A 72089-nucleotide genomic window follows, 5' to 3' on the forward strand; every position below is an offset into this window, starting at 1 on the left:
ATTTAAAGTAATTTTTCTTAGCAAAAGCCAGTAGCAGAGCTGATTAAGCTTATGTACATAGGATTGTTAGCTTGTGAATATTTAAACAATAACATTTTTGATCATTTAAACGGTAGCTATATTAAACATAATTTACATTCCTAGTTTGGCTTGATCTGCCATGACTTGGTCATGCATGCAAATTTACACAAACTAAATAAATTATATTCCATGAAAAATCCTTATTCTAGGTTTTCTCTTACTGGCGGAAGACACCATTTCTCTGCTCTTCTCTTGAACCAAACACGTTTTTTCTACTCCCAATACTGCATTTCAAGCATTTAAATTGGATGCAAGATTAGTCACTTTGTGGACTTGATCAGGATCCGGGAGAATAAAGAGCCAGGTGAAGAGCAGGTAAGGGAAAAACTTCAGGAAGGCAACAAGCTTCCTGAAGGACGTCTCAGTGGTCAACATGGACAAATTCCAGATGGTCAGGACAGCTGTTAGTAGCTACAATGTCAACTCTCATGAGGCTCTGAGAGATCCCCAAGTGTTGTGGGACACTGGCAGAGTCTCTTGGGATATAAAGAGAGGCTGGGCAAAGAAAAGTGTGGCAGAGGCACTGAGAAACCCTCAGCAAAGATAAATCAGTTAGGTTGGCAGCACCCCCAGGAATAAGCAGTGTGAAGTTACTGGTCTGAGGCCATGAATTGTACCTCTTCTGTTTCCATTGGTTGACGATGACTTCACCTATGAACTCATTTGGGAGCTGGCATTGTTCAAAAGCCACACTCCTAAATTTCAAAAGAAAACAGCCATGGAGCAAAAGACAAAGGATTTGAGATGGGGGGGGGGCACTCCAAGGCAACACTTGGAAATGCTTCTTAATGAGATGCAAGGTGGTATTTATCGATCAGGGCATTCTGCCCCAACTGGGCTCTACAGAATGCAGGGTTTGTTCAGATGGCTGCTGCAAACCTGTCTCCAAGGCCGCATTCTGGATCAAATTTAATTTTAAAAATGCCTTTGGCTCCCTGTCTCCTCTCCAGTGGGGTCTGCATCGCTCTGGCTCCCATCTAGTAGGACTGGCACGGAGTTCAAACGGCACTGACTCAACTCACAGATTACAGCCTGGATTTGGAGGTAATTAATATGGACATAGCAAGCATCAGCAGTACCGTCTTGTGAGTCTGGTTTTCTGAATCACGAGAAGCCGGGGACTAAAACTCTTCTCTGTAAAGGTTTTCCAGGGGACAGTGGTAAAGAGCCTGAAAAATGTGGGCTTTGCAAAAGGGGAGGGGAGGGAGGTACATTATCATGTGTGTAAAGAGAGGTCAAGTTGCAGCCCCCTTATGGCAACCCCACATGGGAGTTTTAAGGCAAGGGATGAACAGAGGTGGTTTGCTATCACCTGCCTGCTATCACCCTGTAATTTGTTGGCAGTCTCCCTTCCAAATGGTGTTGACCCTGCTTAGCATTACAGACCTGCTAATCTTCCCCCTCCCTGTCTCTGAAGTAGCAGCATTAGCAACTTCTATGACTGAAAAGCAAATAAAGGTTTGGGCAGTTTCCCAAGGAAATTCTTTAATACACCTCTCTCTCAGAAGGGCAGAACAGTTTGCATATTCTCGTCTGCCTGGATGCAAGCTACTGCGAATCTGTTTCCAGCTCTCTGGCAGGATGAGAAATGAGAGAGAGACCCGTTGGTCCAATAAAAAGAATCTCCATGGTGTGTATGAAGGCTCAATACCCTGAATCTAAACACTTTTATTTGGAAGCAAATCCCTTGACTAGACAGAATTATTTCCAAGCAAGCATGGTCTGGATTACAGCCTGAGGTACAATTTTCATGTATAGAAAAAAAAAAAACATGTGGCACAGCTCTTCTGGACTGGACCAGACCAATTCAGATCATAGGTGTGGGAAGTGCCCATCTGAACGTTTAAAAACCCTGCATTTTCCTTTATACAGAAAGTTGGAATATAAAGGAGAAGGAAAGCTCCTTTAATACGGCACTTAAAAAAAAAGAAGAAGCGCATCCCCCCATTTGCATTGGTGCAGTCCAGAAAGGACTCTACCATGCATGTCTTCTGCATGTTTGAAACAATGCGGTTACAATCTATCCAACAAGTACATTTTCCCCATTAGGAGTGTAGCCCTTGCAGGGGTTCCTGAGCTTTTCTGTAGATTGTGGGGGTGGAGGAGGGAGCATTACATAAGGATATCATCACAACAAATTCCATTCTGGCGCATGTTTCACCATGTGGTGTGTGGTCACCTAACATGACAGCATAACACCTCTACTCTTCAGCACACAAAAGACTGGCTCACTTTTCAATGTTAAACAGCAAGTGTCCAAGATGGCTAACGCAACAGCACCACAAACTATGAACAATGCATCTATCCCCCTCTCCCCTTTAATATCACGATTCACGAGTGCTTTGCAGAGACCACAAGTTCTGCAAAGGAGGCAATGACCCCTGAGGTGCAACTTATGCTGGCTCGGCTAGCTTTGATGATACGGCAGTCCGCTGCCCACGCACACAGCAACTATGAAGTCAGAGAGAATATTAAGTCTCGATGCAATCCAGAATTTGGTTGGATATGTTTCAACTGGGTTTGTACAGTATTATACAACTGGATTGGATAGAATGGGATTCATACAAAAACTAAGCCCTGAAGACATATATTAGTTACTTTAAAAAGAGACACCCTGTTTCACTTTCCACCAGCGGCAAATTGCTGATTGCTGCAGCTAGCAGCTATCTATCTATTACCCTGTTTCACTAGGGGCACTTTTGGGTTGCAAAAAATAAAATAAAATCAGGCCAACCAACTGCAAGAGAAGCCTCTTCTCCAGTTCCACCCAGGCAGGCAGCCCCAAAGTACAACACCCATTCTGAGCTACACAATGTTGTCCCTGGGATCAATGCTTGTTATATTAAGAGAGAACCTGTATTTCTGTAGCTGGGGACATCCACAGTACAAGTTTAGTACCCTGCACTTAGCCAGCTGTTGAAAACAGAGGCTATATCTACATGGCGGATTTCATCTGTTTACCAGTCATCCCCCAGCCCCAAGGAACTCTGGGACTTGTAGTTCTGCTAAAGAGTAATCTTAGGTAGAGAATTCTGGGTGCATCACCAAACGACAATTCTCAGGATCCTTGGGATGGGAACTATGATAATAAATGTGCCATAAAAGTAACTTTGCAGCACAGAAAGGAGAACAAACAAGACTTTGAGCGGAACTACAAGTGACAAAAGGCACAGGTTGGACACTTGTCAGCTTCCCTCAAGTTTTGATGGGAAATGTAGGCGTCCTGGCTTTACAGCTTGGCTCTCCAACTGCTGTCCAATGGACTTTTCAACTGTCACTTGTCCAACATTCTGCCAAGCTGCCTACATTTCCCATCAAAACTTGAGGGAAGATGACAAGTGTCCAACCTGTGCCTTTTGTCACTTGTAGTTCCGCTCTTTGATTGTCTTGCTTGATAACCCCTCCTGGGTTTCTGTTCTGAAGCAGCCAGTACCATAAATTGAGAAAAGGCTTTGGCCTGACCTAAATTTGGTAGTAATAATAAACCAGGTCTAATCCTAAATCACGTGCTTGTTGGAGTTGCCCAGGAGTAACACAAATATAGAAAATATTTTCAGGTGGGATCTGTGTTGGTTTGTAGTAGATTGGGGTCCGAAAGCACCTTAAAGACCAAATAAATTTCCAGGATATGACCTTTGTAGAGTCAAAGCTCCCTTCTGAAGCTCACATCCTGGAAATCTAGTTGGTCTTTAAGGTGCTACTGGACTGACAAATACAGGTGTTGACAAATACAGAAATCCACCATGGTAGAAAATGAGCTGTACAAGGGAGGCTCAGACAGGCTGAGGTCTATGAAACCATATTGGTGTGGCATCAAATTCTAAGCTCATTTCATGGCTGGAGCCCCAATCAGCGCCAAACAAGCTGAGATTTGTAACACAGATTTGATGTGCCCTCAATCACATTAAAAAAAGAACACTCCATGACAGTTACGGGGGAGGATCCTACCACTCCACTGAGCAAGTTTATTTTTTAAAAATACCTCACCTTTCCTCTTGGCTCAAGTTTGAGGCCTTCCTTCAATCGAAGGAGCCTTCCTCCATTTTAAGTGGCTCTTCTTCCAAGAGCCACTTAAGTCGGAGGAGGGCAGCTGGGAGGATGGTAGGATCTACTCCATTGTTAAGGAACAGTATTGCCAAGTTCCTTCTGCATGTTCTCACCAGTGCCAAAACGGGAAGCACAAATGACTTGCACTTTCCTGTTTTCACATTTCTTCATTGAATTGAAGAGGAGAAGTGTTCTGGTCTTACAAGGAGTCAGGCACCCCATTTCTATGCATGCTTAACTCATGAAAGTAACCTGAAAAACAGCATCGTATTGAGCACCGAGGCACTACCCTTTGGATATTTCTGACTGAGGCAGAGGCTAGTATGCCAGGTCAGTTTCATTGCTACTGAAACTGACCAGATTAAAAATTCCCCACAAACTTACAAAGCCCCTTAAGGGAATTCTGCCTGATAGGATACCTCATTTATTCTACAAGTGCAAAAAATAACTGGATAAGTGATTTGTGTCCCTCCCCAAACCTCCATGTTGCTATTCCATTTTTAAAAATTCCATAATAAGATTTAAATAGGATTTTAGAGAGTCTATCTCTACTCGAGACGAATTACACAAGGATGCTCAAGTGAAGGGAGATGCAATGTTGGCCGGGAAGCCAAGTTTTAAAAGACCGATTGGAAGGCTCTGTCAGTTTCACCTCTCTAGAGCAGCAAAGATCACTCCTCAGAGGGTTTGTTTATTTCCTTTTCACCTCCCTGAAGGCGCTGTCAATTTCACCTCCCCTTTGGGGAGGTGAAGAGGAAATAAACAAACCCTCTGAGCAGAGATCTCCCTGGCTTTGTAGAGAGGGGAAATTGACAAAGCCTTCTGATCGCTTTTAAAACTCAGCTTCCCAGCTAACATTGCTTCTCCCTTCACTTGAGCGTCCACGCGTAATTCGTCTCGTGTAGAGAGACTCACAGTTAACAGATTATACTTCAGGGAGGATCAGACACTGCCAGCATCGACCATTATAGGGCGCCACATTAGACTGCCAAGGACTGTGTCAGCCAGTGGCTACAAATTGGGATATTTCTACTGATTGTCTTTCTATGCATACCTATTTTTTTCTGTTATCCGTGCTTCTCAACAGCAGGACCCTGGGATATATTTGCATGATATGGGGCAGGTAGAGGTGGTAGTCAATAATAAGAATGCCTCTTTTGGACATTCACTATAAGGCCATTATTTGTGTGAATGGGTGGGAAGAACCACAGCAGGTAAACATGCAAAAAGAGGGAGGGGAGTTGATCTGCTGCGTAACAGAGGGGAAAATTCAACAAGCTCTTGCTGACAAAAAGTATAAGGTGTCATTAATAAAAATTGGCAGAACATCCATCAGGATGGGCAGGAGACATATGCAGGAGAGGAGGGAGGTTCTTTTATATTGCAAGAATTTTGGGGCAGAGCAGGAGTATATTCTGTACATTATGCACACAGAGACATATTGCAAACACCCTTGCTAGTGGAGGACAGGTTCTGCCCTTACAGCAGTCCGGTTTCCACTGCCATTACTTTTTTTGTCCTGTACAAGCCGAATGGTTTATATCCACCCCCTAATATGGAAAAAAAAATATAAAGAGATATCTTTGGGTGCACCAGCTTGGGTACTAGGCAGCTCTCTGCCCCTAGCAACTGCAGCCACTGAGAATCAAGTCCGCTTCTTCCAGCAGAACCCTATTCTTGGTTCTTGGTCATGCTACAGTGCAATGGAGTATGAGGAATTAGTTTGTGGGGGGGGGCGGCGGGGGGGGAGAGAGATTTATTGTGCAATAACTCTCCCAATGTTTACCCGGTGCAAATTCCAAAATGCCACCAACATCCAGAAACTAGAAGCGCTCATTTATCAACATACTGCAATCCTACAGCAGAGAAACCCCATGCAAAACAGCTGCCACTGTAATACATAACTTGCAGTAAGTGAGCCTTGAAAAGGATTTTTTTTTCAAAAGCAAAAAATTACAAACTCACCATTTGCCTGGAACTGAAATATGACGATTATTCTGCAATTTGTATCATTCTGTGGGTAGCCCTTGTTGGCAGCGGTTAGTTTCTGGGGCCTGCAGTGTGCGAGTTACGGATTGTGTGCAGGCACTGCTTGGTGGACCCCAAGTGCGAAGCTGCTAAGGTGGACAGAGACAGAGAGAGAGGGATCCCTCGGCCCTGTGGTTTGAGGCCGGGCACAAGAGACTTCAGCTCTTCCTCAACTCAAGGTAAAATAACCAGGGATGCTGCGTCCATCAATCCAACCCATTGCAATCTGAGGAACACCAGCAATAAAACCTCAAGGAGCAGAGGGATCATGTCAAAACGCAACTATTTTAACCACTGTTTAATCTTGGTGACTTGCGCTACTTAAAGACATCTACTCCACTGATACTCCCACAGAAAGGACGAGGGCTGTATCTGAAGCAGTGCCTTGCAAGCAACGATTGCTTTCTACGACGGCACGCAAGCACCAGGTCTTTCATCCCACTTCTTACCTCTACCAAGCAACCCCACTAGGTGCATCTGCAAAGAGCCCATGCGTTGCATTTTCTTTACCCTGTAAGCAGCACGATTGCTTTTGTGTCAATCCCCTTTCTGAGCTGAAGCCAGAAACCAGGTGTGCAGCATGATGTGGGTTTCTGGTCAGGGCATCCAAATTTTTTGGTATGTGGATGACACCTTGAGGTTTTGCTAATCGCGACTGGATGTATTAGGAGCAGGTTAGAAATATAGTATGGCTCTTCCATGGAGTCCTGGAAGAGCATCAGGCGGCAACTTCGCAGTCCAAGAGCATCTTTTGCTTTGAACAGCACCTGATTTCCAGCCCAGCTTTCTCTCTCCCCCTAAAGTGACAGGGTCACCAAAGGGAGATATTTTGTGTTTTTTTTTTAAAAAGCCACAACAGTCATATATTGTATCCTACAAGCCACTGAAAGTACCACATGCTAAAAAGAAAATGAACAGTTCAAACTAGTTTTGCTGCAGACATGGAATCAGAACAGGAGAGGGCCCCCATTTTTACACCTGGAGAAAGATCAAGGAGGCATGGCTTCCCCTCGTGCAATTGGGGAAGGTGCTAGGCTGAAGGTTTGCACCAACCCATGATAGCCCTGTCTAGGAACATCCACGTAGGCCCTCTGAGTCCAACCTGGCAAAGGAATACAGCCTTTCTTCTCCTAAGAAGAAAGATGTGGGGCTGATTTCCTAAGAGATGGATGTGCTCTATATTTAAGACACTTATCTTGAAATCAGAAGTCTCCCAGTAAAACACCCAAGAGTTCTGCCACTGCCAATAAATCAAGACAGAAGCCGAAAACCCCAACCGGAGCAGGCTCACCCTGACAGTCAGACAAGCGAATCGCCCTGGGGATAGGGTCGGGCAGAGTGCAAAGAGGTGGGGCTTTCTCAAATGCAATCAGGGTGAGGCCTTGGGGCCTGGAATCGTCCCATCCACTGCAAACTCAGTCATGACCCTTCGAGCCAATGGGTTGGTGGTCTTGAGAAGTTCAGCGGCGGACGTGCGGATGCTGGAGGCTCCTTTGCCCCCTTTCTTCTGGAGAAGGGCCTTAAAGTCTTCGTTCCTGCTGGAGGTTCTTGTGCTTCCCGTCGGAGGGCAATCATTGCTCAATGCCCCCAACGCATTCTTTGAGGGTGCTTGAGAATTCCGGTTCCCAAAGGTGTCGCTGGGTTCCTTCCAGCCCAGGAGCTTCCGTTTGGATCTGTAAACACAGAACGCAATCAAAAGCAGTTCGGGGTGAGTTGAGACTATCAGAAGAGCACTGCTGGATCAGGCAACTGGTACATCTAATCCAGCATCCAGTTTCACACAGCGGCCAATCAGTTGTCCCGGAGGGTCAACAAATGGAGCATAAAGGCCCAGGCATTCCCCAACATTGCCTCCCAGCACTGGTATTCAGGGGTTTGCCACCTCTGAATGTGGAGGTTCTCTTTGTCACCACGGCTGGTAGCCACTGATGGATCTGTCCTCTGTGAGTCACTGTAAAGTCATCTAGGCTCATGCTCATCACTACATCCAGAGAATTCCACAATTTAATTCCTTGTTGAGTAAAGAAGTATTTCCTTTTGTCAGTGCTGTACCTACTCTCCATTAACTTCATTAGGTGCCCTCAAGAGCTAGTTTTATAGGAGAGGGAGAAAAAGATCTCTCTATCCCATTTCTCCACCCCATGTATAATTTTTACAACCTCTATCACATGCCCCTTCAATAATTTTTTTAAAAACGGAGAAGTCCCAAATTCTTTAGCCCTTTCTCATAGGAAAGTTGCTCCAACCTAGGTTCTCAGATGCCCACAGGTGGCAGGCAAACTCCTGGCCATTTTCTCTGGTGCCCACTGATCACTGGTGACTGGTGGGAGGTGGCAAGGCACTTGGCGATTGCCTGCCACTGGCAAGCAACCCAGGCAAGTGCACAGTGGGCATGCTCCCAGCAGTGTGCAACCATGTCACGTCCTGCATCATCGGACTGGTCGTGAGACTGCTCCTGTGCTTTGTGGAGACCAACTTTGGCCCCAAACAGAACTGTTCTGCAAGAATCATCTCCGTGCTAAGCACGAGAGCACTCCCATGGCCAGCCCAATGACGTCACTTCTGGAAGTGACGTCATAGCGCCAAGGCCGGGAGTGTGTGCAAACATGAAGATGGTGCCTCCAGTAAGCTCCCCAGTTCCCACTGGGAGTCTATGGGGACCTGGAAACCCTACTCCAACTCCTTAAATCTTCTTGGTTGCCCTCTTCTCTACTTTTTCCAGCTCTGAAATCTCCTTTCGTCCTGCTGAGTTCATTAGAGGTCTGACCCTGTAACAGCACACAGCTTTTCTGTGGACTTGCATCCCAAGGCTTGCAACAGGTGCTTTCAAACAGAGCTTCTAACAGGGAAGTTGAACTTGGAATTGGTGCAAGAAGTAAAGAGGGGTAAGTGTGTGTCTGCTTGATGACGTGTGGTTTCAGAACTGTCTAGGGGTGTGTCTGTTTGAAAATCTCCTAGCTTTCGGTGAGTGCTCTAGGAACACATGGTCCTGCTGGGAGGGGCTTCTGCTGAGTGAGGCGAGTCATCTGCCTGCCATTGGCTAACTCCTGGGGGGTGCGGAGTCACAGCTGTAAAGAAGAGTTCTTTAAAGGTCTGACTCGAAGAGGCACAGGTTTCCTAGGGGTTTGCATCTCAGGACTCGCATTTAGTGCTTTTGAATAAGGCTTCTATCAAGGATGCTGAGCTTGGAAGTTCAGCAAAGGAAGTCAAAGGGGAACAGGAGAGAGCCCCTCTAGTCTGAGCTTCCTGAGAAAGAACATACAAGCTCCACAACAGCAAGGAGGGTAGTATGCCTCCTGCCTCCCCGCTACGGAAATCCACATAAATTCAGCTACACATCCTATTTCAACCCTAAAACACCTTTAAATAACCACGCCAGTTATGATGGTAGAAAGCCAGCAGAGTAGGAGGGCTATCTAGTGCTTTGCAGGGACTGTATGATTATTATCTGCCCACCAGGCAGAAATTATGGGTGTGCTCAATGCATGGAGCTCTTATTTCTACGGCTTGAGGCTAGGGTTGCCAACCTGGAGAAGCTGAAGGAGAGGGAGAGCTTTGTAGATGAGACCTTCATGGGCCTACTAGAACAGCCTCCCTCTTGTGCTTACAGTTCTTCTGCTGTCAAGGAAACCGCGAGTCTCAAGATTGGAGGTGTCAGGCTGAGGATGAGGAATGTGATCGCATCGAAGAGACCCCCTTCCTCAGATGATGGACCAATATCCTCTCGTAGCCTTAATACCCCTCTGGGGTTGGGGAAAGGTGGGATTTTGGCAAAGGTGATTTGTAGAGATGGGAACGAACCGGGAAAATGGCGGTTCATTGTGGTTCGTGGTTCATTGTGTTTCACAACATGAACCGCCATGAACTTGCCCGGTTCACAAATCAGTTCGTTTGGTTTGTCGATTCATCACTTCTGGGGCTGCAGAAGGTCTGCAGAAAGCCCCCCCCCTGTTGTCTAGGTAACAGACTATTCGGCGCCAGGCTGTCTGCAGTGACAAACCGAAAAATAAACCCTACAAACCGCTCTAAAAATCATAGCGGTTCATCATGGTTCGTCAGAAAGGAGCTCCAATGAATCACCGGTTCAAAAACCGGCCCAGTTTGTGACGAACTTGGGTTCGTATTTTGGTTCATTCCTATCTTTAGTGATTTGATTATTAGGAATATAGAAGGGGGGGTCTGTGGCAGGCATTCTGAACGTATTTATTTATTTATTTTATTTATACCCCGCCCTCCCCACAGATGGGCTCAGGGCGGCTAACAACATTCAAAAAATGCATTAAACGTCACAAAAAACATAAAATCAATAATAATTTTTAAAAGTCATTAAAATAGTCCAGGAGCAGGCTATTTAAACAAATATTGGGAGTCCGTATACGGGCATAGTATGGTGACTTGCCTGCCTGATGCGAAGATTGCAGACATCACATGCTGTCTAGATACGTTGGCAGATAATGCTGGGGAACAGTCAGAGGTTGTGGTGCATGTTGGCACCATCAATGATATTGGGAAAGGTAGTTGTGTGGTCCTGGGGGAAAAATTTAGATTACTAGGCAGAAAGTTAAAGGCCAGAACCACAAAGGTAGCATTCTCAGAAGTGCTACTAGTTCTACATATATGGCCAGCTTGAAAAGAACAGATTAGGGGTCTCACTGTGTGGATGAGAAAGCGATGCTGGGGGGAAAGGCACTGGGAATTTTCTGGAATGTGCTGAAGCTGTACAAAAGAGACACCTGAACCAAAAAAAACCCCACTCTGTTGGCACTTAATATCAAAAAAGGTGGCAGAGCAGCTTTTAAACTAAACCCAGAGAGAAGTCTAAAAGGGGCTGGGAAGCCTCTAGCTTGGGACAACTCAGTCCAAAGGGATGAGAGAGTAAACACTTAGGGGAATATGGGTAGAAACACAACAGAACTTGTGGGCACGAGTAGGAATGGAGGACCATGTGGGGGAGGGTGGTTGGCAAGGGAAACACATTATAGATGTCTATGTGCCAATTCTATGAGCTCCTGAGCCAAGATACAGTGGTATCTCAGAAGCAAGTGGAATGGGGAAAATCAATGGGATATTGTCATCCCTGAGTATAAACTCTATAGACAGGACTGGGAAGAATGTGTTGGGGAAGGCGCTGCATCAAAGAGGACATAGAATCAAATTAAGTTAGAAAATATCAGGGGAAAGAACAGAAGCAATAGGGATGGAAACAGTAGGCTGTAAGGGTTACTATTGCCCATCTCAAACTCTTACACCTGATCTCGAGATGAAGAAGGAAATAAGGGAGATGACTAAAGCTTAATATTATACTGGGTGACTTCAGCTACCCTCACATTGACTGGGTAAATGTGTGCTGGAGTCATGCTGTAGAAATGAAATTCCCAGACATCATAAACGACCTTGCACTTGGAACAGCTGCTCACAGAGCCAACCAGCGGATAAGTGATCTTGGACTTGGTTCTGAATGGGGCTCAAGACCTAGTGAGAGATATAGATGCACCTGCCCCCATTGAGAACAGTGAGCACAGTGCTATTTTCAGCATTCATGTCAGTGGAAAGTTACCCCCAACGCATTTGATTTTAAAAGAGGGAACTTTACAAAATGAGGAACAGCTAAAAAGAAGCTGATAGGGAAACACAAGAGAATCAAATTCCCAGAGGATGCTTGGAAGCTATTCAAAACCACACTAATTGAAGTCCAGATAGAATGGATTCCCCACATTAGGAAAGGTACCGTCAAATCCAAATGAATGCCTGCATGGTTAACAACCCAGGTCAAGGAAGCCATAACAAACCAAACGGCTTCTTTTAAAAAGTGAAGGATCTGAACAAATGGGAGCACAAGGTCTGGCAAAAGAAGTGTACGTTAATAATTAGGCATGTTTTTTCTATTTTGGTGTAGTGCTTAAGAGCGCAGGACTCCAATCTGGAGAACTGGGTTTGATGCCCCACTCCTCCACTTGAAGCCAGCTGGGTGACCTTGGGTCAGTCACAGCTTCTAGGAGCTCTCTCAGCCCCACCCACCTCACAGGGTGTTTTGTTGTGGGGATAATAATGACATACTTTGTAAACCGCTCTGAGTGGGTGTTAAGTCATCCTGAAGGGCGGTATATAAATCGAATGTTGTTGTTGTCGTTATTATTATCTTTTTGTTTTGTATATTTCCATTTAGTTCTTTTCATTTCCTTTTTTAACTGTATGTTTTATAATTATGTTGAAATTTTCAATAAAAGTTATTATAAAAAATGAGTTTTAACACAAAATTAATATGACTAATAACTTCCTCCTAAAAGGGTTGAATGACTGGTAAGGGGGTGCACATTGGAACAAAACATCCCATTGGCAGCTGGGTGGCCCCTTACCTGTGAATTACGGTAAATAAATCCTCGGTGGTCCTGGAAGTCACAAACACATCATCCTCCTCCTCAGTTATCGATTCGGCTGTTTTGTCACTTACGAAGCCTTTATCTTCCGCTCTCAAGTCCACAAAGTTCCCTAATGAAGGAAGAAAGAAAAGAACGCAAGACCTTGAAGATACAGGTTTCTTTCTATCTATCACATAGGGTACAGACAGTGATCAAGGAGAAACATATTGCTTCCTGACTGTGTGGTTGAAAGCCTGAAATATGGGGAGGGAGGAGTGAGAAATGGGGTAAGTTGCGGTTTTGAAGATTCAGGAATGGCATTGACCCTTTCAAATAGATCAAAGTAATCCCTTTGCTCTCCTGCTTGAATCTGACCCCTCACTGCCTTTTGGGGATGGAGGCTCCTTCCAGGGCCAGTGTTGTCAATGCAGAATCAGTGGTTATATCCCAGATAACTACCCACAGTCAAAACGCACAAGCAGTTCTAAGATGTTTCAAACGGGACTTTTTTCTAAGGAATTCAACCCAGACTCGACTAACAGCCCGGCAAATGCTTCCATGTACACATACCTCTAAATGAGGCATAATACATACCTAGGCCATTTTCACACGTCATTAAGGGCCCGCAACATCGCGCAACACTCATGGAACGCTAGCGTCTTTATGGCGCAATTTCTGATGTCAGCGCATCACGAAAATGGGGTGATGTCAGAAATTGCGTCATAAAGATGCCACTGTTCCGTGAGTGCGGCACGATGTTAACAACGTGTAAAAACCACCCTGGAGAGGTGGCCTAAATTTTCTTTCTAAATAAAAGCCAACATTACAAATGACTTGCTCATTTTCGCAGCCCCTAGATCACATTAAGAAACCAAGAGGTTGATACCAGCTCAGGGGCTATTGAACTGAGATGAAAACCAAGTTTGTACATTATAGCATTGCTGCATAGAAGGTGCTCCTGTATAGGGATTAAGGGCAAGACACTTGTTAACTGCCCACTATGACATCCATATATTTTACAATTTTTTGTTCCCTCTACAGCATGCACAAGAAGTAATGGCCAATCACAGCTTCCTAGATAGCGCACAAAGAGCTAAAAATACCAGTGCCCCAGTATCAAAACTGACTTTCTGCACATGGGTTGCATATTAATCCGTCCCTGAAAGTGCTTTCTAAAAATGTAATGAATGGGGATGTTGGGGAGAAATATTTTGTGTTTTACTTACTCTGTTATTGTTAAGCAGGGCTTTTTTTCTGGGAAAAGACGTGGTGGAACTTAGTGGTTGAACTCAGGACCGCACAATGACGTCACTTTGGGTCAGCTAGAACAAGGAGGGAGTTTTTTAAAGTTTAAATTGCCCTTGGTGAAAATGGTCACATGGCTGGTGGCTCCGCCCCCTGATCTCCAGACAGAGGGGGGTTTCAATTGCCCTCTGTCTGGAGATCAGGGGGCGGGGCCACCGGCCATGTGGCCATTTTCAAGAGGTGCCGGAACTCCGTTCCACCGCATTCCCGCTGAAAAAAAGCCCTGTTGTTAAGGGATTTTCAGGAGCCCTCTTCTAGAATCTATCAAGGAAAAGACACACACACAAGAGGCTAATTTGCTTCTGTGGTAGATTCTTTCTCCTTCACTTTCGAGATTAAACTGTAGGTCAACCTGATCTTACGGTGAGGCAAGAAAATTCCTGTAAAATGTAAAAATTTTCTCTTGTTTTTCTTTCTCTTAATAAGTTCTATCCTTGGAAGAGCTGCTTCCCAGAGACATCTCGAATCCATACCAGAAGTGTGGCTCCAAACATTTAAATGTTTATATTATAAAGAGATTTGACTGACTTGTCACTCACTGCAAGTCAGGTGCCATGTATCATGGGAAATGTAATTCTGAAGGGATGTTTGTATTAACCTTTATGATCTTTTATTCCGTAAACAATTAGCGCTAAGGTATACAAGGTTCTCTGACGCAACTCTTCTTTATGCATATGAGCTAGAGAGCTACAATATGCACCTGGGCTTCATTTGAAACACAATAAAACTCGTATTTCTTTGTATCACTGCGGTCAGAGTCCTGAATATATTTGGGTAAGTGGTAGTAGGGATATTTATAATTGGCAGCAGAGTATTATTTTTTTAAATTCCCCTATTGTTATATACAATTATTTCTGATTTATATAATTATGCTATACAATCCCTTCTTTCCTTTCTGTATCCTCTCTTATTATTATTGTTTTTTAAAATTAAAAATATATTATAAAAAAATTCCCTTCTGCATCAGACTTTTGTAACATGCCAAACATCTTTTTGTGCCTGCATCCAAATCCCTCAGGCAGATGCTTGTGGAACAACCAAAAAGAGTAGGAAAAAAACCAGGGGCAGAAAAGCATACCTGAAACCTCTCCCCAAGACACTTCTGCAGCAGTTGGGCTCATGTTAGATTCGCTGGACACAGGAGATGGTGGCTTGCAAGCGGACAGCTCGGAGTATGCAGAGTTCTCGTCCAGCATAATGACGGGACTGATGGCCAGCCTTGGATCCCCAGGAGAGGTACCCTGATGGAGCGGGGAGGGCACCAAGGGCAGGTAGAGGACACTGGGTTTCTTGGGGACAGGGGGTGGGACTTTGGTTTTTCGATTTTCCCCCCCAGGTGTTCTCTCTGCAAGCAGCTTTGACTTCAGCTGCTCATCCTCCTCCAAGCTCTCCTGGGAAAGCCGCTGCACAGCAGTGAAAAATGTTCCTGGAGAGCCCTGTGTGGGGGACAGTGCTGCCACAGGAGAGGGCGACTCCATAGGGCTCCAAGGATCTGCATCCCACTGGTGCTCAGGCTTCCTGGCCACCACGTAAATGTTCTCTGTGGGGTTCCTACCCTGGGGTGTCAGTGGAGAAGTTGGGGAGCTCACAGGGGACTCCTCCTGAACCGGTGGAGTTTTGTGCAAGAGCATCGGTGGCCTCCTGGAAAGTGGAGGTTTCTCTGCAACTGGGGGCCGGATTTTCTTGCCAGGTTCCTCAACAAGCTCGGGGATGTCCAGGTTATCCTCAGTCTCTGAGCGGCTGATAGAACGCAGGCGGACAGACCGCAGGTCCAGCTGTGTCACCATGGGCATGACTGGTTGCACCGGGCTCAGCTTTGGGCCAAGCTTGTGGCCAAATGTGGAGTCCGAGTGGTGTCGGCTCACCTTGGCTTTGCCTTTCAGTGAGATCTTCAACCCAGAGAGATCCAGGTGGGTTGGCGGGGCAAACGGAAGGTCAAATGACATCCGTGACTTGGAACATGGCTCCATGGGAGAGACGGGGGGCAGTGATGACTTCCTCTCAGGCACGAGAGGCCTGGTCCGCCCAGTCTGGTGAGGGGCATGTCCTAGAACCGTAGATGTTGTGATGGTTGGAGTTGGAGTTTCCGACTGACTGGAGTAGCCACTGGAAGGGGACATCACCCCTGTGAGCCTCCCCGGGGAACAGATTTTCAAATTCACCTCAGTGGAGAGTTGGGAGGGTGTTGTGGCCCGGGAGATGGAGGGGGAAGGAAGAGATTCTGAGCTGCCACGGGCCTTGGAGAGATTGATCACAGTGGTTCCAGTAGCAGTACTGGAACCAGACAAGGAGCAATATGGGTCACTCAAATTCCATTCTGGCAAATACCATTGTGGGGTGTATGGCACATTCTCCACCTCTCCACTTATATCCTCTTGGACTTGTACCTCTGACAGCAGACAGAGACTTTTGGGTCTCTGGTCCTGGGCTGTCGTTTCGCGGGTGGATCCTCCTTTAGTCGCTTGCCCGTCCTTGATCAAAGATACGCTGCGGGTTGGTGGGCAGGGCTTCTTCTTGGCCTTCTTGAGAGAGATGCTCTTGATGCGCTGCCGCCGTTGTCGCGCCTGGGCATCCTGCTCCACTGCCATTGATACATTGTCCGTGCTTGTGCTGCCCTCAGAGCTGGCACTGGGATAGCTCAGGCCACAGGTTTCACTGCCCCCAATGTCCACAGAGCACAGGGAGGCTGTGTCCGTGGGGACGGAGAGTGACCTCTCCCGGAATTTGCATGAAATTCTTTCCCTCTCCACTCGTGGGCACTCCTCTTCACCGGGACTGGGGACCAAAGAGACCTTGATTTCTCTTGCCTCACACCTCAAGCCACCGTCAGCATCCACCAGGGACTCAGGAGAAGCACAGAAGGACCCTGAGCCATTGTTTCCAACTACATTGTCTTTGCAGATGAAGAAGGAGGTGGGCTGGTCTGGGTCGAGAGTTGTCTCTGGGCCACAGGGAGACGAGGGGATGGTGGCCTCCCCTGTTAGCTCACTGTGGCTCATCGAAGGGCTCACATAGCCAAAAGATGCTGCACTCCAAGCAGGAGAGAAAGCGGAGTCCTCCTTGGGACCATTGCAAGATGGACTGGCATACATCATCCCCTGCTTTGCTGAGTGCCCAGGTGGCACCTGGCAACACCTTCCCTGTAGAACTCCTCCCAGATCGCTAAACGTCTTTCTCAGCTGGGGCCGAGGCTGTGGAGACCGAACCTGATGGATCGAGCTCCTTCCATTGGCCACATCAGGGACAAAGTTACAAGAGACGGATTCCACTATAGTTGCAGGAGGGTTATGGATGGGGCCATTGCTGTTTCCTGCAAGAGAGAGAGGGAGAGGAATGAAGAAGGGTGCAGAACCTTTCCTACCTGCTCGAGTCTCAGCAAGGAGGATGACAGGCTGGTTCCATGAAACAAAGTCATTCTGCACCCCAATGAAATTGCTACTTGAGAGTCCCTACCAAATACTGAAGAGTCCAGTAGCACCTTTAAGACTAACCCACTTTATTGAGGCATAAGCTTTCGAGAACCACAACTCTCTTCATCTGATGCATCTGATGAAGAGAGCTGTGGTTCTCGAAAGCTTATGCCTCAATAAAGTGGGTTATTCTTAAAGGTGCTACTGGACTCTTTACTCTTTATTTTGCAACTACAGACTAACACGGCTAACTCCCCTGGATCTATGACTCCCCCCCCCCAAATACTGGCTCTTATATCTTCCCTTTCACAGCTGGAATGAAGGCTAGATTGCCTTGAAAAGGATGGGAACTGCCTAAACTTCATCTACAGAACTCTACCATGGGCTAAGCAAAGCAAGAGAGCTATCAGCCCTTTCCACTGGTCTCTGTTCTTGGAGCAACCCCAGCCTCAGAAGGGCAATGCGTGTTAAGAAGTGGCTCAAATCACTTGTGGGGAAAGCACGTGCCAATCCCCACACAGCCCCACAACCTCCAAGGGCCAAAATGAATACAACAAATGGGTTGTCCCCTGAAATATTGTTTCACCCCTTTTCTGCAGCCCGTGGGCGAAGCAGGGTGGGGCGCTCCAAGTTTTATTGAAACAGAGTGCCACAGGGAAGGGGTGTTCTGTTTATTCCTCAATGGGCTGCTTCCTGACCAAAACAATCCTTCCATTCCCAGGAAGGGAAAAGAGATTGGCATGTATTCAACCTTAGGCTGGAGGAAGTTCCTCCAGTTCAGAAGCCTTCCTCCAATTTAAGTGGCTCTTCTGTTAGAGGAAAAGCCACTAAAGTTGGAAGAAGGCTTTAGAGGTCGGATGGAGGCCACGCAAGAAGGAAAGATGGGGAAGAGAATGGCTCATGGGGAAAGGTATGTGCCCCCTCCTTTCATCCCACGGCTCTAATAATTTTATTACAGTTCGAAATTTAACACACAAACAACACTGACGTGCATTGTCTGTGGTGGCCCCTCCTCTGTGGAAAGGCCTGCCTGAGGAGGTCAGGAGAGCGCCCGTTCTCCTGGCTTTCCGCAAACAATGCAAAACTGAATTATTCAAGAAGTCTTTTTACTCAGATAGGAGGGCTGTATTGTAGGGAGGGGATCTCAGATGCTTCGCTAATGAGTTAGGGACCTTCGACTTCACCCCTATGTTGTCTTATGTCTTGTTGCTTTAAGTATGTGCTCCTATGTGCCACCTGTGTTTCAAGTACGATCCTATTGGGTAGTTCTATGTTGTCTAATGTCAGCCCTAGAACTACTCATGCTCTGTTTCAGCATTTCTTCAACTCTGTATTGGATTCTTGCTAATGCTATATCTTTGTAAACTTGTGTTTATTTACCCTGTGGCATTGTTTAGGGAAAGGTCCTTGATGTTGATTGTACTAATCTCACACTATGTAATCTGGTTTGATTCTCAGTGAGAAAGGTGGACTATAAATGACATCAATAATAATAATAATAATAATAATAATAATAATAATAATAATGTGGTCCCAGCCAAACATATAAGGTTGTAATAAGAATAAAATGAGGAAATCCATGTTTAGTAGCACAATGTTCCTTAGCAGAAGGGTACAATAGCAATAGGAAGAGTAAGAGGAAGGTTCTTAAAAAGGTACTCAGCCACAACTTTGCCAAACAGCTTTGCTTGACCCATGGAACAAGGATAGCAAGCTGTTCTAACACGGGAAAGACTTGAGCATCTGTGGTGTAGTGGTTAGAGTGTTGGACTAGGATCTGGGAGACCCAGGTTCGAATCCCCGCTCTGCCAAGGAAGCTTGCTGGCTGACCTTGGGCCAGTTACACACACTCAGGCTAGTCTTCCTCACAAGGTTGTTGCAAGGATAAAATAGAGGAGAGGAGAATGATGTAAGCCACTTTGTGTCCCCACTGAGAAGAAAGACACAATATAATGAAGTAAATAAAATTCTTTCCTCTTGGTAAGGTTTCAAGTGTGATGAGAGGAAAAATACTGGAAGGCATACTCTTTCATAATGTCAAAGATGTCTTAAAGATGTAAGAGAATTTACAGTTACGGAAAAATCACTCTGCGAAATGAATTTGGGAGGAAAATCTATTCTCACGCAGCTTCTCACACCTCAACTTTGTTTGCAAAATGTTGAATGTACATAGATTCTCTGGATGCCATTGGATTCAGAGGGTGTTTTGTGGGAGGAGGTGGTTATGAAGTATAAATGTATTGGAATTTGGTTTGTGCTAAAGCTTCCATAGTCTGAAATTTTCAAGTTTTGCTTTTAAACTTGGGATTTTGAGAGCTGCTGTTAGAAATCCGTAGCCTGTGCAAAACTGTTTCCCTCTTCCAGTAAGTATACTGCCGCAGCGCCCCACGCTGCTCCTCCCCATTTCTGTAGAAGACCCTCAGACCAAAACATGCTCCCACAATTCCATGCTTCTCATCTATCAGATGGGGAGGGAGACTGATTCTGTAGCTGCTCATAACTTCTCAAAGGGCTCCCCCACCCCCAATTGCATTAGTAGGGAGCAGCACCATTGATTTTGTCACCTGGGTCCCGCAGAGAGAGGTGAGGGAAGCCGATAACCGTCCGTCTCCGGCGCAGCAAGGACTTGGGATTCATGGCCGTCTCTGTGTTAAAGAGGGAGTGGCGCGTACTGGCGTGCCTAGCAAATGGCTGCCCTGTAGCCAAAACAAAGACACTCAACAGCCGAGGCGGACCGAGAAAAGGCCCCCCCCAAAGGTGGTATATGTTTGAAATGTATGAGGAGACTGGGAATGGTGGAGACAGGTGGCTTGAAGAGAGGAGGAAAAGGCCTGCAGGCTGGCTCAAGGAATTCTGAGCTGAGGACGTCTCACGAGGAACACGGAAAAGATGAATACCAGTAAAGATGGCGACGTCCAGGGTTTTAAAGGCTGGTGAGGTGCACGGAATGGCAAGGGAACAGTATGACTTGTGGGAGGGTGATAATTTATTCTTGTCACATCAATAAAAAGAACTATGAAATAATGCGGCCATTTTACATTAAGTTAATATCTACCGCACGTGTTGTTGGTCAGAGAATGTTGCCCATCTGAGGGTACTAGGCCTGCATCTTAAATTCTAAATTGGGGTGCTAACCCCATGCTTCTGAGCAGCCTCTTAGCCTACACACTTGAACGCTGCCAAGACTCCCCAAATGGAGAAATTCTGGGAGCTGTAGATAGAAACCTCAACACCCCCCTAAAAAGGCAGTTCTCAGGATTGTGGAGGAAAAAAATAGAGCAGTTAATAGGCAGTTTTTAAACTACTTTTAACATGAATCCTATAGACATGTCCGGGATTTACTGCAGAGAAAACCTGGGGCTTTTCCTCTAGGTAATGAAGTCTCCAAGCTGCTTCCCAGAGGATCTGGGAGAGTTCTGGAAGGCTGACATCTCTATGTTGGAAGGAACCTGGTTTGCATATGCAGAATGAGGTGGCCCAATGGACTATACCACTTCAGACTGCAGAGGGGAGAACACAAGTTGGAACGCTCCCTTTTTATTTAACGTTCTGCTCATAGAATATCAGCAGAGCAAGCCAAGAGCTGAGAGAATTTTTTCTATCTGCATTTTTTTCTTTATGAAAAAGGAACTTTCAAATCCAGAATCCACCCACTGCAGCCTGAAGTGGTACAGTCCACTCTACCACCACCTGCATAAGCGAGCCAGAACGTCAGCATATGAACTGAGCTGTGTCTTCCCTCCACCTGCTTCCAAGAGGATCCAAGACAATTTGGTGCCCAAGGCAGTCACCTCAGTGCATGTAAAGGAAAATTAGGTTGGCTGAACGTGAGATTGTGGTTAATAGCAGCACAGAGCAACAGGGGAGATGTGTCACAGTCACAGCCACTAATCCAACAGCAGGACAACAGCAATCACAAATAACAATGGAGGACAAATCCGTGAGCACTAACTGTGGCAACCGCTTTGTGGCAAGGGAGGACTTCTGCCACTGCACCTCGGGCTGTGCGATGAGTGGAGATAGAACAGAAAGTGGGATGATCAGCCAGACAATGAAGTACACCTCTTGTACCTGTAACCAGTTTTGCAAGAGCTGGGCCGATTCCAGACGGCCCTCCCCATCCCGAAACGTCGCGCGTCGTCGCACGGAAAGCGCGAAATAATCGCATTTTCCACGCGACGACGTGCGACGTTTCGGGATGGGGAGGGCCATCTGGAATCGGCCCTGCTTGCGCAGTCCCAGTTCCAAGGGGGGCCAGGAACAGCTGCATTATCAACTTTTTTCTTCTGCCACAATTATTTAACACCTGGCCATCCTACAGGGCTGGAAGACTGGAGTCAAAGAGATATGGGGAACTGACCGTTTCAAGTTGCCTTGGACCGCATCTGCTCTCAGGCTGAGAAATTCTTAGAACCTGCCACTCAAAGATCTTTTAGATGGGGATGAAAAGGGTTTTACTCAGGATCTTCTCTGAATGCATTTCCCCACTGAGCCCCTACAGCAAACTAAAAGGGGGGCTTGTTCAAACAATTCCAGCTTTTTGTACATGGCAGGGCTTTTTTCTGGGAAAAGAGGTGGTGGAACTCAGTGGGTTGCCCTCGGAGAATATGGTCACATGGCTGGTGGCCCCGCCCCCGATCTCCAGACAGAGGGGAGTTGAGATGGCCCTCCGTGCCGCTGAGCAGGGTGGAGGGCAATCTCAGCTCCCCTCTGTCTGGAGATCAGGGGGTGGGGCCACCAGCCATGTGACCATTTTCAAGAGGTTCCAGAACTCCATTCCACCGCGTTCCAGCTGAAAAAAAGCCCTGCATGGAAGTAATGCCAGCTATCCTTGGAGAACATGTTAAAGTAAAGCGCCATAATGCAGGAACCAGGCAGACAAAGATTTGGCCAGCAGCAGTTCCCCCAATCCCAGAGGCATCCGGTCATGAGGGCTGATGTCAACCATAGCCACAATTGCCTTGCCTGAATGTTACTTTTGTCCAGCAGACACCGTATGTCAAGACATTTCGGGAGCATTCGTTATTAAAATATGGAATTGGTCATTAAAAGGAACAGAGGGACAGATTAGAGAAATGCATAGAGGACAGGTCTATTTAGCATGACTGGTAGCTGCAGAAAGGGAGCCTCAAAATTTGCAGGCAATTATCTAATGAAACACCCGAAGCTACAGGATATGTGCTGCATATCCTTTCCTAGCATCAAGAGGTACCTACACAGCTGCATTCAGAAAAATACCACCACAGGAGATGGATTTTCGGCTGATGCAGCCAGGCACTAAGAATGTGTTTGGAAGGCTTTATATGCAAATTGCTACCTCTCTGTTTCAATGTACCACATCTGCAAGATGGGACTCTTAACAGCCGACCTCACAGCAGGTTTGCTACAAGATTGAGGAGGTAAAGTTCTGCAAGGGAATTTTTGCATTAAAAGCACAATGGATATGGAATGTAAGTGTTCAGCCTGTCTGGATGGCATATTCAAACAGAAACAGGTTTTATTAGATTGTACCAATTCATGAAGTGTGGGAGAGAAGAGGAAATTGTAGTATGTGAATCCTCCCCCGCCCCTTTGAATGTAGGGAAAACTTTATGCCAGGGAGGCAGCTAGGCTGAGCCCTTCTCCCCAGAACGCTTGTTTTCTATGAATAAGGAGGGTTTCTCCCTCATTGGGCAGGGAGAGACTCTGAAACATACAAGCCCTTCCTCCTGCAGTGGTACAATCCATGCCATACTTTACCACTTAAGACAGATGACTGTAACTGGACTTAAGTAACACAAATGCCATTCATACCAAATATTTGAACAATACACTAGTTGGTTTCAATAGTTTCTTATTCCACTCTGCTCTTTTCTTAGAGGTGCAGGGCCCATTTCGAGGGGGAACATGCAGGAATGCAGTTCCCCAAAGAGGTCACATGTCAGGTGGCCCCGCCCACCTGACTCTCGGCCATTTTGGGCCCGTTTTGTCCTGGATTGAGGCCAAAATGGCCCGGATCGGGCCTTTGATGGGTGGTGGATCATGCTCCAGTTCAGCAGCGGCCCAATCCTGACCATTTTGGGCCCCTTTTTGGCCAGTTTCAGCCCCTTTTTGCCATTTTGGGCCCAATTTTGGCCCTGGACTGGGTCAAAAGCAGCCAGGATAGGTGATGTCAGGGGGTGTGGCATATGCAAATCAGTTATGCCAACGACACACTTTGGCTGATGTCAAGGGCGTGTTAATGTTGTTAATGAGTTGTGCTAACGTGTTATGCTAATGAGTTCCTCCAGCTCTTTTTCTACGAAATGACTCCTGTACAGGTGCAACAGAGATTTCTGCAGCAAACACAACTTCTACAGTGTTCTCCATTGGCAGCTTCCCCCAGAGCAATTGCACGCCTTATATTTTCTCCCTTGGAAGTAGGGGCTGTGCTTCAGGAGGCAGCCACTGCACTAAGCTACAGGCAAGCACAATTTCTAGTGAAGACAGGTAAGTGCGATTCTATCAGAAGGGTGTAAGTGCAGGGAGAAAAGACAGCACCAAGCTTAAGGGTACATTCTGAAACGTTCACAGCTACCATTTTTTGGGGGAAAGAGGATGAGGATGGCAGAGGGAAAGGACACCAAAGTGCTGTTGTCCTTTCTAACCCCAGAAGCTGGGACAGGTAAATGGACACATGTGCTGTGAGAACCAAGGTGACAACAGGGACAGACGTAACGGTTAACTTGGATCTAACAAGTAATGTGGATAGGACCAGACTCGCACAAGCAAGGAGGGGGGAAAGTTAGTCATGATAAAATACAGATGTCTGAAAAGGGGCATCATAACGTGACTCGGCGCACGCACCTACCCTGGTGAGCCTAGATGCAGAACCGCATCAAGCTCACATGTTGTCTGGCCCCACTTACTAGTTCGCACATCTCCCCCATGGCCTTCTTGCTGATTCTCACCTCTATGCTTCCCACCTCCCGATGCCGTTAGCCAACAGCCCCGCAGGGTCCCCGCACGCATGCCCAGCCTACCAGAGACGTTGATGGGGACAATGTTTGCTTGAGTTGGACAGGACTGGTGCAACTTCTTCTCCTCCAGGGAAGGCAGAGGGCCAGCTCGAGCCCAGGCTGTGTGCTTGTCCGGGGTTGCAGGCAGACTGAACGAAGGCTCCGGTGCTCTCACTCCTAGCGTGGTTGTCTCACTCTCCTTTACTTGCTGGTTTGAAGGCTGTCAGAAAGCATGGGGGCGGGGGGGAGAGAAAGAATCAATGAATCAACCATATAGGGAAAATGTGCAAGAGAGAGACTGCAAGAACCCAACGTCTCAAGTTCAGCAACTCACCTGCCCCTCACCCCCTACTTTATATGCACATAAGATTCCCTCCACTCCACACTGATCAACATCTCTCAATCCTTCTCTTCATCCTTCCGACTCAAAAAACACACAGGTGTCATTATTGACCAATTGGAAAGCATCAAGGGTCCAAAGTCAGGGACTCCCTTGGCCAGCCTCAGGTGCTTTACTCAAGCAAGACTTTGATAACCTTCGAGGACGACCATGATTTGATGATCTGTATGGATTGTTTTATCTTGTGTAATACTTGCCAATGTTAAAAAGAAATCTGATCTTTAAGCTGTTTTGAATGTGGGGACATTGGAATATCATTTTTAACTCAGATACAAAACGGCTGCTTGCCAAAAGAACAAGCCATCGACCAGCTCTTCAGCACCACCCCTGCAGATGGCCAGAGAGCAGTACTGCAGCTAAGCTCGGCAGAAGACTGCTGACGCAGGACAAGCGAGATTTCAAGGGGGCACTGCTTATGTACTTACAAACATATGATGATCTTCTATACCAAATCAGACCACCGGTCCATCAAGCTTACTATTGTCTACTCCAACACCTTCTCAGGGGTCTCAGGCACAGAAAAGTCTTCCCCAATACCTGCTATGTGAATCTTTTAACCAAAAATCACAGGGGCTGAACCTGGGATTTTCTGCAGGCAAATCACTTATCACTGATCTATGGCCCTTTGTAATATCAAGGACTAGAACCTTGTTTAAAAAAAATGAAATCTCAGTTTCTAGAGTTCATGTTTTTTGTGCTTCTGTACCAATGAAGAGCAATTCAAGAAATGCAGAATAATCATAACCCCAAACTTTGATCTCGTCAGCAGGCCGCAGACTACTTCCAATCTGCAAGAAGCATCTGGTCAGGCAACTTGAACCAAGACATCACGGGCCAAACATGAATTTCCTCCTACTGACACCACCTGCTGGCCTAATCAGGGAATTTATATACCACTTTCCCAGAGGCCTGCTGACCAAAGCAGGGAACTTCAAGGAGCTCAAGCCAAGAGTCCCTCCTGTTCCTTAGAATCAAGTGGTTCCCAAGAACTGGTCCCATGCCACGGGCTAGGATCCATACCTGCTGCTGTCCTTCAGTCTGGGCAATCTGCCTGTGAAATAAGGCTACACTTCCACACCATCTGCCTGTTGCCGCCTCCGCTCCAGATACCTGCCACCCCCAGAGCTACCAGGGAGCTGGAATTTGTTTTGGATCCAAATGCCCCAAAACGTGGCTGTCTCAGCGATAGCACCTTGGATGAGCAAAGCCTGTCCCCAGATCCAGTGCCAACTTAGGGACTAACAAGATTTTCCGGGTATAAGCTTCAGGAAGGGAGCTTTGACTCTCATACCCTGAAAATCTTGTTAGTCCCTAAGGTGCTGCTGGACTCAAGTCCTGTTGTTTCACGGCAGACCAAAACGACTACTTACCTGAAACTACTGAAGAACTACTTCTTCCCTTCCCGCTCCAAAGTATGACACAGAGAAAATTATCTGACTCACCATAAACACGAACTCCAGGCGTTTGGAGTGTGGGGGCCGGGGGCTGCAGTCGAGAGGCCTGTCCACAGAAAGGGGGCTGGCATAGCGGAAGGTTTGGCCACTGCTCCTGCCTTCTGAATAAGGTTCCTCATACTCTTCTGGAAAGAAAACAGTTCAGTCATAACTCTTCTATGACAGGCAGGCACGCCATTTCAATTCTCCCCAAGTTTTAATTTTTTTGCACGTCTATGGATGCAGCTGAGTTGAGGTTTGCAGGTTTTAAACACAAGGCACAGAAGTGGCATTTCACCAGCAATTTCAGAAACAGTTTCCAAAGAAGTGCCCAACGTCATATATGCCTTCCCCACACCTGACCCATAAAAGTTGATAGTACGATCTGTTTAAATAGCAACATCCATCCTTAAAGACCATTGGGTAGCTTGAGGACCAACCAGATACAGCCCAGAGAGGGTTGGCTTTGGAAGGAGAGCAAGCAACCCTAAAAGGGCACCAGAGAGTTCAGGTGATAAGCCCTCCACAACGGTCCAGACCTGCTGGCCTAAAGCTACCAACTTCTCGTGCATCCAAGAAATGTTTCCCCAATGACAACTCTCACACTAACACCATGACAGGGGAAAGTGGAGCACATGTGCTACCAGCACACAAATCTAGACCCAGAAGGTGACATTTTCCAGGCCAGGGTCAGTTGCTAAAGCTAGAAGATGGAAAAGGTGGAATCTGCAATGCAACAAGCAAAAAGGACTTGTCAGCCGACCAAATAATGAGAGGAAAAGTCCAAGTTCCTAGTATTTATAACTGGGTGGACCAATCATTGGTCTGCCCAGTTATAAATTGGGTCCGGTGCTTTTTAACTTGTTCATTAATGATTTGGAGTCGGGAGTAAGCTGTGAAGTGGCTAAGTTTGCGGATGACACTAAATTGTTCAGGTGAGAACCAGGGAGGATCCAAAGGGATCTGTCGAGGCTGGGCAAGTGGGCGTCAACGGGGCAAATGAGGTTCAACGTGGCCAAGTGCAAAGTAATGCACATTGGGGCCCAAAATCCCAAATATAAATACACAATGATGGGGTACAAACTGGAAGACTGACTGAGAGAGAGATCTTGGACTCGTGGTGGATAACTCACTGAAAATGTCAATACAGTGTGTGATGGCAATAAAAAAGGCCAACGCTATGCTGGGGATTATTAGGAAGGGAACTGAAACCAAATCAGCTAGTATCATAATGCCCCTGTATAAATCAATGGTATAGCCTCATTTGGCATACTGTGTACAATTCTGGTCACCACGCCTCAAAAAAGATATTGTAGCACTGGAAAAAGTACAGAAAAGGGCAGCCAGAATGATTAAAGGGATGGAACACTTCCCCTAAGAAGAAAGGTTAAAGCACTTGGGGCTCTTTAGCTTGGAGAAATGACGACTGAGGGGTGACATGATAGAGGTTTACAAGGTTATGCATGGGATAGAGAAGGCAGAGAAAGAAGTATTTTTGTCCCTTTCTCACAATACAAGAACTTGTGGGAACTCAATGAAATTGCTGAGCAGTCGGATTAGAACAGAAAAAAGGAAGTACTTCTTCACCCAAAGAGTGATTAACACATGGAATTCCCTGCCACAGGAGGTGGTGGCAGCTTCAAGCACAGACAGCTTCAAGAAGGGATTGGATAAACATATGGAGCAGAGGTCCATCAGTGGCTATTAGCCACAAGGTATAGATGGAACTCTCCGTCTAGGGCAGTGATGCTCTGTATTCTTGGTGTTTGGGGGGGGGGGCGCAATCAGTGGGAGGGCTTCTAGTGTCCCTTCCCCACTGGCAGACCTCGTGATGACACCTGGTTTTTTGGCCACTGTGTGACACACAGTCTTGGGCTGGATGGGCCATTGGCCTGATCCAACATGGCTTCTCTTACGTTCTTATCATGAACCTTCATGCTGCCCGTCAGTTGAAGAACCTGCAATTACACACTCCTATTGTTTTCTGAGCCTGCAGAGCAGGAGGTCTCCAACACGATACCCGTGGGCATTATGGTGCCCACTGACATCTCTCCTGGTGCCCACCAAGTGTTTTTTAGAAAGTGGGTAGAGTCAGGTAGGGCCCGGCAAGGCTTCTGATTAGCCATTGGAAATTTGACTGGATGTGCAGATTTTTAAAAGACTTTTTTCGACAGCAGCTGCCACCACGCCATTATGTGACTGAAGGTAAGTTGTGGCAGCCATTTTGTGGCTAGCCCCACATCCTGCAGCAGCCATTTCATGGCAGCCATGTTGTAGTTGCACCCACCATGCTATGTAGAGTTGCCAGTCCCCCTGTGGGGTGGGGGATCCCTCACTCCCAGCCTCCACCCTCCTGCCACCATTCACCTGGCTGGCAGGGGAAAAGATGCGCAAACAGGCCTGCTGGGGCATGCTCCCAGTGCGGCGTGACATCATTTCCAGGAGTGACGTCATTGTGCAGGACCTGGAAGTGCTCCCAGGCATTGGGCTGGGCTGTCGGTGTGAAGCTTGGGAGCAATCCCAGGGCCTATGGGATGCGCTACGCTGGAGCATGCATGCACAAAGTGTGCACGAGGAGCTCCTACAGGTAAGTGCTTGGTCCCTCCCCGTTGCTGTGGAAAGGCAACCATAATGCTATGTGAGGATTCATATGGTGCCCACAGGCTCAAAAGGATTGGGCACTCCTGCTGTAGAGGCTGGAGTATGCATTACCCAAAGTTACTCAGTATTCTAAGGGCCAAGCTACAAGTGAGGAATGACACTTGAACGGCAAGTGAACAGACTCACATGTATTCCTCCCTGTTCACTTGCGCTCCACTCGATCACTGTGATCGAATGGAGTGCAAGTGGAGCGCAAGTGAACAGGGAGGAATATATGTGAGTCTGTTCACTTGCTGTTCAAGTGTCATTCCTCACTTGTAGCTTGGCCCTAAGATCCCAACCTCGGGCCATGAGTTTCTCACTTCAGCCCCCTGATGCCCTGGCCCCTTCAGCCAGGTTACAAATTTCCTCCTCCCAGCCAGTCAGAGTTCCCCTTCCCTCTTCCCAGTTTCCTTGTAAATACCTTGAAGCAAACTTTGGAGATTGAGTTCGGCCTCGTGGTGCAGCTCCTCCACGCCAACGGGCCGGGCCAAGAAAATGTTCACAGGCTGATGCCATAACAGTTTGGGAGGGGTAGGCTTCTTGACTTCCAGGTCTAAGTTAGAGGTGGCTGGGGAGATAAGAGTGGAGGGGATAAAAGCATCACATCAACCGGGCTGGTAGGCGGGGGTATTTGGAGACACATGGACAGCGCCCCCCCCCCCCCCCCGGAGCTTTCCCAGTCCATTAAACGGCTACTGTGGGCCAGTCCTGTCGAGAACCTACACAGCGTTGCATCTGTGGCACAGACCAGCCCTTGCTCTGCAGTCAGACCTTAATCTTGCAGCTAGCAACGCTGCAGGCTTTCCTTGCCTGCAATCCACCCTGCAGCCACCAGATGGTGTAACCAGCAGCCCAGAGGTGACCTTACTCAACAGGTTGGCATCTTACTAAACACTTATGCCCGTAATACTCCTTGCACACCAGGGCCAGAGTGGCTGCTTCAAAGTTAGACACTGAGGTGGGAACCCTTCTTTGTAAGAAGAAAAAGCATTCTGTGCAGGCTCAGAAGCACCATTTCCTTGGATGCTTCCTAGACAGGCAAAAGGAATGCCAGAAAGCCATTCCACTCTACCTTGCATTCCTAACTACAATAGCTTGGCATCAAGGGACCTTGAAAAACCTAAGAGTCTTGCTGCAAAGAAACTTCTCTGCAGGCAGAGAGGATTTCCGGTTGCAAACCATTTCCTGCCTGTTTTTCAAGGAGATATGGCCCAGGAACCAGGGGGGGGGGGAGGGCAAGGGCTGGCCCACAGCTGGGGATTTCTCTGCCGCATTTCAGGAAAGGGGCCAGGGTTCAGCTCCCAGGCGCCCAGTTTCCATTACAGTGCTGATGGGATTTTGCTGCCTTTGGCCCAAGTTACTACAGAAGTCCAGCATCTGTGCTCACTCACAGAGAACGTGTCAACAATGCAAAAAAAAATTGGAGAAGTTTTGCAATACCCTAAAGGCTCATGTTACAGTAGGGCAACACACACACCCTTCCAATCCATGCTTCTAGCAAAGGAAAGGTCCTTTTATAGTCCAACCCACCCAAAGAGGACTGAATCTGCACATTTCCACATGGCCCAGGAATTCAGGTTTCCAATGAGTCACCCATGGAAGCCTGGAGCTGAAGGGGGGCGATTCTTGGGATTTCCCTCCAAGTTTGAGTCAGAATGGCAGATGGGGCTTAGTCTGAACTGGGTTTGTTGCAGCCCCCGGGGTGGAAAATCCAATTCCCACCCACTGCTTGTAAAGCACACCCAACCTCCTCCACAAGTAGCAGAGAACACAGATCCATGCATCACCGTTCATGTGACAAAACATACGATTCTATACACAGCATTTCCTTTCCATCACCTTGGCACACTAAAATGAGATGTTTTATAACCCTATCACATGGTATAGAACAGCTTGTTCGGTTGAACTGAATATGATACATTCCAGCTCTTCCTATTTATCAGAAATGGTCTCTCTATTTCCTGGTTTCTATCATTGGTAAATATGTTTTCACTATTTAAGGAGACGCCTTAGAATTTTGCTGTTAGAGTTGTATTCTTCCCTACTTCAGTCCCTCCCTGATCTCTAGAAATTAAAACAGGGGGTTGGTTGGATGCATCTCATCTCAAAATGCACATCAATGCACACACATGAACATTAAGCTCGCATGCACAGCCTTTCCTTTCACATGCTGGCAAGGTTTAATCTGAACAGCGGACTGTCCCACTGCAGTTTTTTAGAGCATCTTTAAACTTCAAGAACAAAGTTCTTCCTTGCCAGTTTGGTGCAGTGGTTAGAATGTTGGACTGGGATCCAGGAAGCCCAGGTTCAAATCCCCACTCTGCCATGAAGCTTGCTGGGTAACCTTGAGCCAATAACACATATTCAGCCTAACCTACTTCACAGGACTGTTGTGTGGACAAAATGGAGGAGAGGAGAATGATGTGAGGAAAAGCAAGGTATAAATGAAGTAGATAGTTACATTTTAAAGCTATGGCTGCTCCAGAATAGATGGCTACTAGTCAAAAACTGGGATGGGGTGGGGGCAGGGAACCAGAAAATAATTCCTGTTCTTGGAGCAAGGGGTCTTGTAAGAGTGCAGCTGTTTTTGTCTATGAAAACAATGGACGGTGTGAAGGATCACCCTTGAAACTGAACTTATTAATTTCATTCATGAAATTTGTCATGAATGGGGACCATTACATCATTTTTCTCTCCCTCCATTTTATTCTCACAACAACCTTGTGAGGACTGTTAGGCTGACAGAGATTGGCTTGCCCAAGGCCACAAAGCAAGCTTCCATGGTGGAGTGAGGATTTGAATCTGTGTCTCCTAGACCCTACTCCGAGTGGTTGCCGTCCTACAGGTGGAGATCGCCTGAGAGGCCAGGAATCAATTCCCCTGGAGAAAACAGCTGCTTCAGAGGGTGTACTCTGTGGCAATATACCATGCAGAGGTCCCTCCCCTTCCTAAACACCACCATCCCCAAGCTCCACCTCTAAAACTCCAGGAATTTCCCAGCCCAAAGTTGGCAACCCTGTCCGACACTCTAACCACTACACCACACTGGCTCTCAAATAAATCACGATTTGCCATCCCTTTAACAATGTCCAAAACTTGCTGCAGGAAGTGACAGGCACAGCTCTGCCTCATAATAGAACCTGCTCTGATTATCCTCAGAACATCGGAAGTTGAATATTAAATACTGAATTTGCATGCGTTCTGTCCTACTGAGAAGGACACTGCTGAATCGCTGCTATGCTCCCCCCACACACTGTGATTCACAGGCCTGGTCTATAATGGAGAAGAACAGGATGGTGGAGTCTAAAAGCAGGAAGGAGGACTATACCATTTCAGCCTGCAGGTGAGTAACACATTTATGAACGCTCCACTCTGTTTAAAGAAACATTTTTACAAGCTTTTAAAAAATTGGCACTCTAAGAAATGGACCAGAATCTCTCTCCACAATGTGCTGGATTTTCCCCCAGCAGATTTTAAAACAAGTGGTGCATTCCTTCCTTCCACCTGCAGCCTGAAGTGGTACAGTCTTCCGCTGCAGGACTCTACCACTGCATTCCAGTGCATACATAGGACAGGCAATTTCTACAAGAGATTTGACCTGCTCAGACGAATCATACTCGGGCTACTTTGAGAAGTTCCCTGTTGGGGACAACACATGGGGAGTGGGTGACCCTCAACCAAAGCTGAAGCACAAGATGGAAGTCATGAACTCTGAGTGCAGCCGCTTCTGTGAAATCCACCAAGTTTCCTGAAAATGTCATCTCTGGCTGCCGCATAAACGAACGGGAGAAAAATCTCTCAAGGTGATTCACAGGATTGGCATCATGGAAAAAATGATCTTTTTTTCCATCTAGCAGGGCTCTCATCTTCAGAAGCTGCAGGAAAATTCAGCAGGTGAAGCTCCCCACAATGCATGGATGGGGGAAAGCCGTTTTTCTGCAGTTCCTAATAGCATAGGAGTCTTGACAGAAAAAATTGTTGCACTTCAGACAACTTTTATTCTCACCTACTTCATACCTCAGTTCCCCTGCCAAGCTACTGTTATGACCCCCCCCCCAAATAATACAAATCTTTGTATGTGGGGAAATGTAGACGCACCTAATCACATGCTTATCTGGCGTGGTGGTGGGGATGGAGAGTACCCTCAAGTCATAGCTGATTTATGGCAACCCCTAGTGGGGTTTTCATGACAAGAGACTAACAGAGGTAGTTTGCCATTGCCTGCCTCTTCCGGCCTGGTCTTTGTTGGAGGACTCCCATCCAATGACTAACCAAGGCCAACCCTGATTAGCTTCTGAGATCTAGACAAGATCAGTCTCACCTGAGCTATCCAGGTCAGGGCATCTGGCCTAGTACCCCAGGGAAAATAATCCTGCTGGGACTCCCACTGTGGTATGGGTGGTTCACTGTGGTGGGGATGTTCGCAGGGTTCTTGTGCCTAGGGAACTATTCAGCCTGGGCAGCTTTACCCAGCCTGCTGAATTTCTTCCCATCAAAGACCTGTTATGGGCACAGGAACCATGAAAAGGTGGGAAAGTAGCCACCTGAGATGGCACATAACTGAGTGGGAAGCATCTTTGCAACCAGGCTGCTGCTACTGCCAGTTAAAACTTACACACTGAGTCAATTCATTGACTACAACTGAATCAATCGATTAAGATACCAAATAACCCGAAAGAAAAATACATACTTCGCTATGTTTTCAGACGCCACAGCAATCATTATTGGAGAAGATGCATTCCCAGTTCTCTGACACTCAGGAGGGAATGCCTCTTCTAAGATGGCTCCTGCTGTTTCCATGTGTATTATTTTTAATCTAGTGCCCAGTTAATGAAGGGAGACTATATAATAGATCAATCTAACAGACTTTAATCTTAAATGAAAACATCGCAGCCCTAACTACAAGGTATTTGCTTAGGGCCCAGTCATGCTACAATGGACGGTGTTGACCCAAGAGGGCTGTGGTCTCCTCAGGTTCTTTTACCACAGGCAGACACACCAGCTGTCGGTCCTCTTCCCAGTTCTGGACACTTTAGCATCCCATCACCGCAAGGTGTTGGGGCTTGCCTGCCCCCCCAATCTCTGGAAGGCTATTGGAAAGATACGGTTTGCACCACTTCGCAGTCCAGAAGGAATGTTCTGCTTTCTGCGCCCACTTGCTGTTTGAATTCAGGTTGCCACGGCAACTTGACATAATGGAAAGACTCTCCCCCCCTCCTTTAAATAATTTCACTTGTTACCATGCCAACAGAAGGAGGGGCCTTGGAGTGGAATCTTCACTGAATTCTCTCTCCACCAAACCCCCCCCCCCCGATCAAAGTGCCCCAAAGAAGCCAAGCATCAGTTTGCAAATACGAGCAGAACCACAAGTGACAAAAGGCACAGATTGGACACTTGTCAGCTTCCCTCAAGTTTTGATGGGAAATGTAGGCAGCTTGGCGGAATGTTGGACAAGTGACAGTTGACAGAGAGCGAAGCTGCGAGACCAAGATGCCTACATTTCCCATCAAAACTTGAGGGAAGCTGACAAGTGTCCAATCTGTGCCTTTTGTCACTTGTGGTTCTGCTCTACATCCCAACACAGAACAGGGACAGGATGTTCAGTGAAAGGGCATCTACAGGATTAAATACTGAAATGATGGGACCTTTAAAAGTGTGCAAATTCCCTAAAATTCTAGCTTCAGCTAGCACCGTGAGAAAACCACACGCACACGCTTTCCAGTTGGGGCTGCAAAGTTCAGCAACCAAACCTCAGAAGAAACCTGCCCAGAATCACTTCCTGCAGGGTTTCAAACTCTTTCTAGGGAACCTTGGGGCTCCTCTGAAGCTTTCCTGGGCTGCTCCTCCATGGAAGATTAATCTGGAATGACAGACAAACACCTGTGCAGAACTGCTTGCCCAGGCTGTGTACCCACCACTTAGTTTGTCCAAGGTCTGGACGGTACCCTGGGCAGGGGCAGCCTAGACCAAATGGAGCTCCAGGCATGCAGCATCTTTGCTCCTTTATTCCATTTGTTCAACACAATACCGTATCTCCCTGAGCTGCTGTAGCACAGTGGTTAAGTGGTTCAGCTGCAAATCAGCACTCTACAGGTTCAAATCCCACTACTGCCATGAGCTCAGTAGGTGGCCTTGAGTAAGCCACTCCTCTCCGGCCCGGGGATAATAACAATGACTTATTTACTGCTTGGGTGAGGCACTAATCTGTCTAGAAGAGTGGTATATAACTGCTATTATTATTTTTATTATTATTAAATCTGTACGCTAGGATCTGTAAATTTCCATTTACTCAGGTCATAGATAAGCAAATAAAACTTGTTTCCTCTAAGCATACAGAAGCCTTTGAATTTTAAGAACTGAAATGCACTACTACAGATAGACTGGTCAAAAATTGGGATGGGGCAGGACCCCACATTAAATAGCGGTGCAGTAGGTGCGTCGTAGAGCATTAACCCCATTCCTTTAGTTTGTACTATTTGTTGCAGCTGCTGAGTGGAGAGTTGAGCAGGTAGCTTCTCCTCAAACTAGGAAGCCCTCAAGCACAGCACTCCAGGAGGCTGTATGGATCACTTGCCCTTGCTCTGACCATAATATATCCCACAACTTCTGTGCCAGATGGGATCTGTTTTACAAATTAACTGATATGGAAGACATTCCCCAAAGACAAGAGGATTTGAAAAGCACCAACTGAAAGTCCTTACCAAATACCCAAAATCTCACCTCCCCCATGACAAGAAATATGACCCAAATCAATCTCCCCATATGCCAATGATCCCCAATAACCCCCAATATGGTGCCTTCCAACGTGTTTTCTGGAACCTGCTTCCTTCTTCCCAAGAGAGCCAATCCTAGTTTCTTCACAGGAGTAGGAAGTGCCTCCAAAGCAGGGCTTTTTTTCTGGGAAAAGAGGTGGTGGAACTCCGCTGAGTGGCGCAGAGAGCAATCTAAACTCCCCTTTGTCAGGGGGGCGGGGCCACCAGCCATGTGACTATTTTCAAGAGGTTCCAGAACTCCGTTCCCCCACATTCCCCCTGAAAAAAACCCTGCTCCAAAGAGCCAGGAGGCATCACCTTACATCTGCAGGCAGCACCCACTTAGAAATCTCCTTCATAGGACCATGCTTAGCTTGGACCCTGCCACCATTTTGTGATTTGCTTCAGCCCCCATGGTAGCCATTTTGTAGTGATGTCTGCTACCTGTTCTCAAAATTCCAGAAGTTCCCGGAATTTCACCATGGTTTGGGACTCCTGACACATGCGAATATCTTAGGGCCAGTTCTTGTGATCAAACTGACACAGTAACAAAAGTGGAAGGAATACAAGTTTCATCTGGCCACATGCTCAGGTGCTTTCATCAGTGTCCCAACACACGCTTGACTCTGCAGTTCAGCCACCTTTACAAAACCAGCACAAAGTTAACAAGTTCCTACATTGCAAGCTGGATACCGAGCAATGTAATTGGAGTGATCGTCTCACCATAGTTTCACTCAACTCACCTGCCAGTTCCCCCAAAGAGGGATTGGAGGCCCAAAATGGAATATGTTTTCCCTATTGAGCCCTGTAAGTGTATTTCCAGTCAATGGAGACTGGCCAGGCCTGACATAAACAACAGGAACCTAACATTCTGTCACTATGTTGCTAACTTCCAAGTGGGGTCTGGAGATCTCCCTGAATTACAACTGATTTCCAGACTACAGAGATCAGTTTCCCAAGAGAAAATGGCTGCATTTAAGGGTGGACTCTTATAGCATTATACCCCATTAAGGTCCTTCTCCTCTCTAAGCCCTACCTTCCCCAGGTTCTACCCCAAATCTCTGGGAATTTCCGAACTTGGAGTTGGCAACCCTGTCTGGCATTGACCAAGCAGTACTTTCTGCCAGTTGGGGTTCAGACCATGGCGTCACTCTGGCAACTGACCTCAGGGACCTGGGCTGGAGAACCGAGGTATGGCTGCCCACTGCTCCATTTCAGTAGGTGAGTTTACCATGGCTGTGTGTCACTTCTCAAGGAGTTCGTTAAGCATCCTAAGCTGACCACGAATGCAACATATCTTCTGTGTTGCATCTCCTAGGAGCATAGCCCTTGAGCGGAAAAACAAAATCAATATTCTCTTAAAATGTGTTGGGATATTTATAGCTGCTGAAGATGCATTATAAAGTTGACAAAGTGTCTTCCACTGGGATAGACTGCATAGCTAGGCTGGCAGGAGGCCAATACACCACTAGGTTGTGCTAAAAACACCGAGCAGCCTTGCCTTGTGTGTCCCATCTATTGGTCAAACTGGGCTTCCAGTTTCAGTACACCCCCTAGAGGACAGGAGGACTCACCACACCAGCATGATGAAGAGGTGAAAACTCCCAACTGGCTTTTACAGTATACAAATTGAATACATATATTTTGATTTTAAAACTTTTGTTTAATAAACAGTGTCGGGCTCTGGTTTACTGGTTAAAGGTCAAGGTTCTCCCAGCATGCTCCTTGCTGAAGTTATCAGACACACCACCTGGAAGTGTATCCCAGAACACCTCGCAACAGATGAACTCTTCCCTTGGCAAACAACTATGTGAAATCTGTCAACTCAAGATGGATATTCCTGTTCCTGCAATAAGAAGAGAACATTGCTGTATCCATGGATACAGAGTGTCTTGTCCACACCAGGTGCTAAGAATCACAGAATAATGAGATAAAAGCAATGGAGTTCAATCTAGTAAGGCTGGGAGGGGGGCGGGGAATGAGAGGAGCGAATCGCCTACCGGGCTAACGGGATGAACACCAGCTTCCCAGAGGATCATCAGAGGGAAGGAGGACTGCAGCCCAGTTTGACATTAAGGACGCCCACCTTTCTTCTAGGAGGACTTTTGTGCCTTTAGCAGCTGCATAATTTCAACATGTGCACCTCCACGCTTGGTAGGGATGCCAGCTTCCAGGTGATGGCTGGAGATCTCCTGGAATTACAACTGATCTCCAGCCAACAGAGATCAGTTCCCCTGGAGGAAATGGCTGCCTTGCAGGGTGGACTCTATGGCATTCTACCCAGCTGCGGCCCCTTCCCTCCCCAAGCCCCACCCTCTCCAGGCTCCACCCCCCCAAGTCTCCAGGAATTTCCCAACCTGGAGCTGGCAACCCATAACACTGGGGAATATCTTACCCTCCTGAATTTCTACCAGTTTCACAACTTTCAAAAATAAGAGCAAAATAACAAACTAGAAAAAGTGACCACCCAAAAGGGTCCTGAAACCAGATTGGCTCCCCCTAGTTGTTTCATGCCAGTTTCAAGTTTTCAGTGCCAGAGCAGCTGGGGGCAGGGGGGGGGGAAATGCAGGGTTTATTCCAAAATGGACAGAAGTGGAGTGATTTGGGGCATCTGCTTAGTTATGCATTTCCTATTGGACAACTGGAAGTCCAAGAAATGAATCCAGCCCCTGGCAGCTTCCCATTTGGCCCCTTAGTCCCAAGGATATTTCCGAGACCTTTGCTCAAACATACACAATGCATAATCAAGACCCTAATTTTCAAATGGGGGTGCATTCTTTGAAACTATGGCTTTCAAAATGGATTCATGCCCACTGACTTCCCAAAGATATAATTCTGTAACCCACTCTTTGTAACTGCTCCTCATTTCTCAGCCATAACAAGGAACTGTCAAAAGGCAGATTAAATCCCTTCCCTCCCATGAACGACAAGAGCAGCCCTTAGTAGCTGAAGTACATAAAGAGGAGACTCTACCAGTCTGTTCTGCACCGAAAACTTGAAACTGGCATGAAACAACTAGGGGGAGGACAATCTGGTTTCAGGGCTCCTTTGGGTGGTTTTGAGTGGCCACCTTTTCTCTCTTGGCATGGCTCTTATTTTTGACAGTTGTGGAATGGGTGCCTTGGGAGGAGGCAAGAGAACCAGTGTGGCATAATGGCTAGAGCGTGTTGGTCTACAGCCAGGGAGACTCCAGTTCAGACCCCTGTTCATCAGGAAACCTTCAGCCTGTCATTCTCTCTCAGCCAAATTAACCTCACGTGGTAGTTGCAAGGATATAGTGGAGGAGAACAATATAGGCTACATATAAATAAAAATGTAAATAGAACAGAAGGAAGTGTAGGCTGGGTTGCAGGTAGCTCACAAGCAAAAGTTTCTAGCCCTTCAGGTACAGCTTTGGTTAAAAATGACTGCTTATCTGGCAGCTATAACTCTGGATTGAGAGCGCTTTTGGAAGCTCAGGAAAAACCACAGCATAAGTTATTTTGGCCATCCCATCTGGTCTCTTTGCAGTGCTGCCAAAGTGTTGGCAGGGGAAGTTTTTTTTGGGGGGGGGTGGGGTCAGATTCTAAATCATAGTCATAAGGTACTGGAACTTGCCTTTTGCATCCACTTGAAGAGGAAACCGGATCGGTACTGGCTATTGATCAGCTGATATGGGATTTTTAAAAGGGCACCTAGCAGTGAGTTAGGTCCTGCATCACTATAGCTCATATTGATTATGCTAAAGAATTTTTACCCATCCTGCCCTGATTCTAGCTAGCGGCCTCCATCTTAAGAAAAAAGGAAGAGTAATTCAAAGAAAGAAGAACAACCCTCAGACCATTTTCAAATGCTACATTTAAATTGCTTTTTCATACAACCCTCGCTTGTGATTCAAATTGAAAGCGAAATTGGTTAGAATACATGTGCAAGCTTAAAATGGACCCTGTTCCGCTTTAGAGCCTACATTAATGGCATTCACAAACATTCTGGGCTCAAAAGGATTCCAAGCATCATTTGCTAACAAACCTGAGGCACATACACACCAGCAGCCAAATTTAAGAGCCATCTCGTCTCTCAGTATTTCTCAGCCCCAGAAATCCATCTAACAAGTCCATATAGCCCTACCAGGACAGATTATCACCCCTTTCAAAGCCAGTGTGTTACATGGGAGTGGGGAGGGCTGTTCCAGATATCAAAGCTTCCCAGGTTGTCCCTGGCAAAATATTCCTCATTTCTCTCGCCTAGCAATTCCGCAGAAGAAAAGACATCTCAAGGCAAAAGGACTTCTGGTTCCATCTCCCACCTCGACCAGTTGTGGGGCCAGAATTGACCCTGTTCCAATAACCACTCGAAACCTAGCATGCTAAAGCAACTGTTTGTTCTTGCATTATGTTCAGGGACCAGTCGCAATGTTTTTATTCAGTCGGCATGCACCTAAATTGTTATATTCAAAACACAATGCCATGTTTCCATGGATGCTGCTGACTTGTAGAAGTGACTGAAACTCTGGCATGGAATGATGGGTCCCCTACATATCAAGGGACAGCAACCCTGGAGCACTTGTTAGAATCTGGTGCAAGTCCAGAAAGGTCCCTATAAGTGTACATTGTGCTGGGGCTCACTAGCCTTATGCCAAGCCCTGGCACGCAGCCCTGTTGCTGGCATCTACTTGCACTGGTACGCCAGGTCTTGGGGCCATGCTACAAGTGACAAATGACACTTGAATGGCAAGTGTATTTCTCCCTGTTCACTTGCCCTCCACTCAATCCACTTGCCGTTCAAGTGTCATTCATCACTTGTAGCTTGGCCCTTGGTCTAGGCTTGGGGATGGAAGAAAAGGAACAGCTGGGACGGTTCCAGTCTAAACTGACACAATACACCCTAAAATAATTTGGCCCCCCAAACCAGCTGGCTCAGCCGTCCGTAATAATTTTCAGAAACCAGTGGGAGGACATTTCCGTCTCCCTGGACGCTCACGAAAGAACTTGCAAGGGAGGCATCCAGCACTGAATTTCTGAACTGGGGTTAGCTAAAAGGTTATATATTACTTGCGCCTCCTTGAAAAAAGACTAATGAGAGATAAATTCTATCTTACCAATACAGCAGCCATCGGTTGGACCTGTGGCTGTTGTAACATGTAGTATGGCTCATAGTGAGGATCCACAAAGCATATCCAAAAGAAGTGCGTGAAAGCTTGGAATAAAACCATGAGGGGCCACAAGACCCCCGTTCATTGTTGCTGCATTTAGCATGGCTTCCCCCTACCCAATGTTATCCCCACCCATCCCTCTTTGTCAGACTGCAGTTGCATGCCCTATAGGCAGGAAGTGTGTCACTCCTCTTTTTTCTGCAGAGCTTTGCACATTCTTGGCAATGTATGTGCCAAATTTACACTGTCAAGCAGTCAAGCACTTTGCAGGGGTTCCCCACCCAATACAACCCTCAACATCCTGCGTTTGATGCTATCTCAGGGTAACACATGCATGATACTGGAGATCCATTGATAGGATCTCTTGCTTTAAAAATTACTTAAAGCAGCCGGGGGGGGGGGGGAGGGCTCAGTTATTGGGGGCAGCTGTATTGGGGGAAGGGTTCACTCTTTCCCCTGCATTGTTTTCCAGATCTATATTGCCCCCAAGTTTATCTGCATCATGTGATTACATGCACTTATAGACTATGAGCAGCTTTGGGAGAGGAAGGGAATTAAAAATGGTACAGGCAGGAAGAGGTCAAACCCCCCACCCCAGCGGTAACTGGAGGGCTCTGCTCATGTCTTAAAGTCAGGAAACCTGATCAGGGATTCTGGAGCTCTGGGCAAAAGTCCAGGATGACTCCACAATCACGCCCCCCCCCCACTGGCTCCCCTTACCAAGACCAAGCAGGGGTGGCTTTCCTCTCACCTTGAGCAATGTGGGTGGGAGCCACTCCTGCCACAGGAAACCAGCAGTCTGAGTCCCAAATGGGGCAGATGCCAGGGGTATTAGGAGCCTGTTTTTTCTTCTTTCCCCATCTTTGGAGGAGGGGCATGGGTGATGGGGGTCCCCCAAGGCAGCTCCTGCCTGTATCATGTCTGTTTGTGGGTTAGGGTTTGCCTCGCTTTGCCCGAAGCAACAGAAAGGATCTTGGAGCAGAACTCTATGCACTTCTCTCTTTTTCTGTGGCATCCTTCTCACCACACTAACCATGAGGTTCTGATCCCCAATGCATTGCCACAGGCACCATGACGTCAACCGAGGAATTCCCCTGAACCCAATTCCTTCCCCCCTAAAGCAAAGAGCCAGTCCTGAGTTTCCTCCATCTCCTAGAGCATGGGATACTATGCTGTAGCATAGTGGTTAAGTGGTCAGACTGCAAATCAGCTCTTTGCTGGTTCAAATCCTACCACTGCCATGAGCTCAGCAGGTGGCCTTGGGTAAGCCAATCCTCTCAGCCCCAGCTCCCCAGTTGTATTGTGGGGATATTGATAACACTGACTTTGTTCACTGCTGAGTGGGCACTAATCTGACTAGAAGAGCAGTACGTAAGCATAGTTGTTATTATTAAGAAGCCAGAAAGCATTATCTATGCAAGGAGCACCCATTTGGAAACGGCTTCTTCCATTGTAGGAGGAGGCTTGGCTTGCAACCTCCCAACGTTTAGTGATTCGCTCCAGCACCCCAGGGCAGCCATTTTGTGACAGCGCCCACTTCCCACCTGCAAATTCCAAGAGTGCCCACAGGCTCATCAAGATTAGGGACCCCGGCCCTTTGCTTACGTGTCCGTCTGTTACGAAGGCCGTTCCAGAAACCTTTTGTGACTGAAAATAAAGCTGGAAGAAGAGCACCTCGCCCTGATCTACAAGTCCGTCCTTCCTTTCCCCATCATGACCAAACCACAATGTTGCAAGTTCAACTTGAAAAAAGGGAACTTCAAGGAGGAAGAGGCCAAGGGAGGTTTTTAAAAAATTGGAGAGTTTGTGTTTTCAGAAATAATTAGTTGAAGGTCTTTCTGTGGAGAACCACCTGCCAAATCCTACTTCACAGAGATGTAAAAACGTAGAGTCCATTTAAGGGCGCGGAGTGGTGGTGGTGAACCTTGTTCTACAGGATTTGTCAACAGACCTATGTGGCAAGGAGAGAACTCTAACAACAGGGTCCTAAGTGGAGATACACCCCTCTAAACCCACTGACTTCAATGGACTTTAAAGGGTGTAACTCCCTTGTTCTACAAGGATTCAACAGCACAATAGGCTGCTCTCGGGGAATGAATTCTCTTGTACAGAGTAGTTACTGCAGCCATCTTGAGCACGCATACAAAAGAAGTTGCCAGCAAGCCTTATCTAGAAGCCTGGAGTACGGTTGCCAGCTCCAGGGAGGGAAATACCTGGAGATTTGCGGGGTGGAGCTTGGGGAAAGCAAGGTTTGAGGAACGGTAGGAGTTCAGCAGGTTATAATCTCCTTCTGTCCACTGTCCAAAGCAGCCATTTTCTCCAGGGGAACTGATCTCCATCATCTGGAAATCAATTGTAATTCCGGGAGATCTCCAGATACCACCTGAATGTTGGCAAGCATAGCCTGGAGTGACCCAAGATGTAGTCTGCAAGCAACCTGGGTAGCTAGTCCCCTCTGGTGGGAGGCATGTCAACTAGATGCCTGATCCATCCCCCTGCAAGATGCATTCTCCTATTCAATGCAAGATGGAAAGTACTGGCCCACACTGAGTCACACCATTGGTACACACCATTGGTACACGCATTGGTATTGTCTATCTCTGACCACCAGCTCCTTTCTTAGGTGGGAACTTTTGCAGTCCTGCTACGTAAGATAAGCAACAGGGGACAACCCAACATGTGGGACCTTGAGTGTGCACAGCATGTAGTCTTCCACTGAACTCTGTTTTTTGGATTCTACCCTATATAGCTAAAGGCTATTCAGGAACTTCATACTGCATTTCCTGTCCTCCACTACCAACAGCCACTACAAAGGAGGGGAAGGTACTATATGCAAGGAGTCCTCAGAAGGGAAATCTTATTCTGTATGGACTAGAGACCTTCAAAGGCCTTGTCCGGGGTGCCCAAAGGTAAAGTGTGCGCTGACCAATGAAAGGGCCCAATTACATTTTAATAACACTGTGCTTATATGCCACTCTTCTAGACAGATGAGCATCCCACTCAAAGTCAGTGTCATTATTATCCCCACAATGCAGCTGGGGAGGTGGGCTCAGAGGAGTGGCTTACCCAAGGCCACTGCTGATGGGATTTGAACCAGTAGAGTGCTGATTCACAGCACAACCATTTAACCGCAACGCTACAGCAGCTCTCTAAAATAACTGCATTTATATACTGCTTTTCTAAACCGATTAGTGACCCATTGAGAGCGGTGAACAAAGTCAGTGTTATCAATATCCCCACAATACAGCTGGGGAGCTGGGGCTGAGAGGAGGGGCTTACCCAAGGCCACCTGCAGAGCTCATGACAGTGGTGGGATTTGAAGCGGCAGAGGGCTGACTATCAGCTTAACCACTTAGTCACCCTTCTTCCAAGAAGCCAAGGACAGCATGTATGGTTCTTGCCTCCTCCACTCTATCCTCACAACCATATGAACACTGGTCTCCCCCTAGGCCCAGTGTGGTGTTGTGATCAGAGCATCAGCCTAGGATCCGAGAGACCCACGTTTGAATCCACACTTTGACGCTGAAGGCTGCTGGGTGATCTTGGGCCAGTTAAACTCTCTCAGCCTAACCTACCTCACATGGCTATTATGAGGATAAAATAGAGGAGAGGAGAATGATGTAGGTCCCTTTGGGTTCGTCCCCCGCCGCTGCCCCAAGAAAGAAAGGCAGAGTATAAATGAAGCGTATCAATAAAGAGATAGTCCAGAGCTTTTTCTTATTGATCTGTGGTGCTGCCCAAGATTATGGAAACCCTTCCAAACCCACTCCTACAGATATTAATTTGGCACCAACTCCTCCATCCTTCAGGTGGCCAATTAAAATGGCATGTATTTACTTTTGGTGAAGCAATCCAAATACTTTTTGGTTGCTTTATTGCTGCTTTTAACTGCTGTGTACTTTCATTTGCTGCTTGAGGGATTTTACTGAAGATTGCTTTGTTTCTGGTTCTCTGCTCCTCATCTTGGAAACTGCTGATACTAAGACTGGGTGAAAATATTTTGACTGAGTGAAAATATTCCCAGGCTGTGACATTTCGTATTCCACAGCGCTGTTCGATCAGATTATCTAGTTCAGCATGTTGTTCTCCATAGTGGCCAGCCAGTTGCTTCTGGAAGCCCTGCCAGCAGGGAATGAAGACCACAACTCTCCTCGATACTGCCCTTTCCCTGGCAACTGGGATTCAGAGGTACACTGCCTCTGCACATGGAGGTTTCATTTAACCATCATGGCTGGCAACCACCAACGGACATCCTCCAAGAATCTGTCTCAACGCCCTTTTTAAAAGACCATCACCTGGCGTGAAATAGTAGATTTAGTCCTGAATCCACTGCCCCCCAACTTCATTGGGTGTCCCAAGTTCTGGTACAAAGGGTGAAAAACTAACACCCTATCTACTCCCCCTACATTACATGCAGGGCTTTTTTTCAGCTGGAACGTGGTGGAACAGAGTTCCGGAACCTCTTGAAAATGGTCACATGGCTGGTGGCCCCGCCCCCTGATCTCTAGACAGAGGGGAGTCTAGATTGCAATCTCAACCCCCCTCTGTCTGGAGATCAGGGGGCGGGGCCACCAGCCATGTGACCATTTTCTCTGAGGGCAATCCACTGAGTTCCACCACCTCTTTTCCCAGAAAAAAAGTCCTGATTACATGTATAATTTTATAAACCTCTATCATGCCCCTCCTCCTCCTTTCTGAACTGAAAAAGCCTCACATAGGGCCACCAGCTGTCGTTCTAGTCTGCAAATGTTCTCAGTTGCTCTGGTGATGCCCACAGGAAGGGAGAAAGCCTTGCCTCCCTTTCTGCCCATGTGGAAGGAAGCATGCCCAGGGTTCATAAGATCTGAGAGAGAGCCCAGTTCGACAGTAATGGAAGGGTCAGAGTGAAATGACAGTGTACGGAAAGAACCACTTCAGCACTTCCTCTGCAGCAATGCAGACCGTGTCCTCCTGCCTACATATTGTTCATCTAGTACATTTTTATCTAACCTTTCCTCCAAAGACCCCAGGGCAGCAGGCATGGCCCTCAGTTCCCAGTTTTATCTTCTCAGCAACTCTGAGGGCCAAGCTACACATGACGAATGACACTTGAACAGCAAGTGTATTTCTCCCTGTTCACTTGCCCTCCACTCAATCCACTTGCCGTTCAAGTGTCATTTGTCATGTGTAGCTTGGCCCTGAGGTAGGTTAGGCCCAGAGACTATATCGAAGCACCTACCAAGCTTCACGGCAGAGTCATCTGGGAGAAAAATTAGCCTATAGTTATTGGCCTGTATCCTACTACTCCACTCCGCAAAGCCTTCCTCCATCCAGAGACCTTTCTCCAACATAAGCGGCTGTGCTGCTAGCAGAAAAGAGAGGGAACGCCAACATGAGGTCATTATTCATGTCCAACTAAGATCTGAGAGTCTCAGGATTTAATTCCTGCTCTGCTATGGAAGCTCATTGGATAACCTCGGGTAAGTCACTCCATCTCAGCCCATCCTACCTCACAGCATTGTTGTGAGGACAAAATGTAGAAACAGAGAACAACAAAGCCGCTTTGGGTTCTTGTGGAGAAAAAAAGTGGAATATAGATACAGACTTTGCAAAGTGAGTGGCAATATCCAGGCCATTTTAAATATAAGTGGAGATTCCTAAAGGAGCCAAATGCACATACAATGGAAATGATTACACCGAGTGACCCCCCCCCCTACACACACACCAGTCCTAGAATTCTCTTCTTTCCAGTGGCCAGCTTCATTGTATGAGTCACTGGGCTACCTTAACCCATCCCAAAGTCTTTCCACAGGAGTATGGGGGTAAAGCAGGGCAGAAGTCCTAGCATTCCATGTGCGAGCACATATGTGTGCTTGCCTCGCATATTTGCACTCCAGTCCTGCAGAGCGTAGGAGAGATACAGCTTCAGCTTGGCACATCATGCTCAGCTCTGGAGCTCAGTTAGGGCCACAAGTCAAGGAGCCTGGAGGGAGGAGGGGAACTCTGGCAGAGAAGAGCAGAAGATCCCTTGGCTGCGATGCCAAGACACAGATCGGCTGAGGTCAAAGGAGGAGGCAAAGAGAGAGACCTGCTACTGTGGCACCCAGGGGTTTATGGGGAGGGTGGATGTGTACAGAGGGGCATAACTTGGAGGCAACCACGGTGGTGTGGGGGTTACAGCACTGTGCCAGCCTGCCAGACCTCTGCAGAACACACCTCCTGTGACACCCACAAAAACAGGGTGAAGCTGCTTCCATGTTGCTAAGCAACCCAGCCTCCTGCCCCCAGGATTACTGTTCAGCCAATGACAGTTTGTTCCAATTACATCATAAGCCTGCCGTGTGGCGTTACTCGTGTGTGCCTGGCTGAAGTTTCTAGGCAAGGTGAAACGGGACAGATGCGCAAAATCTGACAGCTGCCTTGCAGAACTGCGCGGCTCTTACAAACCACCTTGAAATTTTAAAAAATGTGATGTATCGGCTCTCCTTTCACTTGGTGCATGAAGACACAGGCAGTCTCCATGCGCTCATTCAAGGTGACAGACACGCCAATTAAAACACACCATCTCATCCAACATTTTAAAGACTAGGATGGGGAGGAGGGGACAGAAAACACTCTTAAGTTCGTGAAAATTGATTTTTATTTCCAATTTGGCCACAGTACTTTCAGGAGATCGTCATCTATTCCTTTAACAGCTGCTTGCCACCCTCCATGTGGTGGCTGGAGATCTCCTGGAATTACAACTGGTCTCCAGGCTACAGAGGCCAGTTCCACTGGAGAAAATAGCCGCTTTGGAGGATGGAGTGCACGGGATTTTACCCCACCAAAGTTCCTCTCTCCCCAAATTCCATTCTCCCCAGTCTCCACCATCAGTATCTCAAGAAACTTCCCAACCCAGAACTGGCAACCAGTGCTTCCACAGACATAAAATGGGGATTAAAACAGCCATTCTTGTTTCATAGCTCTCCTTCCTTAGAATAGGGACAAATACAAGTCAGTTTTTGCAAGCTTACATTTCTGTAGAGGAAAGAGTGCTGGAGCCTTAAGCGTTCTTACAATGATTTGTTCATTTACAAAGTTACTGGTTGATCAGGCATTAGAGGGCCCCAGTTGCAAGTACACAACTGAGCAGGGGTTATTTCTTTATTTACTTCTCATATAGCCCACCTTTCTCTCCCACAGGGACCCAAAATGGTTTACACCATTCTCCTTTCATCAACGTTATCCTTACAACAACCCCGTGAGGTAGGTTAGGCTGAGAGCATGTGACTCTCCCAAGGCCACACTGCAGGCTTCCATGGCAGAGCAAGGATTCGAACCTGGGTCTCCCAAGTCCTAGTTCAGCACAATAACCACTGCATCACACTAGGTGTGGTATAACCAGGCATTACCATTCCACAAACCATCTCAGATCCTTTGGAAACCTATTTGCCGCTCCCACAGCCACCTCCCCCACCTTTTCCTGCTTGCCTACTCCCCCCTCCCCACCCACCCCCCATTTAGATCAAAAATGGTTTTATCTGAGCAGGTGGCCAGCTTTCATGCCAGGTAACTTGGAGTTGTTAATAGCCCATTCTCCCTCCTCCCAGCCACACCTGAGAGACATTTTGCATAGCAGAACAATACAGCTATAATAATATTTATTTTGGAGGCCCTACCTAGATTGCAGGTAGTCTCTACCATTCCCTCAATACCCAGCTAACCCCCTTTCTCTCCTGGTTGCTAATGAAAAGGGCAATGCTTTCATCTTCTGCAAATCCAAACCCTTTGATCAGCACGCCTTCCTGATGAATAGGTGCTGGATTGCCTCTATTTCTTCCTGTTTTTCCATCACAATATTTCCACATCTGCCTTAAGAGCACTAAGGCGGGCAGGCGTGGGAAATGGAACGCTGAAATGAAGGGGAAAAGAGAGAGAGAGGTACAATCCTGCACCTATTCATTAAGCAAGGCATGCCGATCAAAGGGCTCTGAACCTGCAGGAGATAAAAGCAGCTCCCTTTTCATTAGCAACCAGGAGAGAAAGGGGACTGGCTGCTTACCGGGGTGTAAGCACCTTTGCACAGCAGCCATTCAAAGATTCCCTCTTAAAACACACAAGCTAGAGAGTTTGCTTTATTCACAAGCGCCCTTGGAATCCCATGACTTCAAGGGGGCCAACCTCAAAACCGTCACTGAGTATCACATGGCAAGACTGGGAGAAAAAAAGATGTCAAACTCTTAGAGAACAGTATGAATTCTTTTAAAGGGCCAGCACTGAATATTTTAGACAAGGGAGGTGTGCTAAGCAGAAGGGCCGCTTTACAAGCCAGATGAGTGAGACATTGCCTAGCAGAGAAAGACCAGCGCAGCTGAAAGTCTGTCCATTTTTAAAGAACTTGGTGGTAGATGATGCCCTCAAGTCATAGCTGACTCATGGCGACCCCTGGTGGGGTTTTCATGGCAAGAGACTAAGAAAGGTGGTTTAGACATTGCCTGCCTCTGCAACTCTGGTCTTCATTGGAGGTCTCCCATCCAATAACTAACCAAGGCCGACCCTCCTTAGCTTCTGAGATCTGACGAGATCAGGCTCACCTGGACTATTCAGGTGTGGGTTTTAAAGAAGCTATTCAATCAGAAATGGTCAGTCTTCAAGGAGTCACACGTCTCCTGTTTATATCTGCAGCATCAGACTATCCTGGCTCCCCCTCTGGGCTTTGATGCTCTGTGAAGTGGGGCAGATTCCTGGTTTAGCTTCAGCCCCCCCCCCTGCCCCCACCTCAGTCCTACCACATTTACCGTGAAGCCACAAGCACAATACAAGGAAACTGCTTACAAGTCCAAATGGGAGGAAAGGGGCCCTGTGGCACAGTCCGAGAACAGACACAGAAAGACAATTCAATAGCGTAACTGGAAGGAATCTGCCCAATTATGATCTCATTGGAGCTGCTGCCTGGCAGGGTGGCCTTTTTTCTCACTGCGATGTGAGGATCAGAGGGATTCAGCAGCACCTGTAAACAGGCTATAGAGCCAGAGGAGTCAGCCGTGTTAGTCTGTAGCTGCAAAATAGTAAAAAGTCCAGCAGCGCCTTGTAAGCCTAACCAACTTTATTGTAGCGTAAGCTTTCTTGAAAGCTTATGCTACAATAAAGTTGGTTAGTCTTAAAGGCGCTACTGGACTTTTTACTATTTTGTAAACAGACTAGAAACCAAATGGCCCAGATGAAAACTCATCCAAGCTTGGGCACAAAGTGGTTTCCCCCAACACATAGTGTAAGGGTACAAAATACACATTTTATTCTACAGCTCAATCGTGCGTAATTTGCATACAGAACAGCAATCATTCTATAGGCGTTTTTAGCTGAGACCTCTGGGGAGGTGCCTCTACCGGAGCCCCTTCTTTCTGCCCCTCCCAGTCTACCTGGAGAACATAGGAGGCTTTAGGGCGCTATTGATGTTAACAACCAACCTATGCAGAAGAGACATTTGTAATGCAAACCAACGCTGGCTTTCTATTTGCATTCCAAAACAGAATGAAGGAAGAGCAGCTTCTAGCCTCCTGTGTGAAATAATGTTCTAGAGCAGAAAAAATTTGCTAAGGCAGATTCTTAAAAACCTTAAAAGGTGGACTGCCAAGGAACATCTAAAATAACATCCCCGCTTTTGCCTTTGCTTCGGACACAACAGACATTTTCACCCTGGCCACCAGCCTTTATTTAAACTTGCCTAATGCCAAAGATAACCAGCAGAATAAGATCAGCAGTTTGCATTGGGGCAGAGAAGCTAAGCTTTGTTTAAAGAGAGGCTGGGCATGAAACAGTCAAAAGGACAGCTGCTGCATTAAGGTTATGGTGTCTGTTTATGTGTCTGTGTATATGTGTCTGTGTGTATGTACCTGCCTGTCTCCGTCTATGTATTTGGAAATAAAGAGATGTTACAGAAACCATACAAGTCTCCAAAGTTTACAAGAAAACTGACCTTGCAAACTATCCACTGCTCAATGAAGAAGCCAGCATGAAGCTATCTTTCCAGTCATGGGAATTTATCTGTTCTTGGTATTCTACAACATTGAACGCCTGTGCAACAACATCAGTACATCTTGAACAACCATCGCCTACCCCTCTCAAAACAAAACAAGATACAAAAAAGGAGACAGAGACCCAAGAAGTTGCCAGGGATTTTGACTTCCTATTCAGGCATGTTAAAAGATAACACTCCCTGTCCGTGTTCATACACAGCACACAAATTGCGTGAGTGCCGTTTCATAGATTGTTGACTCTTTCTGCTACAAGAAAAAGGATCAGGGGGGGCAGTAAGAACATTTTGAACGCATGCAACCCTAGGAGGACGGAATGATTGACACACAAGTTCTACAGAAGTTGCGAAGCAGCAGGCAAGATAGGCAACCACATCTACTGTGTGCGACTAGCAATACCTTTGGCTGCAGCTGTTCGGACATCCGAGGCCTCCCTCCATATTCCATCATGCGCCAGACACATCAGCATTCCTGACTCCTTCCCCACCACTCACATTTCCTACAACCAACCAGCACTCACCTGCCCTGTGCAGGGACATGAGCAAGGATCCAGCCCTCTCCATGACCGCTGGCCCTGCATACAGCACCAATGGCCTCGAAGCCTCTGCAGGAGGAACCACAGGGTGTACAGAGGCTTTCCCGGCAGCTGGTTCCACCCGCAGATCTCCCCCTGCCTTTCAACTCCACAAATAGCCACAAGGCATCTGCTGGACCACCTCAGACTGGTGTAGGGAGGTGCCCTTTTGTTCCTAGTGAGACTCTTGCCTGGAGTCCTCTTAGAGTTGAACTTCCTCCCTGACTTTCTCTGGCCCGACGGGGAGAGGAAATCACCAGGAATTGGCTGTTTGAGTCAGCCCCTGCTGGCCCATTGTCGCTGGCCTGGCCCGTCTTCCTTCCTCCTGACAAGGCCCTGGGAACAACGGTGTGTGGATGTGTGTAGCCAGGCAAAAAGAAGACCTTGTTTTTGCACCTAAGGTTCCTCTCCTTTAAGGGCTTAGACTCTCCCCCACCTTCAGCCATTGGGATATGACTATTTTATTCAATAAAATAAAACAACTTTCCTTAGAAAGCACCTTCAGCACCACAGGGCAGACGCCAATTATGACAGAGGACTATTTTCAGATGTTACCTCCCACCCTCCCCTACCAAAGGGGGCTGTTGCCCCATCCTACACCCTCAGACGCTACTTCTCTCACACAATGGGAACCCAAAGTGGCTTACATTATTCTCCTCTTTTCCATTATATCTTTACAACAACCCTGTGAAGTAGGTTGGCCTGAGAGTATGAGGGCAGATGCAGCCCAGAGGCTGCCAGCTGCTGACCTATAATTTAAAAATAAATCTGCCAACAGAAACCTGTGTACCGTACCATCAATGTGCCAAAAGCCCATGTAACAAGGCCTCACCGAGACGTGGTCCGAGCAACTGTTCTACAATGAAGGGAAACTCCTTCCTTTGCATCCAGTAGTACTTTCCATAAACACTGCATGACCTTGCTTGAACCAGACCTTTGCAACTCAGGTTAAGCAAACATACAGTGAAGTGAGTAGGGTTTTGCAAACTCATTTGTAAGCGAGCATTTTATTCTGCTGCTTTTTTATCATGCTGCCTTGTCCATATTAATGGCCCTGAGCCAAGGAACAAGGTGTTCTAGGGGCTAACTAAATGTTTCACACGGCCCAATGCAATGGAAGCACACTTTAAAAAAGAAAGTGGGGGGAAAATGGGGAGGGGGGGTATTGAGCTGAGAAGAAGTGGGGCGGGGGAGTACTCTAAATCCTCCTGCAAGTGGCTTCCCCCTTCATATGTTTACCCACATTTTGAAATTGGGGTGGGGGCAAGTCAACAAGATTGTGAAACAGAACAGAGAAACAACAGTTGAAGCATTCCTCGGCAATTATTTTTCAACCCCCCCCCCAAACTGTTTTTCTTCATAGCCCCTCCCTAGTACAATATTAGGGCTCAACTGCATGCACGATGTGAAATCAGCTTTTCAGGAACCAAAATAAAAACAGCGACATCTCTGTTCCTAGGACAACTTCGGAAGATGGTCCAAATTCAGCACTGAAGGAAAAGAAGGACCAGCCAAATTTCAGCCCCACACGGGTTGATTTAGTGGTCCTTTGGTCATGAACAGATCTCTAGCAGTGTCCAGCCAGATGGCCCTGAAAAGTTCAAACATTAGGCATGGCAGCCACACCACCAGAGAGATGTTGCCTCTCACAAAAAACCTTGTAGCACCACGGAGGTGAAGAAATTAAAGGTGCCCTTGACTTTGCCAAAAGATTCACTGTCATTTGGGCTAACACGAGCCCCCCCCTCCCACTCCCAGCTCACCTCTGCATGCAACACTTCCATCTGGCTTATTTCCAAACCAAGGACCAACCCCTCACTAGAAACAACTCATCAGCGAGAAGAAAAAGCATCCTCTTGCAAGCAGGGGGGAACGGAGACCGGCAGCTGATGCACACTGGCTCTGCCTCACTCGATTCCCGGCAAAGGATCTCTGCCAGTCCCAAAGAATCTGCCTGAGCACCCAGGCTGCAAGGTTGTTATTGACTGTGACTCAACTGCCCAGATTCTTTCTTGCAATGCAATTTAGCCATTTCAGAAACACAAGCCCAGCTAGAACAAGGCATTGCTCTTCCTAGCTGCAAAGCAATTGTGTCTGTCCCCTCAGGGTTATTTCTGAAAGAACGAACGCTTTTCAGCCTCCGGATGGTTCAAGAGGTGTTTTGATAGAAAGGCAGAAATGTGCACTCAAGGCTCCAGGCTGCAAATATGCAACAAAATAGCAGCAGAGCAATTGAACAACACTGATTTGGTTTAACACACACAAACAAATGCCAAGCAATCCTCCCCTGTCCTTCGCTTTTTCTATTCCTTCCCAGTGAATCCATGCATCCTAGTCTGACCTGCTCCTGTTCCAGCCTGTTCCAATTACTCCCAGCCTGCTCTTGCAGTCCAAAATGACTGATATGCATCACTGATATGCTGCAAAGCTCGTCTTTGCAGCCACAAGGACTAGCAACTTGCTTCCCCTCCACCAGGAAAAAGCCGAATGCAAGATTTTCCAGATACTGAATCCCACCCACCCCCCCATGCCACATTTTGCTTTTACAACCATGCAGCCCTAGTCAGATGCAGGGGACGGGGAAGAAAGAAACTTTTTGAACTGCTCGGTGCCAGACCCCCGATTTTAAAAGCTAGCATCACAAACGTTAGGCTCTAGCCCAGGGCACAACGAAGAGACTATCAAAGTGCTTAGGCACCCGTCCAAATGTTTAAAGTCTCCTGGAATTCTTCCAGTGCTTCCTGCTGCAGATCTTGTCTGGCTAAGAAAGTATCATGGAAAGTTGGCAATCAAATAAGGCTTACCTAAACTCCCATCCATGCAGCAGGTGGCCCTGGCTTCTCTCTTACACAGTTTTTTCCCAGGGCTACACACCTTTTCGTCGCCAAGATCCCCACTCGGCGCAGGTCTTTCTATCTTGTCCCCATCAGTGACCTGTGACCCACTCCCCACTACTTACACCGCAGCAGGTAGAGTAGGCAAACAAACCTATAGCTTCCCTCCCATCCTCAGCCAATCAGCTCCAGCCTCGGTTGCCATGAGCCAGCCTCCTGCACCTTTCCTGGGTCTGCCTCTGCCTGCTAATTAGGTGAGCTAAAAGCAATCACCTGGATGCCATGGCAACAGCGTACCATTCTTTTAAAATACCTGTTTGTCTAATGCACTAGTTTTCTAAGAGGGCTCCTTCAACACACCACTTGTCTGGGTGAAGTGGCAAGAGGAAAGGCCCATAAACTTAAACAGATGACTCTCCGTCTCTCCGTCCATGTAGCTGGTATGCTGCAGCAAATGCTAAGATGCTCAGGACAGCAAGAGCAGGGGCCAAGGTGAGGACTCTCAAGCGTAGGAAGGTTCCTTTGGTTAACAATGAATTAATCCAGTACCATCCACGGGCACAGGTGCTTTGCAGAACAACAGCGAGTGTTTACAAAAAGATCCAGAGTTGCCTAGTGGTGAGGGAGCTGGGCTGAGGATGCAGAGACCTGGGTTTGAATCTCCAGGAAGCTGATCTTGGGACAGCTACTCTCCCTATACCATGCAGAGTTGCAGAGTGGATAAAACATCATGTACACCACCTTCCTCAGTGGAAGAATAGGATTAAAAAAAAAAAATTAAAATGGAGACACCAAGGCTGGTTACTACCAGGCAGCTCAAAAGCAACTCCCTAGCACCAGTTATGCTCACTCACAGCATGTTTCCACCGGCTGATTATCAATTGTCCCCATCTGAGACTTTTGTGTCCAACATGTATGGGAACTGAGAGATCTCTCCCAAGCCACCGTCCCACCACCCTACGCCTCAACAGAAAGCCAAACTGTTTCCGCTAACCCTGCCCAATCTCAAGATGCTAGAAAAAGACAAGGCAGTCCCTTGAACAATGATAAGCAGAGCAGGCCATGTGACACGGTCTGACTTTCCTATAAAAACTTCCAGGTCAGGTTTACCCCCCACCCCCCTCTGAAAACACTCAGTTCTCCTTTGCTCCCTCAGGGCCAAGCTAGAAGTGACGAGCTCCGGAGCGCAAGTGAACAGGCAGGAATACATGTGAGTCTGTTCACTTGCCATTCAAGTGTAACTCGTCACTTCTAGCTTGGCCCTCAGTCATTTCCTTAGAGCATCCACAAACTTCTCTCCCACTCAAATGGAGCAGAGACACCCTTGTCTATTTCATTTGAAGACACTGTATAGGTAAACTGCTACTGCCTTAAGTATTCAGGCTTTAAATGGATGCAGTACATCCCCGAGTATCTTTCACCTTCCTCTTTGCCATGACCTATTGATAAATCATTCCTAAGAGGTCTGGGGTTTAAAGTGAATTCTAACTACTCTGGACAGCCGCAGCTAGCACAAGAGATCTTTACTCATAAACCTGCATGCACAATATTGCTATGAGGCAGAAGTATATGATTTGTACATTATACATAAGATTACACACACACAGTAACCCTGCCACTGATTTGTTCTGTGGCACTAGCCATGACCCCTTCCAGAAATGGCAGCAAGGCAAAAAATACAGAAAAACACTAGTACAAGAATGCATGCATATAAAACACGTGTCACGTGGCTACAAAATAAAATGACACTTAAAGAGATCTGAAAAGTCAAAACAACAGACAGGTTATTCGTAGACCTCTACAGTTTGGTTTTATTTATTAGAATAGGTATAACTTGCCTGTCTATTTAAGAATACTCTGGGACGTTTACCACGTTAAAATCTATCTAAAACATTTCCAAATGTTTTTGAAATGCCCCCCGTCGGTATAATATCCGTCAGTTCACCACCGGCCCCACTAAAACCTGAGTGCCATTAGATTTTATAAATTGAATCTGGTTTTATTATGCTACCTGTTTTATATTGTGATGTAATCCGCTCTGAGCCTGCTCTGCAGGGAGAGTGGAATATAAATATAATAAATAATACTTGTAAAAAACAGCAGCCGTTAAAACCTGCAAGCGTGAGGAACTGATTTAACTAAAAAAAAGTTTTCAGCTAATGCTTGGAGGCCGCTAAAGGACAGACTATCTGCAGTACAGAGGGGAGCGAGTCACTTCGTCTGCCCCTAACTAGATCGAATGAACCATTTCAGCAATGTGTAGCACACTCCCAATACATGTTTACTATGAAGTAAGGCACATTGTGATCAATGGGTCTTACTCACAAGAAAATGCACACAGGATTTAATAAGCTTTTTGCTTACTTGGTATTTATGATAAGGATAAATGGGGGCATACATGCTAAATCCCTATCGGACATCCCTTTGGTCAAATCCTGCTGTGAGCTCACATTCTGAAAGGTTTTGGGTATGGTGGGTAGGATGCCAGCCTGAGATCAGGGAGACCCACGTTCAAGTCTCAACTCATCCAGGAAGCTCACCAAGTATTCTTAAGCCACTCTCTCTCAGCCTAATCAACCTCACAGGATTGTTGTGAGTTTAAACTACCATATCCGTTGCCCTAAAATCCTTGGAGGAAAGATGGGCTGGAAATATACTATGAATCATTAATCTTGGTCACTATTTAAGCAGCGCTCTTAGAAATGTCCATTCTTATTATGGGCCATGGTGGCTAAAGAAGATATACTAAGATCCAGCACTGATCTATATTTAATTTTTCCTGCGTTAGCAATTCACTTTTACTTCAAGAACCAAATTTACCTGGAAGTACATTTTCCTGGATCCCTCCAGTTTATGAATCTATGGGATTTCTGTACACAGAAGGGGCGGAATATATGACCGTCACATCCCTCCATTCTTATGCCAAGGTCCTTTGCAGGGCAACGTGGAAGCCCTCTAAGTGCCCACGGCATTCTCGTTGCAGTTGCTCTGCCCAAAAGCAGGCATCTTCACACCCTCTCAGAATGACCAGCTAGTCCCACTCACCCTCCAGCATTGGCAATAACCCCAGGAGAGCCAAATAATAGCTCCAGCAGCTCTATTTTGCTGTCTGACCTCGAGTCAGTCACACATTCTCAACCTAACCTACCTTACAGAGTTGTTGTGAGGATAAAATAGAGGAGAACGATGTAAGCCACTTTGGCTCTCCATAAGGGAGGGAGGGAATAATAACATCTGAAAGGCCTTGCCAGTCTCTGACAGCACTTAGGAGAGCTACAGGGCACGTCTTCAGTTCTGTCCAGTTACATATTTTGCTCTCCATTTCTTACTGATGTTTTTAAAGATAACAAGAAGTTAGTACATTTCAGGTGGGTAGCCATGTTGGTCTGCAGAAGAGCGAGATTTGGGTCCAGTAGCACCTTAAAGACCAACAAGATTTCCAGGCTATGAGCTGAGAAGAGAGTTTTGACTCTTGAAAGTTCATACACTGGAACTCTAGTTGGTCCTTAAGGTGCTACTGGACCTGAAGCAGGTTAGTAAGAAACCTATCTGAGATCAAGGATTTATGCTCACTGGGGTGGACGATCAAGAACCTCAATGTGTGCCCGTTTCCCCCTCTATCTTTCCCTCTACAGTGCTAATAACAATCCCTGTTTCTTTTGCATAAAACTCGAGTTCCTACACGCATGTTATTCCTGTGCTGGAAACAGCAGGTAATGTGTGTGCCTTGTCACTCTGACTCATGCATAAGCTTATATTGCACTCTGGTGCATAGATGGTGTGCCATGTCTTCCAGGGCCACCCTTGGTTTCTCAGCATCTGTGCACAGTGCACAGTACACATGTGGGCGATTGTCAAAACAGGACAGATTACATGCGGGCACGCACATAAGGACACACACACACACAGGTTACCCACTGTTTCCTAGGAGTTTCCTTGCATGTGAAGCACTCCGGGTATAGCACTGGACAGAATCGGCTTCTTGTGCTGTGGGGAGGGAGGGGGACAAAATAATGTTATGCAGGCATCTCCCCGGGTATTTTTTTGACTTAAAATGACTTGGGAGGGGGGCAAACTGGATCAGCGCAGAAGCACTGGGAAGGGGGCGTTGAACTCCAAGCCCTTTTCTGAAGCCCCCCAAGTTGCTCCCGAGGGGAACAATGGGGGGTGAGCTCTGAAGCCCCGCCCCCAATGGTCCCCCATCCATCCAGCTGGGACAGAAAGAGCACCGGAAGGACTGCCAATGCCCCCTCGCCCCCCTCCCCGGTACCTGTTGCCGGTTGCCCGACGGCTGCGGCGGGAGCAGCGGAGGGGGAGACGGCGGCGGTGCGCGGGGGTCGCTTGCTGCGGGGCGCCTTGCCCAGCATCACCGGCGGGGAGTTGCCCATCGCGGTGCGCGGCGGCGGCGGGCTCCGGTGCGCAAGAGAGCATCGCCCAGGCTCAGGCCGCGGAGCCGGGCGGAAGGGAACCTGGAGCGCGGCCGGGCTGCTTGTGGCCGCTGGCGGCGGCGGCGCTCATGCCCCGCTCGGCTTCCTCCGAGGCGCCGCGTTCGCATCAGCTGCGGCCGCCGCAACCGCATCGCCGCCGCCTGCCCCCGCCTGCGGGCGGGCCGGGAAGGAGGGAGGGGGGAAGGGAGCGGGAGCGGGGAGGGCGGATCGGATCGGATGTGCCCCCCCCCCGTCCCCGCCAGCTGACGTGAGAACAGGCACCTGCACCCACGCGTGTGCCAAGCAGCCCGCACCCACGCCGGGCACCGGCGCCCAGGGCGCAGCTTCCCAGGGCTGCCCGCCAATCGGCAGGGCGCACGCCTGGCGCGCGCGAAGGGCCCAGGAAAGGTTCCCGAGCATGTGCAAAGGGCCTCTTCCCGCCCCGCGCCCTGCTGCGCGGCCGGGATGGCCTCTGAGACGGGCCTCCCATGCGCGCAGCGAGACCATCCGGCAAGCTTGCAAGACCCCTGTGCGCTGAGCGTGTGACGCTTGCACTTGGGAAGGTCGCGACACGGGTTTGCAGCAAAGGGAGACGAATGGGAGATGGGCCGGTACAAGGGAGAAAGGGTGGCCCCGTGTTTAGGTCTAGACAGGCTCCTTCCCCGCCCCTCCCCACCACCACAGCCCCTTCGTATCTGAAAATTACGCCCGGCTAAGTGAGAACGGAATCATCTCATTTACCTTTGTGCCTGCAAAGTCCACAAGCATACCTGGGCATGATGCGCACCTAGAAACAGACATACAGATCTTTGCACATGCATTTCCGGCATGCAAGTGTATGCACGTATGCACCTGCATGGCCAGGCGGCTACTGATATCCGCAGATTGCCCATTGGCTGGATTCCGGGTTTATAGTATTCTTACCACCTACTTAACTACCTTCCCTCCCTCCCAAGTATACCCTCTTATCTAACACGGCAATGAGAGCTGTCAAATACTTGACAACCAAAGCTCACCCAGAACTGTGGGAAAAGACAGGAATGAACGACAGCCTCAAGGTCCAAGCCGCTTGGTGAGCAAAGCCAGGCGCACACGCCGAGACCCCCTTTTCTTGTTCAGTGGTTAAGCTGCAAAAAATGAAGCAACTGAGAGGAAGGCACACCCACTCATTTGGAAGCCTCGCTGCAGCACTCTGTACACAGGCACTATTTTTATTTTATATATTTTTTTATTTTATACTTTATTTGTACTCCCATCTCTTCCCCCAGTGGGGACCCAAAGTGGTTACATAATTCTCTCCTCTATTTTATCCCCACAACAACCCTGTGAGGTAGGTTAGGCTGAGAGTGTGTGACTGGCCCAAGGTCACCCAGTGAGCTTCCATGGCAGAGCACGGATTCGAACTGGGCTCTCCCAGATCTTAGTCTGACACTGTAACCGTTGCACCATGCTGGCTCTTAACTAAAGAGTACTACTTCTAAAATTCTTTTTTCCTCAGCTAAGCTGCTCTCACTCAGAGGCCACTGTGCAACAAAACCTGCCGGCTCGCATGTTTCTGATTCCCTCCTTCGAGAGCAGAATTTAGTGGCAGACCAGGCTTTACTGTGAAGCTGCAGCACTGCCATTCTGCCTGGCCTGCTGCCCTCTCTAAGCCTCTCAGAAAAGTTAATGGACAATATATTACATGGTATTTGATGCTTATTTTACACCCTTGCCTCAACACATCCAGACCACCATCCCTCATTTATTTATTAAGGTAAACATATTCCACTTTTCTCTCCAGTGGAGAAGCAGAGCAGTTTACAACTTTCTCCCCTCCCCATTTTATCCTAGCAAACACTCTGTGAGGTCGAGGAGGCTGAGAGTGACAGGCCCAAGGTCAGCCAGCAAACTCCCCATGGCAGAGTAGGAATTTGAACCTGGGCCTCCCAAATGCTCGTCTGACAATCTAACCTCTATACCATGCTGACTGTTCAAAGTTAGGAGCTCTTATGGGGCCAGAGATTGTCTTTAAGACGAGATCAGTTTCCTTCTTAGCTGGATCTGTGATTTAGCACTGACCTGGAAATATGGACCACCTCTGGCCAATTTCCTTTTTTGACTGTACCTCCCATTATTTCTTTACTAGTTCCATGGCTGTCCATGTGTACCGGCAGGTACTGGGACAATGACTGGCACAGTCCCCGTGTGGCTTGCAGATGATGTCAGGAGTGCTGAATCAGCACATCTGGCACCCCCTAGCGCCCCCCCCCAAGTGGATTGCTGCAAGCCAAGCTGATGCTGAAAATTAATCACATCAAATAAAGGGAGCAAGATGGTGCTAAAGGACCCCTGGACTAGAATTACAGGAGGGAGTCACAAGAGGAAGCAGACCTGCAAAGCACCTGGATTCATTTAGCTTCATGGTACAGACCATTTATTTGATCCCCATTTTCCCCAGTCACTAAAACTCATCAAATCTTCTTTGACATATAAAGACAGGGGGGAGGAATCTGGCTACGGGAGGCAGAGAAGCCACCAGCGCATATTGGCATATAAAAGAAGAGGGAAAGGAAGGAGTACGGTTTTCCTTCGTGGGGAGGGCATGGAAGTGCACAGTCTGCATTTTGGAGGACCATTAATTTTTTCCCGAGCCCCAACACAGCAGTCTGTTGGGAGAAAAAAAAAAGATGCTTTTTTTGTACCTTGTTCATAGAGGCCAATTCCCCACCATCATTTGTGTTAAGAAGATGGAGTACCAGAAAGCACTGGGAAGTTGCTATGGAAACAGGAGCAAATTGGATCGGTACTCAGCATCCCTTTGCAGAGACGTTTCTTCCGTAACTGAAGCAGGAGCAGATCTTTGTGGGCATGTATGCAAGGCCAACCTCCCAGCCAGGCAGCAGTGTGACACCGTCAGTACCACACAAGGCAACGCTGGCTATCTTGTCAAGTACAGCAGCTGAAAATCTGTAGCCAAAGCAATGTGAGCTCTGCAACTGGCACATGGCTACAGGGTTGCATTCAGGCCACACTTAATGCTGGAGGGATTAAGATGTATGAAAGGCAAGACACACCCATACAATCCCCAAATTACACCCTTGAGCACCGTGCTTGAGCCAGTCTGCCGTGGGTCCAGCGCCAGATCTCTGGAAGCCTCAGAAGCAGAGATTTCATTGGGTCTGCATGGAGCCATAGACATGGCTTGGACTGCCACCCGATCTTGCAGGGCAACTGCATCTATTAACATCTGCGCTGCCATTCAATAGGTGCTGCTTTTCCTACCATAGGGATATGGTGATGGAGGCTTCCTGGCTGAAGACCTGCCAGGAGATGCTGCTCCCTCATTTTTAGCAGTTTGCAGACATTCTGCCTTCAGAAGCTACTTTGCACACTGATCTGTCTGTTAAGGAATCTGTACGCATCGGCTACCCAAGCCTTGCGCATTGCTAAGTATTCTGGGACGTGCAGTCTCTGCTCTGGCACATATTCAGCTCATGTAGGGCATGTGCGAAGGGGATCATACTCAGTTCACATAAGTATTGGCCAGACCAGTGGGGCCTTTCAGGTACCTGCTGTGAGCTGAGTATGCACCTTTCGTAAGAACACCAGAAGAGTCCTATTGGGCCGGACCAAAGGTTCACTGAGTCCAGAATTAGGTTTCCCATAATGGCCAGCTAGACACCTCTAGGAAGCCCACAAGCAGGACATGAAAGCATTAGCCATGCCCTGCTAGTTCTCGCTCAGCAACTAGTATACACAGATATACTGCTCCTGACGATGGAGGCTCCACTGAGCCCTCATTGGTAACAGCTGTTGATATAACTATTTTCCATGAATCTAGGTAGCTCCTTTTCAAAACCAAAAGTAGCAGCTATCACTGTAATCTTGCAGCGGCAGATCCCATAGATTGATTCCATACCGTGTGAAGAAATACTTGCTTTTCTCTGTACTCGATCTACTGCCTACCAATTACTTTGGGTGACCTGTAGCATTACAGGAAACCGTTTTTCTATCAATTTTCTCCCCATCATTTGTAATTTTTCCTAAACCTTTGTCAAGTCCCATTTTAATCATCTTTTTAAAAAGCTTGCCCTGTTCCTTCAAGGAAGATGTCCCAATCCCTTGTTCGGCTCTCCAATATCCCTTTTTGAGACGGGCTGGCCAAAACTAAACTATGACACGGGTGCCACGTGAGAAGATCAAGAGGCTTCTTTCCAGATAGTTTGTCCGCTGGTAACTTATTGGTAACTTTTTTTCTCATCAAGAAGAATTTGACAAGCATCCAAAGAACTGCAGGATTCTCCAGAAGTGAAAACTACAGCATTACAGCAAGCTGAGTATAACCAAAGCCAGGTCAGCCCCAAAGCTCCACCTCTGGCCAGCAGAGTATTCCCTCCCTAGTCCTCACCTCGTCCCTGCTTGGCAGCTTAACCATCATTCAACACTCCCCACTCCCTCCCTGCCCCAATAGGTTACAACGCTTGGAACAACACGTTTGCAGTCAGCCCAAATAGAATTTTATTTGTCAAGGCCCAAGATTCAAATAGAAGCAAGAAGAAGGACTGGAAACAGATGGTTACAGAGAGAGGGAGGGGGGGGAAACAGAAGGGAGGGGGAAAACCCTCTGTGTTTTACAGCTTGTACTTATTAACGCTTTCCTTGCCTGTTTAATGTGCAGTTTCTCATGCAAAGGCTCAACCCAAAACACAGTCACTCCGATGCCAGCACGCATTTTCCACAAGCCAGTTCTGTCTGTCAAGAGGGTTCCTTTTGCCCTTCCCAGCCACCCAGAGTAAAGGGAATAAAATATGCACCCTTCTGTATACCGATATACAGTGGTTTGAATTGGGTTCCCCCCCCCCCCCGCTTTCTGCAAACCAGGATGTTTTGCTAATTAGAGATAAGCCATAAAAACCACCTCCAACTCTGAGTTCAAAAAGTGCACAAACTTAGTTCAGAAGCTAGCTTTCTGGCAGGGCAGGATTAAGACATGCTGAGCCCCCAAAGTATGCCAAGTTTAAGAGACCCCCCCTCCTAGTTTTCAAGGCAAGAGACTAACAGCTGGTTTGCCATTGCAACCTTGGTCTTCTTTCAACATCTCCAATCCAATCTCCAATTCAATTACTAACCGAGACTGACCTTGCTTATTTTCTGAGATCTAACAAGATTGGGCTTGCTTGGGTTCTCCAGGTCAAGGCCATTGTATCTTACTTAGGAGGAAATGTTTCCCTTCTGCAGTTTTGACAAGTACTTATACCCCTGAAGCCCAGAAAGATCTTTCCCACCATTTCTGGGGTCCTTAAACTAGAGATCTCCCAGGATCAAACCTGGGACCTTCTGTACGTGCTTTACCACTGTTCCATATCCCCCACCCTTTTTTTCCTTGGGTGGGCTCCTCTGCCTTCACAGCGTTAAGTAACAAGGAGATATTCACACAGGCACAGCTTTCCACATTAAGGTGTCTCTGTGGCAGGAAACATGATGTGTCATGATGGGGCTGAATGCATGGGAGCCTGGTCATAAAACAAAACAAAAATTTGCCACACTTCATTTTCCATTTTTATTTTGGAAGAAGTAACTCAGCACAAGAGCCACACACACTTCTCACAAAAGCATGTATTAGAATCTTTGCACCTGCTCTTGAGATCACTTCAAGCCAGGAGTTAATGTGCTCGAAGCACTCTTTGGTAAACACACACTCAGGGTGGGTACAGCACAGCAAAGAAGTAGATTGTATCCCTTCCTTTTCCAGCCCACCCTTAGCATTGGCTTGTGTATTTTGTTTCAGATTTAATTAAACTGGAGTGTTCTCACAATCACAAAGGCAGTATTTACAATCACAACTCAAACTTTTAAATAGCTCTTTGGAGGATTGGGGAAAGCCCACCCTTTTATCACTTGTTAACAACCTGGATTGTGAGAACAAATCATTTATCACAGTGTGTAAAGAGATAATAGCAGCATTAAGGAATCTTGTTAAGTAATCAGCGCAAGCCTGAGATTGCTGCCATAAACATGGGAAGAGAATGTGTGTGTGAGGTGCTGTCAAGTTGCTTCCGACTTATGGGAACCATGAATGAAAAACCTCCAAACAGTCCTATCATTAACAGCCTTGCTCAGATCTTGCAAATTGGAGGCCACGGCTTCCGTTATGGACTCAAGCCATCTCATTTTGTGCCTTCCTCTTTTCCTAGTGCCTTTCACTTTTCCTAGAATTATTGATGTTCCCAGTGAGTCTGGTCTTCTCATGATGTGACCAAACTTTGATAGGGAAAGAGAAATGGCCTATCTAAAAGACATCCTATTCTGGTACGAACCTACCCTTCTCTTGATCCTCTCCCCATCAGAGCTAAACTACAAGAGACGAATTACACGTGGATGCGCACGTGAAAGGAATTGCAATGTTAGACAGGAAGCCGAGTTTTAAAAGAGATTGGAAGGCTTTGTCAATTTCCTCTCTCTACAAAGCTAGCAAAGATGGCTCCTCAGAGGGTTTGTGTCAGGCCCTGCTAGTTAGATCCCCAGTTACTTCACTGAAGACACTTCAAGAGTCCAGTAAAAGTTTCTTTATTAGAGATCTATCAGTATCAGTGTACTCAGATTACAGCATTGGCAGAAGTGACGTAAATAGGCAACACAATGTTAGTTATAGGGCAGGATTCCCACCTTGGGATAAAGACCGTTAGAATGTAGGCGCGCAGGGCCTAGGAGGTTGGAGGGGGTAGGGAAGGGGACGTCAAGGATGAGCTCATTTCATGTCTCAGGGAGATACGGCTCCGGCCAGCATTTCAAGGACACTTTCTCATGCCAGTCGAGAAAGCAGCCACCTGCAAGATAAACTACTCTTGGCTACATAAACAGACAGTTACACAGATAGTTCTTTACACATTCTCAGAGGCTCAGAGTACAGAGAATAATAGACATACATGGCAGATAAGCAGGGCGCATCTGACAGTTTGTTAATTTCCTCTTCGCCTCTGGAAGGCTCTGTCAGGTTTCATCTCCCCTTCTAGGAGGCAAAGAAGAACAATCTTCTCTCTGAGAACATCTCTGTCTGAGAACAATCTTTGTGGCTCTGTAGAGAGGCGAAATTGACAAAGCCTTCCAAAAAACCTCAACTTCCTGGCTAACATTGCAACTCCCTTCACGTGCATGTCCTCATGTAATTCATCTTTTGTACTTTAGCAGCAGGTAATCGTCAGGGCCTTTTTGGCTGCAGCACCACGTATTTCAAACACCCCTTTCCCATGAGATTTGCTTGCTACTATTATCATCATCACTCAGGTGCTAGGCAAAGACCTGTTTGGTTGGTTGGTTGGTTGGTCAGTCCAGTGCACTTTCTTCCAACTGACTTTTTCTTTCCTGTGCTTTCTTTTTGCATAAAGAAGATATAACAAAGCTGACCATTTACTTTGAGAGGGTTAGCTGTGCCAAGCTGTGCATGCTGCTGCAAAAACAAACCATGTGCTTTGTGGCACCTCAAGAAATAAATGGATTTAACATCGCAGAAAACTTTCCTGGACCGTATTCCGCTACATCAGAAGCACGAAGCTCTATTTTGTGCAACCAACGAAATGAGCTGGAGTCCACAGACGTTTGTGCCACAATAAATCTATTTGTCTTTAAGGTAGCAAAAGACTTTTTTTTATTTGTGTAGTACGTTTCTATCCCACTCTTCCCCCAAAGGCATCATCCATCAGTCTTCTATCTTCCCTACTGCCCTCACAACAACCTGGTCAGGTGGGTTAGGTTAGGACAAGCTAACTGGTCCAAGGTCATCCAGTGAGTTTCCAAAGCACATCAGGATTTGAACTTGGGTCTCTCAGATCCCAGCCAACATTTAAAGAACTACACAAGCTGTCACGGTGTTGCTGTTCTATTAACGTCATACAATTGCTGCTGTTGTTACTATTAATTATTTACTATTAGCAACAGCAGCAGCATTCTGGAAAGCAGCTAATTGCCTTGAACAGACTACTTGGAAATGCGAGATAGAAACGGAACTGAATAAATTGTTTCCCTTGCCTCAAGCGGTCTGTGACCAATTGAGTAATTAGAGGACAACTGATTTTGATTAGGTGAACTTACGAACAATCCTGCCTCCAGCAGGTCACTTCAACCCCTTACTTTTCTTTCCTTTTCCCGTTAAGTGAAGGCTCCTAAAACTACAGGCAGTTTCTCAATGGGTCTGTAGTTTTTAAAGAGGGATAGTATCTTAATGCAAGTAAAGTCTTCCTCCCCTATGTCTATGGGGTGGGATATATTATTTATACCCCACTTTTCTTTCCAGTGTTCCACAGCCAATTGTCCACTGACCGCCCCACCACGTCCTGTGCTCCATCGTTGGCTGCCCCAGGTTTGCGCCACAGCTGTATCCATGCTTTTTAGATATTTCTTGCAGCCTATATCATCCATGGCGCCGGTTTTTATACTTTTGTATTGTATTGAGCTTTTAGATATTTATCATTTTAATGTATAATGTTTTCTTCTGTTGTTAGCCTCCCTGAGCCCGTTCGTGGGGAGGGCGGAGTATAAATTTGATTAAATAAATAAATTCTCCCCTTGTCGAGAGAATAACTGGTGCAAGGACATCCAGCGAGTTACCACGTCACAGAAGGGAATCAAACCTGGGGTTTCCCAAATCCCAGTTGGATGAGTGCTCCTTGGCAGAGGACCTCCACTGATCTGCATTTGTGAATGTCCCACCATCCTGATTTAGGAAGAAGAGAGTACAGGATAAGCCACGCTTTGCTCTAGTGATAACTTACTTAGGGAATCCTGCGCTGGTCCTCTTCAAAAGCCAGGGATGCATGAGCCTCCCAGAACCCAAACACGGAGAAGCATCAGGCTGTGCGAATAATTACATTTACACGCGGAGCAGATTATTCTCCTGGGGTTTGGAGAGCCCCAAGGCAGAACAAGTTCAGAAAGGGGCCCCAAGTTTTAAAAGGGAGAGAAACATTGCTTTACTTTCTCAGTGGCCCAGGTTCAAATACTACACGGGCTAGGGTGGAAACCGGTCATCCATTCCCTGCCCAGCTACGGATTTCTCAGTTTACAAGGCATCCTTTCTGCTATCTGCATCCCATGGAGCTGTCCCACAATTAAAGGAAAACTCTTAAGACTCTGAAGCTGAATTCTCCAAGGCTGCTGAACCCAGAACTTGGGGCCAAGCTACGCATGACGAATGACACTTGAACAGCAAGTGTATTTCTCCCTGTTCACTTGCCCTCCACTCAATCCACTTGCCGTTCAAGTGTCATTCGTCATGTGTAGCTTGGCCCTTGGTTCCAGTGCTGGAACGGTTCAAGCAATACTAAAGGGATTGCCCCCCAAAGCACCGTGTGCCCTCTGCCCCCATTACCAAGCAACCACAACTCACTCGCACTTTGGGGGATTTGTGAGGGATGCAGTTTTCAGGTCCTGCGGCACGTGATCCTGGGAGGCTTTATGACCCCCAACCCTTCTCCTCTGCAAAATTAAGCCCTGCTGGATCCCCCCAAAGGACTTGCGTACAATCGGTGCCAGTGCAGACCCGCCCAGTAGTACCCTCCCTTCTCTGTCACAGAGCAGCGTCCTGCAGCTGCCCATGGAGTTCGGCAGCTGCGCTCCACTGAATGCCAAAGCCCCTGGAGCCACACACAGAACAGCAACACTGAAGGCACAGAGTTTACATACTTGACGGCTGCTGCTCTGGAAGCTTCAAGGAAACCAGCAGGGGGTGGAGGGGATCTGCCGCCTGTCCGGCTCCCAAGTGGGTCACAAGCTCGTGAGCCCAGGCTGTTCCCAGGCCCTCTGCCCAGCCGGCGCACGCTGCTTCCCCACTCTCCGCCTGGGCTTAGGAAGGGGCTGGAGCAGCTCACCCCTTTCCCTGGCTTCCTAACTCGAGCTAGATTTGCTTCAGGCAAAGCAGTCTGCAGTTGATTCTCCCAGCCCCAGCCAGGCCGTTCTTAAAGACACAGGCCCTGCATTTGCTGGGCAGCAATAGCAGAACTGGACACTGGGTACTTGCGTGCTGTGATATCACAACCAAGGCAAGGCAGCTGAGTTGCATGCAGAGCAAACCCCAAGAGTTTTGGACCCTACGTACACCAAATTGGAGTCCACACTACGTCCTCCTTACTCAGCCTCTGCCAGGATTGTTAATAGTTGCCAACTTTTTGTTTTATTGGCTCCGTTCTTTTCAGCAGCCCAGCAGGCAGATTTTAAAAAGAAAAACATTTATACCTCTTGTTTTTCTAACCAATGGGGACCCAAAGCTTCATTCTCCCATTCTTCCAGATCCTAGCCTGACACTCTAACCACTATACCATGCCAGTGACTTTTTAGTTAAGTGATGCTTTTCCTGGAACAGAAACAGAAGCAATAAAGTTTCACTCTGTGTGTCACAGGATACTGGCGCAGGAGCTGAGATCTTCGCTATCCCTTAGCCTCACCTACCTTAAAGGGTCAGTGTTAGGGTTACCAGCCTCCAGGTAGTGGCTGGAGATCTCCCGGAATTACAACTGGTCTCCAGGCCACAGAGATCAGTTCACCTGGAGAAAGTGGCTACTTGGGGGGGGGGCGGACTCTGTGGAATTATGCCATGCCAAGGTCTTTTCCCTCCCTGAACCCCACTTTCTCCAGGTTTCACCCCCTAGATCTCCAGGAATTTCCCAACTTGGCAACCTTAGTTGGTGTGGAGATAAAGTGGGAACCATGTTCACTGCCCTGAGCTCCTTGGAGGAAGGGTGGGTGGAAATAAAATTCAGTAAGCGAGAGCGGGAAAGCTGGCCCTGAAGGGCTTCGGAGGACAAGCTAGAACAGAGGGATGGAAAGAACGCCCAACCAAATCCATTTTCCACTCATCATTTAATAAAATAGGATGATGTATTTGCTTGGTAACCTGCCCAGGCCCAGAATGTCAGCTGGAAGTGAGAACTGAAGCTGAAGCCAGTTTCTTCCTCCCTCCTCCCTCTCTGCATTGTAAAACCCCACCTCTAAACCCAGTTGTGTTGTCATTCTCAGGAGCTAGAGGGGGAGAAAGCACTCTGCATATACTCAGCAGTATTTATGTATTCTAAGCTGATTCCTGGAACCAGTTCCAAGGGCAAGCCAGTTTGATTCTTGGCCAAAATGCTGAACTGGTTCACACACATATACAAGGAACAAGATATACAAAAGGAAGCACTGCTTCACACGATGCATTATTACCTTGTGGAACTCACCACCACAGGATATATTAATAGCCACTTCCTTTAAAAGACAGCTCTAAAAGGGGGTTAGGAAATCTTATGCACGGGGCTTTCATTAGCTGTTAGCCATGATGGATAACGGAACTTCCATATACAGAGGCAGTATGCTTAATGGAAACCCCACTATACACCTCTGTGTTATCTGCCATGAAGTTGCTCCTGATTTATGGTGATCCTATGAAATAACAATCTGCAAAATATCCTATCGTTGACAGATTCGCTCAGGTCCTGCAAACTGAAGGATGTGGCTTCCTTTATTATCCATCTCATTTTGGGTCTTCCTCTTTTCCTACTGTCTTCAACTTTCCTAGCACTGTCTTTTCCAGAGAATCTTGGTCAAATCCACATTACTCATTCTAAGTCGCATGTTCCCCGTATTTCCCACACAATCCCGAGTGCCGGTCACATTACCTCATTAAACAGATGCATTTCATTCGCATTTCTCCTGAATATGTGGTCACAGGTTTTCAACGGGAGTTTCACGGTGGCCGTGAATGGGCCAATGCGCAATTTACGTGGTTTTTTTAAAAAACCACCCCCCTTGCTGTCTCTCCGGCCGTTCCGAGAGTTCCTATTGGCTGATTCAACTTGCAAGTGCTCCGTAGTCTGCAAAAGACTGTTTTTGACTTCATAGCATTGGATTTATTGATTATGCTGTTTCTGAATCAAATCTAGTAGTTTGAAAAATCATTTTGGGGTGAATCCACCCTCAGAACGGACTCGCGAAACTTCCTTTTTAACTGTTTTTTATTTTTTTTATTTTATATTACTGTAATATCGAAATTATGAAATATCGAAATAATGACACTCCAAGGAAGTGAAACTTCAGTAAAATTCAGGCACTGAACTGTCCTGCATAGGAAATGCCCACGAAAGCTTTCCAAATGCTTCCAAATTTCCAAAAAAGAAACGGGAGAGAGCCATCAGTGCTGTCAGTGGGGGAAAGAGAGGCAACATTATCTTCAATGATGTTTCTTTATAAGGAAAGATCGAAATAACGGAAAAGTGCGCTCAAAAAAATAAAAAAAAATGGGCGGGAAAAAAAGGTCCCGCCCAAAAAAGCGGTTTTCGAGCGGCCGTGTGACTGGAGGGACGCGCGAGAAAGACGGATTGGAAGCAGGAATGTGAACGAAGAGGAAAAAATCGTGGATTGGAGGCAAACGGAAGATATCCGATAAACATGCGGGTAATGGGTTAATGTGGATTCGACCTTTGTCTTCTCATGATGTGACCATAGTACAATAGCCTCAGTTTAGTCTTTTTAGCTTGTAGGGAGAATTTGGGCTTGATTTGAACTAGAACCCACTATATAGCATGAGGGTAAAATCTCCTACGATCTTTTTCAAATCTGTCTCACCTGTTTCCCAAATTTAAGTGGTACCTGTGCATGTGCGCGCACGCGCGCACACACACTGTCCTCAAAGGTGCAATTAGCTCCCAAGGCACAAAAGAAAAAAGACAGATACCAGTAGCTCACACACACACACACAGTCCTCAAAGGTGCAATTAGCTCCCGAGGCACAAAAGAAAAAAGACAGATACCAGTAGCTCAACATAGTTGTTATCTGTTGCATTATCTTACTCTCACTGTATCATACTTCTACTTACATAATATCGTCTGCTTTTTAACCTGACACGTGTAATACTTACGCTTTTTTTTTAAATTAGTCTGGCTTTGTTTTAAATTCCTGAAATTTTACCCCTATTCCATTGCTTATTAGCTATTTCACTCTATTGATTGCATTGACTTATACTATGTAACCCACCTTTAAAGGCAGACTATAAATAACATAAATGAATAAATAGTGGTGGGATTTACATCCTCAGTGACTTCAATGGACTGAGAAGGATGTAACTCTCCTTCGGATGGAACTGCAAGTTTTTTACAGGCAAACAGACATCAAGGATTTGTGACCAGGTTTGTGACCTCAAAACAGACATGACAGGACAAAAGAGTAGGGAAGAGATTTATTTTTTAGATGTTATGTTACCTCATCCATTCTGAAAGGGACTGCGGGCAGCAGCCATGGTCCCCTCTGCTTCATCCTCACAGCAAGTGTTGAGCAGATGTGACTGGCCCGAGGTGAGCTTCGTGGCAGAGATCTGAACCTGGGTCTGGTCATAGTCCTAATCATTACACCACAGTGTCTTGAGGTGGACCAGGGGCCAGGCAAGGGCACTGGGGAAGAGCTTTGTTTTGTTTTACACCTATGCAGGTGTAAATAGCAGGCAAGGTAACAATCACCCCCCCCCCCCCAAAAATCCGGCTTAATTTTTTTTAAAAAAGCAGTGTGGAGAGAAAGCATTTCCTTCGCCCGTTCTCCTGCAGTTGCTTTTTTGTAGCTAAACTTCTGAATACTGTTGCTTGGCCCTTAGTCATTAAGCTACGCCTTGTTCATGGAAATGGCAACCCTTGAACCCAGGATTTTATCACTTGTAGTTCTTCCTCGCCCCTGTGCTATTCCAGCCCTTCTGGAAAT

The 72089-nt window shown here is 47.1% G+C and overlaps 1 protein-coding gene across 1 annotated transcript; it reads right to left on the reverse strand.

Moving 5' to 3' along the window:
* Positions 1 to 7182: 7182 nt before the first annotated feature.
* NHSL2 (NHS like 2) lies at positions 7183 to 51121 on the reverse strand. Its single transcript, XM_054995820.1, has 9 exons — positions 51079 to 51121; positions 45785 to 45910; positions 29105 to 29251; positions 26050 to 26186; positions 24232 to 24427; positions 19795 to 19926; positions 14899 to 17130; positions 12513 to 12645; positions 7183 to 7829 (listed from the first exon to the last, which is right to left on the reverse strand). The coding sequence occupies exons 1-9, from the start codon at positions 51119 to 51121 to the stop codon at positions 7526 to 7528; spliced, it is 3450 nt and encodes a 1149-aa protein (XP_054851795.1). The 3' UTR covers positions 7183 to 7525.
* Positions 51122 to 72089: the final 20968 nt, after the last annotated feature.

The sequence above is a fragment of the Eublepharis macularius genome, chromosome 13, assembly GCF_028583425.1.
Source record: "Eublepharis macularius isolate TG4126 chromosome 13, MPM_Emac_v1.0, whole genome shotgun sequence".
NCBI lineage: Eukaryota > Metazoa > Chordata > Lepidosauria > Squamata > Eublepharidae > Eublepharis > Eublepharis macularius.

Excerpts from the sequence above, each read along its gene's own strand:
- NHSL2 (XM_054995820.1), bottom strand. The coding sequence starts at position 51,121 with ATGGAGAGGGCTGGATCCTTGCTCATGTCCCTGCACAGGGCAG. Across the intron at positions 45,911-51,078 it reads CATGTCCCTGCACAGGGCAG|CAGCACAGCCGCTTATGTTG; the intron begins GTGAGTGCTGGT and ends CTTTTCTGCTAG. Across the intron at positions 19,927-24,231 it reads TGTCCCCATCAACGTCTCTG|GGCAGCCATTTGCTAGGCAC; the intron begins GTAGGCTGGGCA and ends TTTTGGCTACAG.